This window comes from Trichoderma aggressivum, assembly GCF_033847375.1.
Source record: "Trichoderma aggressivum f. europaeum strain CBS 100526 chromosome Unknown scaffold_040, whole genome shotgun sequence".
NCBI lineage: Eukaryota > Fungi > Ascomycota > Sordariomycetes > Hypocreales > Hypocreaceae > Trichoderma > Trichoderma aggressivum.
The window spans coordinates 300,146-359,481 of record NW_026946406.1 but is presented as its reverse complement, the minus strand read 5'-3'; the positions used below and the strand labels follow the sequence as shown (position 1 = coordinate 359,481).

The window sequence follows — 59,336 nt, the reverse complement described above, 5'->3', positions numbered from 1 at the left end:
CCTTCCCCTCCCCAATAAACAAAGCGGCAATGAAGACTAATCATATACCAGGCGTCAACCTCCTGTTCCTAATGCTGCCTATGGTCCTTCTAAGACCATAGTAAACTGGTATGGGGTTAGAATTAATGCTGAGGATGAGTGGCTTACTGCCTTTGTTCTGGAACCCGGTTTTGTCCAGACTGATATGGGTAATGCGGCTGCGCAGACTTTTGGTATTGGTGAAGCTCCCACCACTATTGAAGAGTCTGTAGGTGGTTTATTCAAAGTGATCACAACCGCCACAAAGGAGAAGTACGGCGGAAAGGTTGTGTTGTACACTGGTGAAGTCCAAGACTTTTAGTCATACCGACCCTAGAATAAAAGAGAACTTTTGGCAGATAGAAAAATTGTGCCTTCTTAACAAGAGTCGAGTTCAGATTATGATGTGTGAGTGATCAAAAGTCCAATGGATAGAACAGCTATCGTAACTTCATGGACCTAAGAAACAATATATTGATTTTTTTAAGCAGCTGCAATAACAGAAAGAATCAACAGGTAACTTGTCTGAGTTTACTAAATTCACTGTGAAAGATATATGGCCACGGCAAGTGCTAGACACAGAAGCTTTAACTTACCGCTTTGAATTTAGAAACTTTACGTCGAAGTGAAATTCAAATTGGAGAGTATATCTGGGCGAATTCAGGAGTCGGGATGCAGAGCAGGTATGATATATATCTATTTATAACATGTCTAAAATGATACTAGAGTGTAAAGGGATGTAAAAAATCAAGAAAAGAAACTAAAAGAATATGATCAAAGCCATTAATAGATCGTCTGGAACCATGGCCACATAAATTCACTATCATGAGATGGGCCCTATAGTTTAGGCTTTGCAGAGATGCCCATCACCATGCAACACCATTCCATCACTTCCAGCAGCAGGCTGGGACCAGAACACGTAATGGGGGTCGTATTTGGCCTTGATTTGAGCAAGCTCATTGTAGGTCTCGGCGTAATAATCTTGTTTCCAGTAGGGAAAATTGTAGGTTGCCTCGTTCATGTATGAGCCACCCCCAGGAGTGATGTTGCGTAGATCCTCCTGCCACTTGTTGGCTAGAGCAAGATCTGCAGCCAAATCGGCATACGACGCTTCGGGGTCGTTGAGCAGAGCAAAGTTGACAATGAAGAGAGAATCTCGCCAAGCCTGAATTACGGGATTGCTTCCGGGAGCATTACCGGCGCGGGCGTGTGTCACGTTATAGGCGATGATGAATACAACGCTGTTTGGGGTAGCCAAAATATCTTTGTATACCGAGCTCAGTTCAGGAAGCCACGTATCATTGCGTACCCGATCTCGGGAAATGATTCTGTTGCCCACAGTGACGTTACGGCTGTAAGAGGCAGTATCAAAGTAGTCGTAATGACTCTTGAAATTGTCGTGCGCTTTGGTATCGATAGTTGGCGTGATACCCAGAGTTTTGAGTTCCTGTAAGAAGGGTTCCATGGCATTTGTAAGATCTTCTGCCGTTGCATCCGGGAGGGTGGCATAATCTAGCGAGAAGACACCCGAAGATAGCGTGACGCTGGTCTGGAAGCCCACAATGGTGTCGAGTACCAGCAAATGCTTCTCCCACGCCTCGACTGCAGCCCAATACTTGGTAGAGTCGCTTTCGGTAAATGTCAGGGTCGAACCTGCAACAGGCCCATCCGGGAACGCCTTCACAGTAGCCGAGAGTACAAGGGCAAAGTTGCTAGGGCCGCCACCGCTAAGTGCCCAGAACAGATCGGAGTTCTCCGAGCGCGAAGCATTGAGGTGTCGTCCATCAGCCGTTACCACCTCAAATTCCAGCGTATGGTCGGCGCCCAATCCGTAGGTAGATCCCAATGGACCGTGACCGCCAGATTGAATCCAACCGCCGGCGGCACCGACTGTTGGGCATCCTCCACCTAGCACACGATAGCCCTGTGCTGCTGCAGCCTCATACATTTCCAAGACTTGCACTCCAGCTCCAATTCGGGCGGCAGGACCAGTGTAATTCTGACTCTTGTAAGTCAAGAATTGGAAACCTTTTAGGTTGTGTGTCCAGAGAGAGAGAGCGCCCTGCCCAAGCGAGCGGCCCAAGATGTCGTGGCCAGTGTTTTTGATGACGAGTCGGATATTGTTTTCACGAGCAAAATTAACACCAGCCACTGCAGAGGCCGCATCCGAGATATCAATTGCATAAGGGGCAATGGGCCCCTGGGAGCAAGTGAGACTTTTGAATTCTGAGTTGGTAGAAAGGGGGCCATAGAAGGGGCTGCACGTCGTGTTCTCGAAGTAAGACGAGATCACGTTGACCGGGTCCGCCAAGCTGCGCCAAAATATCAGCGCTTGTGTCAACTTCTCTGGTGAAGGTTTTTACTTACAAAGGGTCAAGCTCCTCCCAGTCAGCTTTGGCCTGGGCACAGGCCGCGGCGTTGGGAGAAGACCCGTAGCAAACATGTCCGAAGGGGATGCCATGCAGCAATTTTCCCCCAACGGTGCTGTTCAGTTTGTCCCACGCCTGAGCGCTAGGCCATCCAGCATCACCAGGAAGGTAACGACAGGTTGGAGACTTCTGTCGATTCTCCAATCTGGATGGGACAGCTATGGAGAGCTGCGCAGTGGCCAATAGGGTCACTAGGACCTTGGAATTGAAAAACGTGTTGCTATGCATTGTAACCCAAAGATGCACACTCAGGCAGTTGACGTGGACGTCGGAAGACAAATCGGCTGCCAACCTGCCTCTCTTAATACTCGTGACATTCCATTGTCTTATCCTGACCCCTTTAATATCTAGAGCATCACATCGTCTCATCCAGCCCAAGGAAATCCTTTTCCGGTCATCAGGAGATTCTTGTGTCAGCAACCAGCAATTATTCCATGACTTCTCTCAGCTCAACGGCGAAACGGCTAGCCCGAGCTGATATCCAGCCAAGGCATATAATCTACAAGTATTACTTGTAAGACGTGTGAAGGTTGGATAACCAGGGGGGGGGAGGCGTGGGGATGGTGGTGGTCACTGTTGCGAGGGGTCTACATATGTACATACGAGTCCATGTACCGTATAACCTCGCAATATTTGGTAGTGGGTCTCCCAATAGTTATACTCTGTTTTAATCGAGAGAAGTAATAGGCTTACTTCCTCAGGTTAGCATAACATCATGTTTAGAACGGCCCACAGACGAGTTCTGCGAGGTTATACAGTAGTTCGCATACTCACCGTCGTTTGGGATCCTGCGGTAATCCTGCGAAGCTAACGCGCGTCCACTGGTGCATACTCGTACACTCCATTAATTGCCGGCCACCTATCCAGCCATGCGGTGGAAAGAAAACACCGCCCGTCTACTACAGGCATGGATCAATACTTTGTACGTGATCGGCGGCGCTGTATTCCATGTTCTTTCCGCCCCTTGCCAGCCACTGTGACAACTGCGATAGAGTCACTGCGCCGCTAGTCCTTTTCAGTAAGGCCTTGGGAATTGTAAACTGTATTACGCTAGCAATGTATTTAAAAATAAAAAGATATACTAATACTTATAGAAATTTATATAAAGTTAAAAGTTTTTTTTTATAATACTAAAAAAAAATATTACCAACAGTGCGTTTAGTATATGTATGTAGCTTTAGCGTATATAGCTTGCTTTAAAATATACAGCTAGCTTTAGCGGCAGCTTCCGCGCGCAAAGGTACTAAAATTTAGCGCATAAATCTAGGCAGCTTAGCGTAAATAGCTTTCTTTAGCCTATATAACTTTGTTATTTTAGCGCATATAGCCCCGAATTACAATTACTCCAGCACACAATCTAATCAATAATTCAGCGCACACAGGTGTAATCAGGTAGTGCAGCTTTAGTATACATTAACAGCCAGTATACAGCTTTTTCAGTAGGTAATTGAACTACTTTCAGGTTACTTGGATTTATATAATATTCATTATATAAATATATGTATAGCAAAAGTGTAGTAATCTAGCTTTACTTAATACGGTCAGAAACTGTGGCTCTATCGTAGTGATCACAGTGGCTGGATAAGTGCCTGCCACGCATTACATCCAGATTTGGTAACCCGGGCAAAGATCAGAGGGAAGAGTTGCAGTAAGCCTTATCTCCGCTTTTGCGCCTAACCGGGTCAACACCGTCGCAAAGATCCCAGTTCCGCGGAGTATGAGCAATTTCCAATGTTGAGACGCCATGGCCCCTGTATGGCGTGCTGAGAAAACAATGCCGGCCTGCCGCTACTGTACGCGTACACCTATACAATATGTCTGTGATTTTGATATCCCCAGGCTTCTTCCAGGGAAGAGGCGCCCTTCGTCATCTTTGCATACACGCGTGGGTATACCAAAAGGGGCCTTGATCAACGTGAGGGCATTTATTGATCTACTGTACTACTGAGATTTGCAACCAGCATTAGCGCGGTGGGTCAGGTACAGGCCTCTGGGGTTTATGGGGTCATACATGTACACACGGGGTTCCGAGACATTCGTCCCAAAGCACCCACGCCCTGGCGCTTACAAGGGGGTACAGTAGAGCACCGGGGTGATAAGGTATAGATATATGTACCTTTGAACCTGAGGGGGTTTGGAGGTTTACAGGTGGGGTTTATCAGCATTACTAGCCAAAACGAACTTTATACACCGAGGCAATATAAAAAGAGCAACAAATTAAGCAGGTAAGTAACTGCCAGTTCATATTATTTGACCATAAAGAATGAGACTCAAACCTCAAACCTACGACTTTACAACTTATAACTACCTAGGTACGGCTTACGCTGCTAAGTTCCTACAAGGGTTTACAGTTGCCAAAATCAGGCTATGGGTCACTTAAGAAGGAACCAAACTGTCACGAGCGGATGACACTAATTGTGGCAAGCTACATGTACTAGGTAAGCAATAATCCCTACAGCGCGGCCTCAATCTCTACATATAGCAGTGTGGCTGTGGCTATAACCCGAACCTTCCGTTATTAGGGCGGTATCTAGTATATAGAAGGAATACATGAACAACCCCCACTGTGCAGGGGTCTTTTGCTTCCTAGTCGTGACATAAGAGAAGCTGGAACTTACTGGTATAAGTCTTCATCGCCTTGAGTAGGGAGTACTACCTTGGTGTAAAGTAATGTACTCACCAGGAAGTTTGCCGGATGTAGTCAACAGCGCCATTTAGCTTCGTGGAGCTAGGTAGCATTTATTAGGATCCAATCCATTCCGCTCCCGACTAGGTAGGTACCGGGTATGTAAGATTGGAACTCTGGCGATAAATGGGCGACTGTTCTAGAATGTAATACGGCAATACGCATATGCATCAAGATATACGCAGCCGCAATTTTGCCACCTGTGTCCATGCACGTCCCCAGAACCTGAACCCAAGAGAAACCCCCAAACCAAGGGGAGGTCAGGCTGATACAATTCGTAATCTCATGGACATGACAGGCAGCAGATATATCAAGCTCTTATTGGAAGAAAGTAAGCATGCAGCAGCTCCATGATAATCGTGCATATACCCACTGTAAGGATCGTCAGGGTCCCCAGTTGCGCCACTAAGAAGTGTATGACAACCTACATGTATACCTGATGTACGTACTCGTATGTGCCTGGGCTAGGTCCGAAAAAGAGCTATACTTACATAGGTAATTAATATCTGCTATAAGTGTAACCTTCCATTGCAACAGTTATAAAGCCTCTTACCTCATATAAGAGAAAAGAAAAATTCACTACACATAATACAATAGTTGAAGTATTATAAATCCTGTTCGTTTCCTAATCTATATAAGTTTTATATAATATTTTAGTAAAATAGATTAGATGAAAGAGTCCAGGTAGAGCGTATGCGCTTGTATTGTCTCAGGGAATCCGCTCGGGCATGTAGATACATGCATGTTTGGGAGCTCGTACCTAGGTACCCGGGTAAATGCCGAACAAGCCAAATAACTGCCTACTTGTACGTAGGTACACGTAATTGGTGAGTGCCCGGGCTGCCTGTGTCTGGACATGGCTCGGAGGCCTATTGCCGTTATCATAGTTGAAAGCAAGTTACACGACAGACAGCCGTTATCAGGTCGCGTACGGCGGAAGTCGGGCGACGAGCTAGAACATCACGTAGGTCACGTAGGCATAGGACCAATCACCAACGTAAGAAGGGGCGGTTTAGGGTTATCAGCAATAGCTACATGTAGTCTCATGATCTTCAGGACGAGCTTAGAGATGTCTATATCTGCAAGTAGGACTGCGGGTGGCGTTGGGGGCGCGGAAGGTCTCGACGAGACGCCGGCAGGCCCCGGGGACGTCGGAGAATGAGCTTCTTCCGAATGTCCGGTGTTGTCCTCTGCGTGGGCCAAGTCCGCGGGCTGCGGAGGATGTAGGAAGAATCTTGTTATCTCTCTAAATGCTATAGAAGGTATGGGTACCTATCTGGTACTCGGAGGGTCATGTAACCTCACAGCCGTCTTGTTTAAGCTCCCGGCTTCTGGCGCTCCATGCATACCTAATTCTCTCTAGAGACACATCTCCAGGGTCCTGGATCGACACCCGCTATCCCGGGATTCGACAGCGGCCCGTTCATACGCGAGCTTAGTGAGACTGGTGAGATTCTCGCCAGAGACGTGGATGCAGCAGGGGACCTCAAGAAGCAAAAGATGCGAGATTCGTTTCGATGCAGCCCCGTTGGTTCCGAATTCGGTTATGCCGAATTAGGTGCGCTCCACACAATCTTCAACTCCCATCATCTTTGTGTTGTTCCATACTCCGAGTTGGTCGGCCACAGACGAAGGGGCATCAAGAGATCTCGCTTGCGCTCTATATTTTGAATAGCTATAACTGTATTCAATGAATTTCCCTGGACTGTTGGACCGCTTGGTGCTGTATAAAGTATTCAGGAGGTCTCCCTAGGGTTTCCTGGCTTTTGAATATAAGTTGACACCAAACTCCACTAGTATGCTGACTCCAGCCTCGAAACCAGAGGCTATTGCAGTATGCAAGGGCGTGCGGCCTGTCTCATCATAGCCGTCGATAAGGAGAGGATCGTCGGTAGCCGCATGCTTTAGCAACAGACGGAGCAAGTTTTCGCGGCACGTCAGCACGGCCCAGTGCAATACCGAGCGGCGACGGCCATCGACATCTCCAAGGCGGGCACCGTGGGCTAGTAACGATTTGACTACCTCTTCGTGACCACCAGCGACGGCATACATCAGCGGTGTCAAGCCGTCGCTATCTCTCTCGTTGGTATCCATGCAGTTTTGTAGCACTAGAATAGTCACGGTCAGCAATTATCAGCTTATAGCCCCCCCCCCCCCCTTCGTAAACGTTGGTTATGTAAAAGACGTGACAATGAATGAAAAAAACGCCAACTCATAGGGTTGCTTTCATATTCAGGGTGCCACTTACGGAGTCGGACGATTCCACCGTGGCCCCGCTTCGCTGCTATGTGCAATGCGCTGAGCCACCCGGGATTGTTGATATCACTTTCATCACCTGTCCCTGGACTCGTTCCTGCGCTGGCTTGTTCGACGGGCGCTCCTGCAATAGATCGATCTGGTGAGCTGAAATTGGATGTCCTGATCAGATCGGTGGTAGCTGTGGTTGCGGATTCTGAGTTTTTCTCCTTGGGAACATAATGTAGGTTTTCCGATTGGGCTGGTGATGTGTTGCGATGTTGCATCCTGCCTGACCCAAGGACATCAAGAGTTGTCGAATTGCTCGGAGACGTTGATACCGTGCTGTGGACTGGCTCTGAGATGGCGTATGGGATACAATTGCCGTTGGCATCCACTCCTGTAAAATATCCGTGTCCGTGATGGCCCTCTATCAAAGAAAAGCTTTCGCTCAGACCTCCTGCGCAAGTCAAAGAGGCCGAGAAGTCAACCGACATTGATGAGCCATCGTTTGTGGGTAGCGAAAAGTTATCAAGCCAATCATCTAGGTTTGCAGCTTCATGACACAACGACGTTGTGGTATTTTGCACTTGTCCGCCCAACTCAATAGTGTTCCGTTGCTCTTGATTTCCTGTAGTTTACGCCGAGTTGTGAGACGTCGTCAATGCATTGAGAGTGCTTGGTTATGGTTAGGACAGTTGCACGTACTCTGGCGGAACCGGAACCGACGCTGCGCCATACGGTTCTGAATACGGCGGCGCTCCAGCGGACCGTCTGGCATAGCCATTGTTACGTCAATCTTATTGCTCGGTCTATAGTCTTTCATTATACAAAGAGTCTGAAACCTTGGGTTGAATGCTATATGTAATAAACGACCCGTGAAATCTTATAGTATCTCGATGGCATTGCCATTAGGGCAGTGTAAGTAAGTACCTAAGTACTTACGTACTACCTACCTAGGTACATGTATGAACGTTAAGCCGCATACAAGTATCCACCCTAGAGATATGCAGGTAGGCGTGGAGACTGGAATCTTGATGTCACCTATGCCCCTTGTAAACTCTGTAGAAAACGTCTACGGGGCACTGCTGCACTGCGTAAGACTCGTCGTTGAAATGCCGGCGCTTCTGGTCGATATAGAACACGTAGTACGGTGCCGTGCTGGGCCCCGTCGTCGGTACATCGGGCGGGATGTGATAGGTATCAAATACCAGCCAAACACAGCAGCCTCATGTATGTAGTGGACTGGACTTGCATAGGCCACAGGTGCCTCGGGTGCTGCTACAGGCAGCATTGGGCAATGTCTGACATGCCCGTTCGAGGCGTACCGCTGACAAGGATAAGGCAGGGGTCTTGTTACAGTGAGCGGCCCGGGGTATGTTGGAATACCTACATACATCGTTGACATGTACACGCTCCGCAGCGGGTGAGATTTTGTCAGATAAATACGAGTATAAGGCTATATAATTCTTGAGCGAGTGTGGAACTTCACTTTTGCTCGGATCTCAGCCTGATGGATTTGCAAATCACTCCGAGCGTATAATGTCTTGAAAAATTGCTGGGTGGTGTGAAAAGCCGTGCTTCTATAGTTTAGTATAGGGTCCCACAACTAGATTCAAACTACAAGTAACTGCCTTATAATATCCGGGTTTATACCACTCACTGCGCCATGGGGGTAATTTCTTTTTATATTTAAAAAAAATTTATAGTAATATTTTTTTGTAAAATTTCAATGGCAATTTTTATATTGAAAAATTGATATGTGATATATCCAACTTGCATAATGTAAAGAACTCTGCCAATTTTCCGTCGAGGTTACCCACTGGCTAAATCCTCAAGCGAACACGATAATACTTACCAGGATAAACTGACTCCCTGCCAAGACCAGTCTAGCGACTCCGGTTATGTCATCAAGTTCATTGCGGTAATCCTGCAACTATGGCGAAAGGGCGCAGGGCACATGTAATGATTCATGTGTTCTCTGATAGTAGCATCCCGCTGATTCACGAGCTGTATTAGCAGGGGCCCTTGGTGCGACTTCCGTTCATATCCGTCCCCTGCTTGTTGTTGTTGTTGTTATTATTATTGTTGTTGTTGTTATTGTTGTTGTTGTTGTTGTTGTTGTTGTTGTTGTTGTATTACTTGGCGCCCGGAACCTCTCTAATAGATCAGGCTGCTGGGTGTAGCAAGGGGCGTGTTAGGCTAGCTAACAGAGTGAACAAAAAGACTAATACTACAGAAAAAATTTCTCTAAAAAAAAAAAGTCCATACTACCGTATTACCTCGCAAAATTCGCCTATGGATCGTTCCTCATGAAGCAGTTGCTAACGTAAGGAAGCTAGCCTCTTGCTTCTCTAGGCGAAAACTAGGTTTAATACTGGAGAGATCCACAGGCGAATCTTCCGAGGTAATTCGGTACCTATGGTTAGTCCGGCCATACCCTGAGAGGTCACTACATGTATATCCCCTGCTTATCGGACAGATCGTAATGGCTTCAGGGTAAGACGGAGTAAAGATGCCCATGTTTGCATTGAGATTTGCGCGAAGACGTGCATACCCCCACTCGTCAGTGTGTTACACTACACCCTACAAGCATCTACTTTGTTTAGCTTGGTACTTTTCTTGATGCCATCAGCAAGTTGATGACGATCAGTACCAAGCTAACAAAATAGATGCTTGCGGGGTGTACATGTACCATGTAACCTTGCAACATTCAGTATAACATGCCAACGTGAGGAAGTAAGCCCATTGCTTCTCTCGATTAAAACAGGGTATAACTATGGAGAGACCCACAAATGAGTTTTGCGAGGTTATACATACATATACGGTATCCTGGTGTTCCCACAAGGCATGTGCTCGGATATCTACGGGATGATAGTAATACCTGGCGAGTTGACAAATTAAACGTTGGCGATCTTGACGTGCCATCGGATAGTCCCACATCTAACATCCTCCGCACCCCTCCCTCCTTTTGTTTTTTTTTAATCCAGGGTTTCTTTTTGCGGAAAAGAAAACAGTAAAATGCTCTAGCTACAGCGACGCGCCGTATGCACATAGGCAGTAATTATAAATTCTTGGGATTGGTTGGTGAGGTAACTCGATGTGTATTTGATGTTGTATGAACTTCCAACCTGACGGTCACATTGTATGCTATCTGAAGTACTTGGACAACTGGCCTCTAGAGTTCAATCCGCGAGCTTTGACTTCCGTATCTATTCACGAACAACCACTCTCAAGCCCTTACTACCTTTGGCTGGGTAAGGTACAATCAGATCGATCACGGCATCTATATCTCGCTCGCGCACGGTGTCGTATAGGTCTATCGTGGGGGTCTTCTGGCGGCCAGTCCCGTCATACAGGTCATACTTGCGGAAAAGGCCCGCCAGTATGATGTAGAGCTCCGAGTATGCCAAGTGGAACCTAGCACGTTGGTTAGCCTGCAGTGTTACTCCATTTTAAAGTCGAGCTGCCTAATGCAGCGACTGGAGAAGACTGACCCGAGACAGATTCGTGAGCCTTTCGAGAATGTAAGCAAGTAACGGTCCAACCGGGGGTTCTCTAGCCAGCGCTCAGGCTCAAACTTGGTGGGATCTGGGAAGATCTTCTCGTTCATCTGGATTGGAAGGGCAGTCATAGTGATCGGGGTGTTTTTGGGGATAACCCATTTTTGGCCGGATGTCTTGTCGTTATAGACCAGCTCGTTGTCAGGAGCAACGCGGGTCATACGAACCAGAGCTCCAGGGTGCATACGAAGTCCTTCTTGAATCACGGCATTCAGATAAGGTAATTTCTCAACAACAGCGAGGGTAGGCACAGTGTCGGGGTCCGGAAGGGCGGCTACAAGCTCTTCCTTGAGCTTAGCAAGCTTGTCGGGGTTAGCTAGTAGCTCATAGGTAGTCGCGGCCAGCGTGTAAGCTGTCATTTTTTTCCCGGTGTGAATTAGTCGGCTCTGTCTTTTATATCCCTGGATAATTGACCGATCACTTACCTGTAGTATCTTGGCCAGCAAGGATCACCAACTGCGCCTCTTGTCGCAACCTCGCCGGTTCCTTTTCCGACGGTGGTAGACTGCTGCTTAGTATGCCATGAAAAATTGTGGAATGCGGTCCATCATTATTGCTCTTGGTGGCGTCAATTTCCTTAATCTGCTTTGTCCATTGCTGCACACACCAAGTTAGTTGACGCCCACAACGCATGATGAATCGTAGCTACTCACGTGATGCATTTGCCATAGGGATTTGAGGCCAGGATACACAATTCCCATGACGGACGGAGGGATTGAGTTCATCAACGGCCCTAGCCACGGGATGTGAGTCATCGGCCATGCCATGCCAAAGTTGGCGTCGACAGCTTCGAAAAAGCCAACGTTGTAGTCTTTGCGATTGACATAATCGGTAGAGTTTCCAAATGCGTATTTAGTGATGATATCACTCGTGGCCGCCTTGTAAATGAGGCTCATCGGCATCACCTCTACTGATTTGCTAGCCGTTTTCATACGAGCCAAAATGGCAGCCAGCGTTTCTTGAATGGGCTCTTCTAGACGCCGAATGCTTGCCTTGGAAAAAAACGGGCTCAAGGCCGCACGACGCTTGCGGTGCAAATCATGAGGTTCCGTCGCAACCAACGATTCAGGTACTGTGAGTAAGGCGAGGGGGGTTATTTTACTGAATACGAAACTGGCGTTGCCACGTGAGTCTTACACAAAATCGAGCGGCCAGTCCATTTGTATTTATCCCGACGCTGCGAGTTGCTTGTATAAAGGGTATCAATAAATTCGGGGTCAAAAACCTGCACCTCGTGAGGATTGACGCGAATAATGGGTCCTAGGGAAAACTGTGAGCTCGGTCTGGAAGAACTTTTTCGGCCTTGCTTACCATATATCTTTTGCAACTCGTCGCATTTCTTGAAGAATTGGCCTCCAAGCCAAATGTCATAGTACGCCTGGTACCACGATGTGAGTGCAGCAAGACGTGGACCAGGGAACTTGGCAAGAGGGCTGAAATACACTAGAAATCTATGTCAATATCAACCACCGCGAACTTCCTATACGAGAAGGTTTCACCTCTGTAGATGCCCAGGCCGATTAGGTAAACGGTATAACTCAACACCAGAATAATAAGAATAAGCCCGCCGGGAAGGGGCCCCGACTCTAGTCGGGAACGAAGTTCCGGCCACATAATGACTGGCTAAACGGAAGGTAGGCAGGGAAACTTGAGATATCAAATTCAGAACCGAGCTTTGCCCCCTAATCCTTTTTATGGGCTCCGCAAGAGCGCTACAGCCGACAAGAACTTCATGTAGCTGAGGGGGTATTCCCGTTTTGGCCGGGCTGCATGGGCATAGTACGAGTAATCCCACCATTCCAGGATTCTCAGCCCCGGTCTCTAGATTCAGCGATTTGGAATAAGCAGACATAGCAGGCAGGATTAACACCGACTCTCCGCTCAATATTGGCAACAACCGTCTGTCATGTTTGGCTAGGTACTGTGTCCTCATGGTCTTGCCAACACACTTCAGGCGTTGATTAGGTACTTTCCTCTTCTATGCACGGTAAGCCTTGCAGCTGACACTAAGCATTGTTCCTGACGATAAATCGCTGCTAATCTCGGCGGAACTCAGCACGAATGTCAGATCTTGTTTAACCCTGATGCGGCTACGGTGTAGTTTTTCTCTGCAACAATAATCCGTCATATCAAGGTCCAAGAACCCCATAAAACTTCCACGGTGCTTCCATGGTCACGTCATGAAGCATTGCCTATCGCCTAGCTGTGGCTTGAATAGCAGTCAAGACAGTCAGCACGCATCATGCTCTAAAACGCCCTCCCGTCGACTTTAGTCCCCTAATGGTAATGGTTAGATTTGTCCCAATCGGCGCTATGGAGTTATCGGAGGACATAAGAACACATCGCAATCGTTCCGCGGCGATCGTGCCGTCCGTCTCCCGCGCGCCCGTGTTAGCGCTGTTGACTGTTGCTTACGCTCGATCCTTGCAGGGAACACAGTACACCTGAAATTCGTGTCAATACCTTAGCTGAGTGCTGCGCAGGGCGAGATGAACCTTTCAACCTGCTTACATTTAGAGCACATCACAGATTTGGATCAAGAGCGTGAACCGAATCGTTATGTCATCATCCGTTCGAGTTATTCCTCATGATTTTGTCGCACATCTCCCCTGCAATACCCAATAGATAGCCTATCCATACTTCTAATCCGTCAACTCACGGTTGTTCATCGGAAAGCTATCGTAATGGCCAAGAAACGACAGCATTCCCATGTTCAGGTACGTTCGTGGTAGCATGCATGGTACATTATGTACATGCTGTCTGTAGTATTTGAGACGTTGCATTCAACACACAAGGCTAATGATATGTACATGTATGTCTCATACGAGTACTACCTACTAGGGAGTAGATTAGTAAAGGTGCCTACCTATATAGCCTCAGCATGCATGGCCACCCATGTCTCCGGCTAAATTCAATCGGCTTTGGTAAATGCGCTTGAATGTACTAAGCGGCAGTCGGGGCGTGTAACGGTCGGAGAATACCAGGGTGGACTCCATGGGCTGTTTGTCTCCCCTGCGGTAAAATCCCGTCCCATATACTTGTAGTCAAGAGCTTTGAGAGGATGGCGCGGTCTTCCTCCGTACTCTGCATGGGTAGAGCCTCCTCCGCAGCAGATTTCCGTTTATTAGCTCGGGAGGCAGGATGTACGAGTAATCTCGCCATCATAGTCTCAATTGCGAAACGGCAGGATTTGTCTCAAGTACCAAGTGATACACGACCATTCCTACTGCGATACGAGGACACCTGCAGCAACAGCGCTTCGACTACGGCTCCTGATCCTCCCTCCCTTTAAATGAGAGGTAATACGAATGGTTTCCGCCCGACAGGCAGCAACATGCACCTTTGTTGATCCTCCTGAGCTGTGAGCTTACCGTTGCAATGAGGTCCCGAAGCCTTGGCTTTGTGTTGCCACCAAACTTGAATCCTTTGCTGTACATAGCGCGACATTAGCTTCAATCCTTGACCCCTTGAGGCTAGCACCCAGCTAGCCTTATCTCACAAGGTTCCAGCGGTTGCAGACAGCGCTATTTTCAATCAATCAAGGTGCATGTGGTGAACTCCTACAACAGGGGATGTCTAGCCCTGTACAAGTAAATGCATGTAAGCCGGCAATAATCTTCGGCGTTTGAGTAGATGCCAAAGCAGACATGTGGTAACGTTCAAGGGATGCTCCAACTAGTATAACAAATCTTGTTTCAAAGGGAATCAAGGAGAGAACAATACAAGGGTTCATGAGCGGTAATTGGAGTGGTTTCTAGGTTGAGATCGCTGTCAAGGATGTTGTTACCATTACACTATGAGTAAATATGAGAAAGCTTGGCGACGCCTCACCCCTGGTTGCCATAAGATCTGGTGCGTACTGTACAGTAGCTATGGGGGAGTGGGAAAAGATGGAATTCAGAAATGATAGACACAAAACAGTGGGTAGCATACACACAAAAGTGACGGTGTGTCTTTCGTAGGCTGTGTTCATGTGACGGTGATGCGTGATTTCCGGTTGGAGGGTGCCTTGAGACCCCTACAGCCATCTTTTAGGACGAATGTGTTGCGAGTCACTGGGATTCTGTACATGCAGGAAGTGCATTGTAATTGTTGTCTGCTTCGGGCTTCTCTACTAGGGACCTTGTACTGTCGCATTCAAAGTGACCCGCCGAGTCTTTGGATCCATAACGGATTATGCGAGTCTAAGCCGGATGGACCGGTGCTCATTTGGTAATTTTTCCCCGAAGCTGACACGGCCATCATTGGCAGTGAGAGACGATTTCCCTTGCAATAGTAACATACAGACAAGTCGTCTTTATCATCGGCAGTTTTTCTTTTCTTTTCTTTTCTTTTTTTTAATTAAGAAGTAGTTATACCATTACTCCACGTAAAGAATTGACCAACTTTGCCGTTCATAATGAGCAAGGCTTTTACAACATATACGGAACCCGGTGATGCTTGAGGCTTTTATGGCCGTTGGCCGTTATAAATTTGATGATGCTTCTGAGTTGTATATTCTATTACAGGGTAATAGCGCAGATGAAGCTGTCCATGTAAACTGCACACTCGAAAATTCTGCACCTCCTGGGTTACCCCTGAATATCAAAACAACACGACAGATCATTAAGGTGGGTCTGAATCAAGTTGTGATTTCATCCGCACGAACCAAAGGATCTTTCGAATCAATAAACTGTTAGGAACTTCAAACTCGTGTTCTTTCAAATTGGTCAATTCTAATATTAAGTTATCGTCTATCCAGGAGCTTGATCACTCTGCTCAAAAATCTAAATGCAAAAATCAAAATACAAAACCAACCGCTCGCTAACTCGTACAACAAGAATGATTCGTTTCCGGAGCCTTTTATGAAATCGGCTTTCCCTCAAACGCGTCCCTCATAAACTCTACCTGCTCTTGAATGAGCATCTCTGCGTCTTCTCCGCTCAGAACATTCAAATGGCCCTTCCCTCGAGCAAAAACAAGCTTCTTTGGCCCAGAGAGAGCATCGAACATGCGCCGTTGATCTTCCGGCTTTGCAATCTGGTCCCCATCAGGGATCAGGACCATGGCGGGAGTGGGATCAACATGCTCAAAGAGCGGCCATGGCTGCCACATCATCATTCGGTAGTAAGATTGAATAGTTGTGTGGTTTTCATAGTTGGGAGCGCCGTGATCCTTGACAGTGCTCATAAATTCATAAGCCTCTCTCCCTCCTCCTTGGGCAAGACCACCTGGGTTTTCGCCAGTTTTGGTGAAGGGCACCAGCATGAAGGGGCGGTTGCCCTTCAACTGAGAGACACGATCCATAATTGCCTTGCTAAGGATCTTCTGTCGCTTCTCGTCGGTGAAGAAAACAGTCATGGGGCATATAGAGATGAGGACCTTGGCTCGCTTATCCAGTGCCGCAGCACAAGCAGCGATAGATCCAGAAAATGACATGCCCCAAAATGCAATTTTGGATGGATCAACCATTGGATGCCTTGAAAGATATGTGAGGGCATCTGAGTAGTCTTCGACTTGCTTCGCAGGGTCAATCTCATTACGTGGCATCCCGTCACTCTCGCCGAGATTGCGTGGATCATAAGTAAGGGCTGTGAAGCCGGCAGCTTGGAATCTCTCGGCCACCTCTGGCAGCAACATTTCCTTGACACAATTCCACTGGGTAGTTTGTCAAGTTAGCAAGTTGTATTTAGAACAGTAAAGGTGAACATGGTCCAACGACATACGCCTGGAGTCATAATAACCGCAGGACCTCGCGAGGATGCGGCATATAGCTGACCACGGAGAGTCAGTCCATCCAGCGTTGTGAATTCAACAGGCTCAGACTTAGGGGGCGTAGTGAAATGCATTTTGACAAAAACTGGACTGGACGAGAGCTAACAAGTATGAGTAGGCGAAGTGTAGAGATGAGAATGGGAAAGAACTTGGGTTCCTTGACCAGCGTTAAAGAGAGGAAGTCCAGACTGATATGCTATCAAGGCAAGTGGTGAATCAACACCAACTACACTCTATCTGTTATCGTATGTAATTTTTCAACGGCGACCCTTTCGGTAAGATTCTACATATGTCGGTCAGTTTTCCGGCTTCCCTGCCGGCTCTAATCATGTGGAGACAACCTGCAGCGCTGCACGGTAAGATATTACTAGAAGAATCCTTGAGGCCCGCATGTCATCGTGTATGAGACCAGGTCCGAGGCATGAATGCATCTGGTAGTTGACAGATAGCGAGGTAGCATTCGACAAGGGCAGCGATATTAACTCAAACGACCTATCTCGTATAGGGCACAGGCGTATTAGCTGGACAGCAATCTTACTTAGTATTACGCACTGATAAACCAAAAGAATCGCGGCGTGCGGCGTGCGGCATGCGGCAAATGTGGATCAAGCACATGCTTGTTGGTTGCAAGGTGATCGTGGACGCCCAAGATGAGACGGCTGGATGTATTACAAGACGCTAGTGGGAATATGGCAAGATAATGGTTATCCACATTGTATATGATATCTCGAATTATTCGTACACCGTGAATACTACAGAGTTACGCTACATGTCTTTATTCCCTTTTTGGTACCTCATGTAATTCTTATTATGCGCATCTAATTGACTCGCCAGCAGCCTGGTCGACTACCACGTAATGGCATGTCCCATGTTACAGTCTTACAGCCAACACAGCCAGCATGCTGACCGCTAACTGTCATGCTTCATAGGTGCAGATTTAGAATAAGCACACGTGTAGATAATGGCTCAAGGTTGAAAAGATTAGTCACGGTGCATAACAATCCACAAAGAGGCAATTTGGACTGCATCTCAGATGAAGGTGTAAAGCTGTAAAGAGGCGTGATATAGAAGATAAAAGTCGTCGCCAGTGTGTCGATCGATTTGTACTGCCAGCGTCATATCTCTTCAACTCTCATCGACTTACACGCACAATGGCTATCAACGACAGTGGTATCATGGCATCTCAAAGGTCAGCAGAGCCGAAGTCTGCGAGGGAACCAAATGTCCAAGACCCAATTGCCATTGTAGGCATGGCATGTCGTCTACCGGGAGAAAACACATCCCCGACAAAATTATGGGAGTTTCTCAAGCGAGGAGGCATTGCTAGCAACAAGGTCCCGGAAAATCGCTTCAACATCAAAGGTCACTATGACGGCTCAAAGAAGCCCGGGACTATGCGTCCACCGGGTGGCATGTTTCTTGAGAACATCGACTTGGCAGATTTCGATGCATCCTTTTTTGGTATCTCAACAGCAGAGGCCATTTCCATGGACCCAAATCAAAGACAAATGCTTGAAGTCGTATATGAAGCCATGGAAAACGCGGGGATTACGTTGGAGCAGGTCTCTGATGCCCCGGTTGGATGTTTTATCGGCTCCTTTGCCTCCAGTAGGTTATCATAATCGTTTGATCAAAACCCGTCCGTAACTGACATGGCAAAGACTACCACGACATGATGAATCGAGATCCTGAGGATCGACCTCCGTCGATAGAAATCGGTATTGGCCGTGCCATCTTGGCAAACAGAATCAGCCACGCCCTCAACATCAAGGGCCCAAGGTAAATATATATAAAAAAGGAAGCCCATAATTATGACTTGTTAGCTCACCGTTCCTAGCGTGACAGTCGACACAGCATGTTCTGGTAGTCTAGTTGGTGTTGATCTTGCATGCCGCTATCTTCAATCAGGGGAGACCAACTGCGCCATTGTTGCGACTAGCAACTTATATCTCAGGTGAGTATTTCATTCCAACTAATAAACGGATCGATCTAATGACGCTTTAATAGTCCCGAACATGTCATGGATACAGGTCCTATCCGAATGGCGCATAGTCCTACTGGATATTGTCACACGTTTGACATTAAGGCTGATGGATACGTCAAGGCAGAGGCCGTCAGTTCCGTCATTCTCAAACGCCTGGATGACGCTATTAGAGATGGGGATCCTATACGTGCCATTATTCGTGGCTCAACAACGAACAGTGATGGCCGCACCCCTGGCATTGCCAGTCCTAATCCCGTAGCCCAGGCCGCAGCTGTCAGGACTGCTTATGCCAATGCAGGCATCAAGGACCTTGGACTCACCACCTATTTGGAGTGCCACGGTACCGGTACACAGGTTAGTGACCATTATTGTTTCTGGTCAAAATGGCGTGCTAATATTCATATCAGGCTGGAGATCCTCTAGAAGTCAAGGGTGTTTCCTCTGTCTTCTCTGGATTTAAGAGCGAGGATGCGCCACTGGTGATCGGATCGGTGAGTCCATTTCTCCACATCACATAACCTGTTATGATTAGGGGTTGCAATGCTGACATTTTGTGCGATTTGTAGATAAAAAGCAATCTAGGACACTCCGAGCCATCGGCTGGCTTGAGTGCAGTGCTTAAAGTAGTTCTGGCCCTAGAACATGGCATCATTCCAGGAAATCCAACGTTTGAGACTCCTAACCCCAACAGTAAGGGATGAATTCTTGCTGCGGTGTAGATGATACTAACTGCTGTGTAGTTGATTTCCGAGGACTCAGGGTCCGCGCAACGCGTAGCGCTATTCCATGGCCAGAGGCCGCATTTCGGCGAGCCAGTATCAACTCATTTGGCTACGGTGGAACAAACTCACATATTATCCTTGACGATTTGGCGGCCTTGGATGATGTCAAACCCTCGCATGTCTCATCGTTTGTGACAGGCGATGAAGAGGATCTCCTGGAAGCAGAGGAGGAATACAAACCTCACGTCATTGTTCTTTCGGCGAACAGTGAGCAGTCTCTCCGAGGATATGTCGACGCCCTGGACCAGCATCTCAGCAATTTGGAAGTCAAGGTGGACCTCCACAACCTTGCCTATACGTTGTCTGAAAGAAGAAGCCGGCATTTCCACCGCGCTTATGCGGTAGTTCGAAGCAAGGATAGCATCGAGCCGAATGCTTTCACTTATGGCAAGCTTTCCAGCGATGCTCCTAGGATTGGATTCATTTTCACTGGTCAAGGTGCTCAGTGGCCACAGATGGGAAAAGAGCTCGTCGAAACATTTCCAATCTCCCGGGAAATCCTGTCTCAGCTGGACGCCGCCCTCCAACAACTTCCCACTCCTCCATCCTGGTCGTTGCTAAGTATGTTATTTTATCCTCTCCTGGAAATCAACATCTTTGAGATAGGAAGCTGACTGAGTATACCATAGATGAGCTAGTTGAGAATCGTTCAGCAGAACATTTGCGGCAACCAGAATTCTCACAGCCCCTGGTAACAGCCCTACAGATTGTAATCCTCGAGGTTCTGAAGGGCTGGGACATCGACGCTACTGCTGTTGTTGGGCACTCTTCCGGAGAGATTGCTGCCGCTTACGCTGCGGGTTATCTTACCAAAGAAGAAGCCATCAAAGTTGCTTACTACCGTGGATATTCAGCGAAACATTCCAAGTCAGCAGGAAGCACTGGTGTTGGTATGATGGCGGTTGGATTGGGAGCAGTTGACGCCACCCCCTACCTGGAAGGGCTCCAAGACAAAGTACAAATTGCTTGCTATAACAGCCCCAAGAGTGTTACGTTGTCAGGCGCAGTTCCTGCCTTGGAAACAGTCAGGGAGCGAATTGCAGAGGATGGCCATTTTGCGAGACTGCTGCAGGTTGATTTGGCTTATCACTCAAAATTCATGACTGAAATCGGAGCAAGTTACGAAGAGCTCCTGAAAAAGAACTTCAAGCCCCTTGAGTCAAAGAGCAAGCCTGCGGTCATGTTCTCCTCCGTTACGGGAGCCATCATGGGGGACACTGCCGATGCGCGCTACTGGAAAGACAACATGACCTCTGCTGTACGATTTGACGAAGCTCTCCAGGCGATGCTCTCAGCATCGGAGGCGCCCAACTTCTTGATCGAGATTGGCCCAAGTGGTGCGCTCGCTGGTCCCGCCTCGCAGATTATAGCTGCTCTTGGCACCAAAGCCAACAATGTTAAATATACAAAAGCACTGAATCGTGGAACGGATTCAGTCTTGGCTTTGTACGGGGTTGCCGGCACTCTCTTCGTAGAGGGTGCGCCAATTTCTCTCACCAAAGTCAACCAAGAGGCTGATAGTCCCAAGCCCAAGGTCATTTTCGATCTACCAAACTACGTGTGGAACCATAGCACAAAGTACTGGCACGAGAATGATGCCAGTCGTGATTGGCGCTTCCGGAAATATCCTCATCACGATCTGTTGGGCACCAAGGTTTTTGGAGCCCCATGGCACTCACCATCGTTCCGCAAGATTCTCAAGCTAGAGCAGCTGCCTTGGCTCCGCGATCACAAGATGGGCACCGATATTTTGATGCCTGCGTCCGGATATATCGCCATGGCTGTTGAGGCCCTATACCAGTCTACTCAAGCTTTGCAACCGATCGAGGGCGTAGAAAGGGCATCTCAACTTTCCTACAGGCTACGAAACGTGACTTTCGACAAGGCCTTGGTGTTGGAAGATAATGTGGACACAAAGGTCATGTTCACATTGACGCCTCACCCAGGAACTGGTAACCCATGGTATGACTTCAAGGTATCATCCTCTCGCGGAGACGACCTTTGGTTGACTCACTGTGTTGGTCTCATTCGACTGAGCGACCCTTCTGTGAATGGTAAGTGACGATGAAGCAGCTTAATGAGACGATAAAAGACTAACACAATTTCACAGAGCCGGCTTCGGCGGAGGATGTCACCCCTCTCAAGTTCCCAACTCCCGCGCACATGTGGTATAAGGCACAGGCGAATATCGGATACGGATTTGGACCTGCTTTCCAGAAACTCATTGATGTAGAGAGCCTTGTTGGCCAAAGACGAAGCAGAGCAACCGTCTCTCTTGAGGAGCCCGAGGCCGCTCACTCACCGCAATCTCATTATCCTCTCCATCCTGCTGTCATGGACGGGTGCTTCCAGACGACGCAACCTGCTTTGCGCGCGGGAGATCGCAGCGCTCTGGACTCGGTTGTTGTTCCCGCATCGATTGATGAGCTCATTATCAACGCTGCGGATAGCCGTCCTGCTGTGGGAGTATCTCTTGGTGTCGCGGGCTATACGGGTCGTGGCAGAAAGGAAGAGGCCAAGAACTACTGGTCTAGCTGCACCGTGTACGATCCTGATACGAGACGGCAATTGATGAAGCTTACGGGATTGCGTTGTCACAAGCTTGACACCGGTATTGAATTGCACTCACAGCACACTCTGAGCAGGACCATCTGGCGGCCTGACATTAGCTACCTCCACGACGACAAGCTCATTAGCCTTGCTTGTGGCCCACAGCCAAAGATACAAGACATCATAGATCTTGTTGCACACAAGTCACCACGGCTTAGTGTCCTCGAGGTCAACCTTGTCCCCGGGGATTCATCGAGTTTATGGTTTGACGATGGCGACCGCTCACTTCGAAGAGGATATTCGGCATATACCTTGGCATCACCAGACGCAAGGTCGATTATCAACGCCCGGGGAGATTACGAAAAGAATGGTCAAGCATCTTTTGAGCTTCACGATTTCTCAAAGTCCGCTTTCGACGCCAAAGATCAGAAGTTTGATCTAGCCTTGATCAAAGTTTCCACCCTGGATGGAAACTTTACACAGCTTGCTGGCAACATCCGTGCCATACTCTCTGATGGAGCCATTGCCCTCTTTGTTGAAGGCGAAGCGGCCACAGATGTGGACAGTTTTTCCGCAAATGGATTCGAGAAGGCTGCCACCGTATCCATTGAGAACGGGAAGCGACTTCATTTCGCGAGAGCTATCCAACAGGCAGAACAGACAAACCGACACGTCAGCGTCATCCACTTGATACCCGAAAGCCGCTTGAGCACTGGGCTTGAGTCAACTCTCCTCTCGGAGGGCTGGAAAGTGACGGAACACTCGGCTCCGTTTGCTGATCTGGAGAAGAACAGTATTCTGCTCATTCTGGATGATCTTGTTAAGCCAGTGCTCCCGACTATCGAGGAAGCTCAGTGGAATTCGATTAAACAGTTGGTCTTGCAGGGCCACCGTACCCTGTGGGTCAGCCAAGGTTCACAAATGAACGTTACCAAGCCGGATAACGCATTGGCTCATGGATTGTTCCGTACCATTCGCGCCGAGGATCGCGGAGTTTCGGTAACAACTCTTGACGTCGAGGATGGAGAGAGCCAGTCTGCATTCTCCTCCATCAACCGAGTTCTAGGCCAAGTATTAAACTTGAAACTCCAAGCGCCGGCTGAGCCCGAGTTCGTTGAGAGAGGAGGGGTCATTTACGTCAACCGCGTGGTTCCAGATGAACCGGTGAACCAATTCAAGAAGGCTGGTCAGCTTGGCGGCGAACCAGTGACAAAGACCCTCAGGGATATCCGCCCCGTGGCAATGCTGAGAGCTGAGCGTCTGGGGACACTGGATGCATTGCAATACTCGGAAATGTCTTCAGAGCCGCTCCCAGTGGAGCCTGGTATGATTGAAGTCGAAATGCACGCCTCTGGCCTCAACTTCAAAGATATTGCCGTCACCATGGGCATCGTGCCGGAGAATGAGCATCTCCTGGGTCTTGAGGGAGCCGGCATTGTTCGTCGTGTTGGTCCAGGTGCAGAGCAATTCAAGGTAGGGGATCGTGTTGCCATTTTGCGAAACGGAACTTTTGCAAACTTGATCCAAACTCCGGTCGAGCGAGCCCACAAAATCCCCGACTGGCTTTCCTTTGAAGAAGCTGCCACCATCCCGCTCGTCTACCTGACTTCAATTTATTCGTTATTCGACATTGGCGGCCTGAAGAAGGGCCAGTCCGTCTTGATTCACTCTGCCGCAGGAGGTATCGGATTGTCTTCTATTCAACTAGCTCAATGGGCCGGTGCCGAAATCTATGTGACTGTCAGTACAGAAGAAAAGCGCCAGTTCTTGGAAAAGGAATTTGGCATCCCACGAAGCCGTATGTTCTCGTCTAGAGACACACAGTTTGCTTCTGCCATCCTGGAAATGACGGGTGGCAAGGGCATTGATGTCATCATCAATTCTCTCACAGGCGAGCTGCTTGACGAGTCATGGAGAATCTGCGCCGACGGAGGTGTCATGGTGGAAATCGGCAAGAAGGATATTGTGGACAGGAATTACTTGTCCATGGAGCCCTTTGACCGTAACTGCTCGTTCCGAGCTGTTGACTTTTCATACAAGCAAGTGACGGATCAGATTATCCAGAGGTAAGAGGAGAGATATTCGCCCTTTTTCAAGGGGCTGTTTGAAGTGGTCCATGCTAATATTTACATTGTAATAGACTCTTGGCTCAAACTTTCCAGATGGTAGAGGACCGTCATATCAAGCCCATTCTTCCCATCACCACGTACGGGTTTGATGATATCCCAGCAGCCTTTGCGTTTATGCGGAGCGGCAAGCATATTGGAAAGATTGTTGTTTCGGATGGCAAAGAAAGCGCCTCGGTGCCTGTCCGACCGGCGACACGCAAGCTCGCTCTTCGTGCGGACCGCTCGTATGTCATTGTGGGAGGTTTGAAGGGCCTCTGTGGCTCTCTGGCAATCTACTTGGCGCGAGAGGGAGCAAAGCACATCATTGCCCTGTCGCGTAGTGGTTGCACAGACGAGCGATCGCAGAAGGTCATCGCAAACTGTGCTGCTCTGGGCTGCACCGTGTATGATGCCGCCGCCGATGTCTCCGATGCAAAGGCGGTTAACGGCGTGTTTGAAAAGGCTGCTGTTCCTGTGGGTGGTGTGATCCAAGGTGCCATGGTTCTGCGTGACAGGCCGTACGAAACCATGACCATTGATGACTTCCACACCACCATTGCGAGCAAAGTCCAAGGAACGTGGAATCTTCACAACGCGGCGTTGGCGCAGAAGGAGCCCTTGGAATTCTTCACTCTGCTTTCTTCCATCAGTGGTGTCGTTGGCCAGAAGGGACAGGCCAACTACTCGGCTGCGAATGTGTTCCTTGACGCGTTTGCCCAGTACCGCCTTTCCCTTGGCCTTGCCGCCCACAGTGTCGACCTCGGCGTTATTGAAGATGTCGGCTACGTCGCAGAGCAAGGTGGCATGAAGCAGCATTTCGACGACAAGCAGTGGACAGGAATCAACGAGTCCATGTTGCACCGGATTCTTCTCTTCAGCATTCTGCAGCAAACCAACACCATCAATAAGGATTCTGCAGACCAGATGATTACTGGAATTCCGGTGCCTCAGCCTCCAGACTCCGAGCTGGCATACGATGCACGATTCTCTCTTCTGTTCGGATCCAACACGGGCAATGCCGCCCTGCAGAGTGGAAACAGCGATGAGAGAGACATCCAGGCATTCCAATTGCTTCGGAGCTCCGCGCCAGACCACGCTGTTCTTCTTGCCGCAGCAGTTGAATTGACGGGAGCCAAGTTCACCAAGACGTTGAGACTGTCAGATCCCATCGAGCCCGGGAAGAGCCTGGCCACGTACGGTTTGGATTCGCTATCCGCGGTGGAATTCCGTAACTGGGTACGACTTACACTTGGTGCCGAAATCACAGTTCTCGACATCACCAACGCCACAAGTTTGTTTGCTCTCTGTGAAAAGATCATTGCAAAGCTTCCAAAATAAAGCAGTGGCGGCGAACAAGGGAAGAGTGATGAATTACGGTGGAAGACATAAACAGCTAGAGTCTCTTACCTTGGCAGTTGTGATCAATTGATGGCTAGGATTGGTGACTGAGCCGGGCTGGGCCCGGCTTCTTGATATAAAAGGGGATCTCTTACTCATAGCCTAGGTACAGATATAGATAGAAAAAAATAAGACATGTTATCGCGATGAAATGGCCTCTAGCTGAGATGGTAGCCTCGATCCTAGAGGAACAAGGCTACGGCAACTAGATCAAATGATTACCCGACTTCTTCTTACGCCATGATTCTCGTAGCGGCTATACAGGCTAGGTTCAATTCTATTGTTGAGTTTGGCGTTCGTCTGTCAGCCCAACAGTGTGTTCCCTAGCTGTCAACGAATTACCGGATGCTTTCATCCTGATTTGGGCCCATTAGTTATATGTTATCTCAATAGCATAATTATCTCTTGTTAGGTTAATGATAAAGGTCCACTGATTATTATATTATAGTGAGGGTCGTAGCTTAGGATCCCGACGAGTCCAGCTAGGGCTAGTCGCTTCTTCTGTTCCTGAGGCGATATATATTAGCTATATTAAAAGTGCCGATATAGGTTTGCTGTTTCTTGATTCGAACATATTCATCATGAGTGTAGAGTCTTCGTGGTGTGTGATCCGGATCATCATGCCCACCAGCCGAGTCCCTCGCGCTACACACCCTATCTACCCCCTACCCAACCTGCACACGCTTTCTCCAGAAGCCAGATAGCTTTTATGTCTATAAAGGCCGAGTTCAAATGGAGATTTACCAAGAGTCTGTAGCGTACCAACGCATACATCTATATCCCACGGCAGAGCCTATGGCGACTCAGGCCGCGCCCTTGCACATTTGCTCATAACCCAGAGTCAATAAGGCGTCGGCTTCTCCCATCCATGATAAGATGGATGCGAAGAGGGCAACGGTCGTGCCAGACCAAATTGCCTGTTTAGGTTTCTAACGGAGTGTGCCAAGTAAGCTGAAAATCAGGCCGTGAAGCCACCCTATGCAAGGGGAAATGTTCCTTTTCTCAAATACCTAGCTCTGAGACCTTTTGGCAATTGGGTCCAAGTAGCGACAAGCCTGTTTGACTATGGCTACCTCACAAGCTTACTAAAATTGATGTGCAAGCGCATGGTCATTACATGGATTTCGCCATGTGCTACCGCTACTGTTGTTCGGTGGCATAGGTGAGTGTAACTACATGTACGCATCTAGTATCATGTAAAGTTTAGACATGCTAAAATATGTATGAGCTAAACGAAGCCAGTTCAAGAACTTTCAGTTGGATGACCTTTCATATAATAGCAATGGCATAGGTTAGTACATGTAGTCATCAGACCTTACCGCAAACTTAGGATACCAAATGGTCCGCTCATGGCGATGGCTAATCACTCCCTTGAGGATACGACATGTCCATCTCATTCAAAAACTCTGGAGATTGGTGCACTCTCAATGGTTGCCTCACATCCGGAAGCATCCACACTCCGAGCCGAACCGAAACGACAGCTGCCTAGACCTTATTTCTCAACCCCGTTTGTGCCACGCAAGCCATGGTCTAAGACACGGGAAATCAAAACGGCCTTTTATTGACACATTCAGGCTACGAGCCTTCCCTACAGACACGGCATGTTTCTCATTGGCCAGCCTCTCGTTGTACTCGAGCTGTGAGACACGCGCGCCCCCGTCTCGATCCAATTACGATGCTTCAAAACTTCATCGTAGACCACTTGCAAAAGAACATTACCTTTCTCCGTGGGAGAATTCTATTTAGAGGAGATTAGGTCCAGTATAGGGCCATCGGGAGGGCCCTGGCATGCCTTTCATCATCTTGGCAAAATCACAGCTTTTGATGTTTGGCGAGGCCGGAACTGTTGTAATCTGAGCCATTGAATGTCCTCATTTGATAGGTTTCATCTGCTCCACGCATCCGAAAGCACGGTTTTTGGGCTTCAACCACAGAAAGTGGCGTTTTTATTGATCTCAAAGCGACGTATCCCTTACATACGTATGGAGGGGCGGTGTATCAAGGAATCTTTGATGTGTTGTTCATGACACAGATGCGCCAAGATCGGGTGGACAGCTAGCCCTTTTCGTTTCATAGGTACATGTAGTCATAACACAACTCTCTAGGGATATAGCACGAATAGTCAAGGAGTCATAGGATAACAAAATAAAGTGGGGGAGAATAAGGGGAGAATAAGAAGAAAAACTATATAATAACACGCCCTAGGCCGCGTTATACTCCCTCTAGCTCATCACCCAGCTTCATCCCTCGTCCGCGAACCTAACAGTTCAAGTGCCGGCATCATGAAGCATTCCTTCTCTTCACTGGCCGCTGTGGCCTTGACATTATCCACATCAGTTGTTGCATCCCCGACACCTCAGCTAGTGGTGCCTGGTATTATTGATACAGCCACATGCCTGGCTGTCAATGTCATCACCCAACTTCTCATCGGAGACCCATTGGCGATTGCCTTTTGCGCTGTAAGGAATCACCTTTACACGTTCAATGCCAAACTCTACCACGTCAAAATAACTAACATCAAACCTCATAGGCCGTGGTTCCTCTTCATTCAGTCATCAGATCCAGAACCACCACCATCGTGAGACCAACCACCGTCACATTGACGACGACCAACTCCAGCGCCGTCCGTCCCACCATCACAAGCCGCGTTATTGTGTAAGTACATGCGGCCCTTCAATATGCGTCTACCATGGCATCAGTCTAATCGTTTCATGCAATTGCAGAACTGTCACCAGCAGCTCTTGCACAGCCAGCCCCACGCCGTTCGAGCTAGACAATGGAATTTACATCCCGCCCATCCCTGAATGCGTCACCCAATTCCCAACTCTTGATGTCACCGAGGCGTGTAGCTGCATCGACCTCCCAACTCCCACATTCACATCTACTAGGACCGTCTTCGTGTCGCCCACAATCACCATAACCAGCACTGTTGGTCCCCTTGGACGCGGTCCCCCCGTTGTAACGACGTCTACATCTACGCAAACTATTACGACGAGAGCCTGTCCCGCACCCTCATCTTGCGGAAACCAGGGTATCGAATTCGCCTACTACAACAGAACTGTCGGTGGTGATTTTGCAGACTGGCGTCCTGAAGAATACAAGGTATGTTGCCAAATACCGTACCTACACCCTCCTAATTCCATCAATACTAATGCGGGCTTAACCACATAGACAATTCATCCAGAGTACCAAAACGTGGCCAACATCATCGATGGCATCAGCTTCCAAGACGGCGCCCCAAAGAGTGTCTACGGCTCTCCTCCTCTCTCAGAGTCTGACTTTGTCCTCAACCACCACGGCTACATCTATGCGCGCCAGACGGGCACCTACACATTTACCCTCAACCAGGTTGACGATGCCGCCTACATCTGGATCGGCCCCGAGGCGTACTCTGGCTGGACCGGCGCAAACGCAGATCTAAAGGCCGTCTATAACAACGGTCCTGCAACGGGAACATATACCGTCAACTTCCGAGAAGGCCAATACTATCCTTTCCGTATCGTCTACGGTCAGGGACCTCGCATTGCCGAGTTCGACATCACAGTCAGCGCACCAGACGGCACCACTTTCCTGTCGTCAGCCACGTCCGGGTCACCGTATCTCGTCCGCTTCTCTTGCGACAGAGTTACCGCGCCACGATTCAGCTCCTTTGGATTTGAGTTTTAGAACGCCTACGGTGCTATTCCCTCGAGTTTTCACGAAGATGGGCCGGGTGTGGCCGTGAACTTGAACGTATAACTAGTCAATGATGGGGCAGATATATCGGGAGCAGAATCGGCTCCGTAATTTGTCAGGATGGAATATATATTTTTTTTGGTTTTCTTCGCTTCTTTCCTCTTGCTTTGGCCATATAGGTTTGTGGCGGGGGCCCCTTTTACCGTAGATGCCGAATATGATTCCGCGGCTGAATATAATGTCATTTTGTTTGAGCTTTCTTCTTTGCGCCAATACTGTGAATGCACGGTATAGTTCAAAATCGAGCGGTAAACCAACACATAAAGCCACCGAAATTGACCGAAGAGAAGACGCATCTCCATGACAACGGAGATACGGTGCAGCCACCCGCGGCGCCATGAAGACAAATGGTCAATGTCTTTTGCTATGAACCCAAATAGTCCCTAGTATTATTGTTTTCTCTCCACCTTGAACGCCATGAAAAGTCTGCGAGGGAGAATTGCAAGCCACCCAAACTTTGAGCAAGATTTCCTTCGCAACGATTATTAGGTTGCCGACGCAACCCAGGCTCAATGGGAGACGGCGCCGTGATTCGAGAAAGGTCTCCAGTATTCAATATGATACAATTCCGCGATAAATGTCACACATCCATCCTCTCAGGGCCCTTGTTCGTAGAGCTCTTCGTCCTCTTGAGGCCATTCAACTTCAAACACAGCATCTCCCTCCTCAGCATCCATCTCATCCTCTTCATCTGGTGCAAACGCAAAGGCGACAATGCTGTTATCCTTGATTCCGCATTTGCTGGGGGTATTCGAACCGTCGTCTCCAAGTTTCAGAGGCTTCCATCCTTTGGAGGGATCGGTGGGTACACGGAGAACGCCGTAGATCAGGTTTGCTGCATCTGGCACGGGAGTCCTCCCATCCGGCGAAGAACTCGACTTTGTGAGACCATCGGGATATCGATCTCTGAGAACCTCGAGCAGATCTTGCGTGACAGAGGAGAAGGGAGCCAGCGCGTCGATGAAGAGGAAGATGGTGTGGATGCCGTACTTGAAGCGCACGGATATGTGCGCATCGTCGACGTCAGTTAGCTGCTGCACTTAGTATTTTCATTCATCAAAGATGCTTGCGAGGAAGTTGATTCACCATTTTGAAGTGACTTATTCTCTCGGCTTCGTTTATTAAAAAAAATTGAGTGACTCTTCCGTAGAAGCACCTCTTGGGCTGTTGGAATCAGATGCTCTCTTCTCTGCTCAAGTGAAGTTGTAGCTGCCTAGGCATCATGTATTCGGTACTGAGGCGTGCAAAGTTGCGGCACTGCCCCGCGGATTTAGTGAGCGCGAAGCCACGTGAGCACGCGTTAAGTGATTTTAGCTGGCCACCTGCATACGGAAAAACATCCATGCGATACGGAGAGGCAGAGAGGCTGCTGATAAGATTAGTACCTCAGTATAGCTTCGCGTGCAGCTTTAGATGGAATTCAGCAACAAGATGCAGCCACTGTAGCCAATCGGATCCAGCAATTCTACGAATATTCACAGAGAGTCCCCTTTTGCGCCTGGGGATCGGGCTTTGCTCGCAAACTACGAGGACGAACGACGACTCCCAAGATCCAGATCCAGCTCCAGCTCCAGCTCCCTCACCATGGCGAGAGCCTCAAGCGGCGACGGGCTGCTCCTCGGTGCGCCTCGCTCGGCCCCCGTTGACCAGCCCATCTTCCCGGCCGACTCGCATCCCCGACTGGCCATCATGACTCCCACGCGGCTGCTGTTCGGCTCCGTGGCCGCCGGCATGGTGGGAGCCTCGCTTGGGGCGGTCCAGGGAGGCCAGATGGCGCAGCTGCGCTTCCGGGCCGAGCACGCGCACAAGATGCCGGACACGACGGCGGGCTGGTACCTTTATCACAAGTCCAAGAACTACCACGCCATGAAGGGCGGCATCCAGGAGGGCTTCCGCATGGGCTTCAAGACGGGCTTCTGGAGCCTGATGGCCTTGTCCTTGGAGAGCACCGTGGACCGCTATCGGGGGAGCAGCGACATGTTTTCGACGGTTGTGGCGACGCTTACCGTCGCAGGAGCATTTTCGCTCTGGCGTGAGTTTGGTTTCTTCATTCCACTGTTTCGTCTGTTTTTGTTTATTATTATTATTTGATTTTTTTTTCTGCTTTTCCTTCATTCACTTTTCTTGGCTCTTCGCAAATTTCTTCATCATTTTTTGCCCTTTGTCCAAAAAAAGGTGAAGGAGAACCCAGGCTAGCCTAGGTCTGGCTTTCACCGGCTTTGAAGCTTGTGCCTGTCACTCTCTCTCTTTTGCTTCCCCACGCCCCCTGCTGGCAAGTGTCGGATCAAGATGGCCAGAGTCCCCCCAAAAAGGGCAAGAAAACATCACGACGGTGGGAACCATTAGCTAACAGAAAGCCGATCTTCGGCCGGCACTGGGCTTACAGATCGATTCTCGCTTTCCACCGCCGCGCGCACCGCAAAGTACGGGCTGGTCTTTGGCCTGGCCTACGGAGGTGTCCAGGATCTGGTGGGCTTGGCCCGCGGCAGACCGATTGGGTATGTGGAGATGATCCGACGTCGGTTTGGCTCTGGCGCTCGGTCACGAGAAGGCGACGACGTCTAGAGGCAGCCCAGCGCCGTAAGCAGCCGCTATTTTTCGTTTGCAACTCAGCAGAAGACGGTGGAGATGGTCTCATTTCCTCTGGGCATATCGGGAGCCAACGGGAGCATGAAAGCACCGCCTGGACGTGATGTCAATGCCCCGAATCAAGTAAAGAGGCAAAGGGGGAGACGACAGGAGAGACGGAGCCGCATGCTCCGGGCAGACGGGCCAAGTTCCCCCCACGGCCACATGTAAGCTCAGCTTGACGAACGCTTCCAATCGGGCCTCACTTATTCCGACATGATACGACTACCTTGCGTACATCGAGCGAGCTATTACAGGATGGATGAATGGAAAACAAATTGGAAGAAGCAAAAAGACAAGAGGAAAAGAGGAGGCCCAACGCTCTTGTATGTACGAGTACCTACCTAGTACCTACCTACCTACGTATACACTGGCGCATGCTGTCTCACACACCAACATGGCGCGCTATTCTCGCCCGCACGAGGAAAAAAAGCACAGAAGCATCATCTCATGATATCATTGAAGAGAGAGAGGGGGGGCGAGAGGGCGGCCATTGGCGATTGGAGGCAGCCCCCGATTCATGCATGTTCAAAAAAAAAAAAAAAAAAAAAAAAAAAAAAACGCGAGTTCACCTGACAATGGCTTGCATGCCCTCATGATGCACATGACGAAGAGCGCCGTATCGGAGCTTTCAGCTGTATGTACGGAGTGGCCTAGAAGCCAGCCCAGATGGATGGGATGCAACAAGGACGAAGCAAGCCGGGGGAGGGATGCAGCGGTTAGCGTGGGGGTTGCCCAAGAACACCAACTGGTTAGAATGAAACGAACCACATCATCTCCAGTTTCAATTCCATTTGCCCTCCATCTTTCCATCCATACTGTATAAACAGCCCCGGCTGCAGGGCAATTCTCCCTAGTGTCATCGTACCTAATCTACAGTTAGCTCCAAAAATCCTAGCCCGCGGCTACTCTCGGCTGCACCTCCAAAAATCCCCCCAATGAGGGGCGCCACGTGATGCCATTATCGCCCCTCTCTTCTCCAAAAAAAAGTCACTCCCAGCTTATCAATTGAGTTGCTCGTTGTATAATCAAACAGCCAGCCAGCCAGAGTCCCAGCCAACATAATCTCCAAGATGACAATCCGATCCAAATGGCTGGCGCATTCCAGACTTGCCCCCTCTCCTGCAGTGCAGCGGCCTGATACGGAGTTTTGCGGAGAAGCAAAAGCCAAAAGACACACCCCCGGTTCGCTTGGGGTCCGTTGGCCATGCTTGCATTATCTTGTATGTACCTGTCCCGCTCGTTTTGCTACACGCAGTACCTCCGGGGCCATCTGGCGTCTGGCAGCACCGGCAACGGAGCGCCTGGTTCTCTACTCGCATCAATCCCATCTTCGCGGTCCCTGGACATTCTAGATCTCGCCTCTCTTCGGCCCTCCGTAGCTGCCGGGTGGCTCCTAGATAGCGTCCAGTCCCTTTTTGTGTGCCGTGCCTGTCCTGATTGCCAAAGATTAAATAAATCCATTCTCTTCCCCCCTTTGATGCCAACCCTCTTCGCCATCTTTCCACATCACCCTCCCCCCCTTATCTACCTATACAGACCCTTTGCCAGGCCAACGTCCCCAATCATCATCTTTCGATCTACACATCCTGTTATTTATCTGATACTCGGCTTCAATCGCTTTTATTAGCCACACGGGTAGATACCTATAGTAGCCAACGCCACCTCGTCTGTTTGTGTCGCGCTACCAAAAAGCAACCAAGCCTCGTCTTACACAAAATCCCGTCTGATCTGACCAAGATTTCTGTCTGATACAACCCATCAAGACTCAATCCATTCATTGTAATTCCATCATCATTCACCTTAGTACTACACAACCGCAGCATCACCTCGTCTGTTTCTGCGTGCTCAGCCAAACAAAAGATGCTTTCTGTCCCAGGTCGACAGGCAATGCGCCTGCCCGGCTACCGGACTCCCCTTTCCTCGCCTCTATCCATCTCTCATCTCCGAACCTCATCACCATCATCATGCTCGTCATCATCACGACTTCTCGCCACCCAAAGCTCCGTCACCCTCAACTCGCGGAAACAGCACCGCAGCATACACTCATCCGAGAAGCGGACGTCGACGGTGGCAGATCTACCGGGATCCATGCCGCCCGTAGCACCGCCAACCATGGAGGCAAACAGAGCGCCGCTCTCAGTCTTGCCGCTCAGCATGATTCTCCGCTCGCTGGCAACGACGGTAGTCTCCTCTTCCCCCATTTTGCTGCCGCCCTCGCTGCGCATCATGGTGGCGCTGGCTCACGCTCAGTCCCCCGTCCTGAACCCCGATAGAAATCCCCTGCTGCGGTTCTTCCTGAAAAAGTCCTTTTACGCCCAATTCTGCGCCGGTGAGAATGCGGCCGAGGTGCGGCAAACAGTTGGCCGGCTCAAGAACATTGGCTTCACTGGCGTCATTCTGGGCTATGCCAAGGAAGTTGTCTTGGAAAAGTCCGACGCCAAGGAGTTGACCATTGCCAATCTGGGCCAGGAATCGGCGCGCGACATCGAGAGGGAGATCAACCCTTGGAGAGATGGAACCTTGGAGACGGTTCGATTGGCCGAGCCTGGTGATTTTGTTGCGCTCAAGTAAGTTTTCATCTCCCTGTAACTTTTCCTTGATGAAGAAGAAGTGCTAACCGTCGTCATAGATTCACCGGCGCCGGCAGTCTGGCCCTCAACCAGCTCAAGAACGGACTTCCGCCTTCTCAGCATCTCAGCGAATCCATTGACGCCATCTGCCAGCTCGCTCGTGACCGCGGGGTGCGCCTCCTTTTCGACGCCGAGCAGGACATGCTGCAAGACGGCATCGACGACTGGACCCTGCAATTCGCCCGCAAGTACAACGACTCTCCAGACACCGCCACCATCTATGGTACATATCAGGCATACAAGAAGAACTGCCCTGCCGTGGTATCGCGGCACCTGGCTGCTGCGCAAAAAGAGGGCTTCACCCTCGGCATCAAGCTGGTGCGTGGCGCATACTTGGGCTCGGATCCGCGAGAGTGCTTTCACGATACCAAGGAGGACACGGACGCCTGTTACAACAGCATCGCCGCCAGCGTCTTGACCAGGCAATGGTCCGCTGCTGTTCAGGGCGAGGGCGAGTTCCCCAACGCCCACATCGTCCTCGCAACTCACAATGTCGAATCCGTTCGCCGTGCCAGAGCCATATGCGATGCTGGCGGCGCCAAGTCGGACATTGCATTCGCCCAGCTCCAGGGCATGGCGGACGAGGTGAGCTGCGAGCTTGTCGAGGCTAGCCAGTCAGCCCAAAAGGACAATGCCAACGCTCGACCACTGCCCGTTTACAAGTATCTTGTCTGGGGCACCACTGGGGAGTGCATGAAGTATCTCTTGCGCCGCGCTCAAGAGAACAAGGACGCCGTTCAGCGAACGAGAAACGGAAGAGATGCCATGTGGGCTGAGCTGGTCAGGCGTTGCAAGACCGCGGTCGGCATGGCCTAAATCAACAAGTAATTAGATCATGAGGGGAGGGTGAGAAGGGAGCAGGAGAGGAATTGTGTGGGTTTGCATCCACATGGGTGTGAACAAGCAACTGGCCAAGGACGGTCTTTTCGATACCTGCGACATTGCACGGTTTGGAGTTTGGCAAATTTATTTTTGCGAAATTGTATTTTTGCGACATTGTTGATAGAGACGGTTATTAGAGTATCTAGCATTGAATGTGAATAGCCGGCGAGAGAGACTGGAAATTTACAGAATATTCAACTTACTGGTTCACCCAAACTGAATTCTGGCGCTCCCTGCGCCTTTGACGTGCCTCTGTTTCTTTTCCCCCTTTTCTATCCTTTTCTTCTTGAGCATGATGACATACATGCACATATGTCGCCGAGTTGTTTGTTACGACTTCTAGCCACATCATATCCAAATCACCTCTTCCTTCATACTCCCCGCAGTGCCATGCCCCCAAGAACAAGCCTCTCAATCTCTTTGCGCTTCACCAGTTCGTCCTTGATACTATCCAACCACGTCAGACCGTTGAGCTTATAGCTTTTGCGAACTGCGCGAACGTCTGTAATCGTCTCGATGGTGTCGTCGGTAGCGGGGACGGCATCCCCCTCGACGTTCTCCGTGAGGTGCTGCGAAATGGCGTCGGCGGATGCAGGCACGGGGCTGCTATCGGTGGGGAAAACAATCTTGACGACGAAAAGGTCTGTGGTGGAGGGCGAAACGCCGAAGCGTCGATATGCGTCGGCAATCTGGAACGCAAGTGATTAGTTCTCTGCACAACATCTTCGGTGCAGCTTCTGTTCATGATGGCGAGGTGCAATACGCACGTTACTTGAGGAGCTCAGTGATACGACTGTTTCTGAATGGACGTTTGGTGTCTTGAGGGCCCCGTTGAACGAGCCGTTGACTGCTTTGAAGACGGCTGAGAGGAGGTGCATGCGCGAGACAATCTGCGAGCGCGCAACAGTCAGTAATGGGCTGGAAAAGTCGCCTCGCCTGGCTACTCTGAGCTATTCGCTGATCTTAGGCAAACCATAGAGCAGCGCCCAGTTTCAACATACCGTCGAAGCGTCGATAAAGGCATATTCAAACTCGGCGTTGCGCGCGAGGAGCTGCTGGTGCAAGAAGGCGGCGTTCTTCACATTGCGGAAGAGGGCGAGATAGACTCGGTACGACGCCGGCACATGCTCGAGCTCTATGGTTTCGACGGCCATGGCAGAGAAAATGCGATCGCAGGTCTCGATGATGGTGGGGGGATGATGTTGAAGCTGTCCCGCGCTATCGTGGTGGGATGAAGTTCTTATCGCTCTCCGTGCGAGGATTTTTTTCGGATGTATATCAACACTGTATTGTGATATGCCAGCTGCTGCCAGCTGACAGAGACAATATCTATTATCGAGGGCATGGACTTGAAAGATTGTATTAAAATGAACAGGGTTCGTTGTGTATAAGAGGAGTTCATAGCCTTTAACGCTTCAAGTTTGAGAGTGGCATATAAGGTACTGAAAGGATGTAGCCATAGTGGCATATACTAGAAGAAAGGGGTGATGAGGCCGGATTGTAGCAATAGACACAGATACTCAAGGAACAGATTTAGCAAATAAAACCATCATCAACCTCAATCTAGTTCAAATGGCGAGATATCAAGACTGAGCAGGGGAAACCGGCATCGACACCCAATGTGAAGTCGTAACATGGAAATCTCTAATCTCCGTTCGTATAAGATGTTGCTCAAAGAAGAATGAGAAGATGGAAGAGCAGTTGGGCTCAGAAACACGGCTGATATTTTTCTCTGCTGCTCTTGTGCTACTATTACGGAGCCCTATCCAGCTACGAGACTCGATGGCCAATCCGGCACTTCCCCTGGCTACCTAGGTCAGGTAGATGGCTGGGGCAGGGCTGAACTTTCAACAACGGGAATGCCAGGTAAGAGAAACCTGGAGAATAACAAGAAACGGCGTCTAAATTAGCAATGGCCTCAACGACAGCAACTTGGCAACCGCCACAGCGACCGATTTGGGTTGCAGATGCAGCTTTCAAGTACAAGAACACTTATAACGCATCAACTGACTGCCAACATTAGCAGCGCAGCATTAATCCCAGAGAGGCGACTGAAAATGACGCGAGAAAAAGACAGACAGGTAGTTTCAAGGACGCCCAAATGGACGCCATGATGGCGGTCAAGGTAAAAGCGATCCTGAACTAACCGCATTGGAGTATCATGAAGTGCTCTTCTAATGCATGAGAACAACAAAATTGGATCGTGGGCGATGAAATTCATTTGAGATTGAGGGGGGGAATAATGAAAAGGGTTGATTAGCCAGCACAAGAGTATGTTGTGCTATCTCGTAAAGTTAAGATCCGTGGCCGTGCACAGCAGATCTTGCAGAGTATGCGAGAGACGAAACTGCGCCTATAAATGTACGTCAATGGAACAATAGCGTTACAGCCACTACTTTTGTACTATAAAAGCATTTTCCCAATCTTCAATGCCGCCAGACTGATAACCATGGGAAAACTCCGGGATCCATACCACCACGTTATCCGTCTTGATTCGGAAAGAATCGCGTATACAATGTTGATAATGACACTAGATTAATCTCGACATGTTTGTGTATATGGGCATTGTGAATATCTCTTGGAAGGCTCAAAACTGTATAACCCTTGTTTCTAAAATCTTCTCGTTCTTGTATTAGTAATGAGAGGCGTTCCCATCATGGTTTATTTCTCACAGAAGCTTGACGAAGCCTATATGTTTCTGATCTATGGTATGTAAATACTACTAGGTAAACATTAAAATGTGAGTTTGAGGTTTCTTTTGTGGCTATATTGCTAGCAGATTAGAAGTGAAGCTCAAACCCAGCCGTTGTCCCATCAACAGCCCCTATTACGCAGCACTTGGAAGAACCGTGTCACGCCTAGATGGTCTTTTCCTTCCGCTTCTAGAGGCCTATCGTGGCTAAGATTTGCGATTATGAAACTATATCAGAGCCAGATGGTACTTCTCTGGCCTCCGACACCCCCCAGTGAAACTCTTCTTCTCCCCCATACCCCTTTCTAGAAGAAAGTACATGTATTAGGCATTCGACATTGAGAAGCCCAGTAGCAGAATTATCTATATTGCACATTCATCATAAAACCATTGTAGCTTTCCCCGCGTATTTTGATATCTTTAGGAGGTAGCCGTAGATGCAATACCTCTCTTCATCTGTATTGTTGTCAGTACGGTGGGTGTAATGGTGGGAAAAGCTTCTCAAAAGAAAGCTTTCTGAAGCCAAATCAGCTTTTTCTGTATTTGCTCTTCACCCATATCTAACGTATCAGCCATGGACGGACTCCAAATTGTGCGTTTAACTTTGGAATACCATGACAACGCTGAGACCAGATAAAAGTCAATCTTTTCAACGTCCAACTGAGCAGATAGTAAACAAACATATTGCTTTATACTTTTCATTATCAATCTCAAAAGGTTGTTTTGTTTACGATTTGCTTTGCTATACAATGCTTGCCTTGCCAATGTTTACTCTCTATCCAAGGCTCTTTTCACATCGCTCACCCTCAATACGCTGCTACCACACACGCTTTGCACAACTCCCTCTCACGTACTTTATTAATCCTTTACAAAAGAGAGACATCACCTTGCTTCCATTCAATTGGCATTCTATATATTAGAATCCCCTTCAACAGATCAATCCATAACCACGTCAGGCTTCCCACCAATGGAGAACTCTAACGTCGAAGACCATATGGCTCCTGGACAAGACTCTAATATGGATGACTACGCATTCAACTTGGGCGGTTATCCCAATTACCTTTATTTGGACGAAGAGTCCAACTTTGCTATTGCGCCCCAGGGAGGACCATTGGATCCTCAATATAATTTTACCGAATATCTCAACTCGACCATTGTGCCTCAGGAGGAGCCATTGGACCCCTTCTTCAATTTTCACCAAGAGCCCATCTCTACTATTGTGTCCCAGGAAGGACCATTGGCTACCCACGCCACTTTAGGGGAAGAGCCCAGCCCCAACATCACGTCGCAGGAGTCATTTACCAACCATCGCCCTTTTATGGAGGGTATCATGGGAATGAATGTCGACCCCGACACTTGGATAGGACAAGGTGACGTGCCTGCTCCTGTACCTGCTCCTGATACGTTCCAACAAAGGGACGTTCTTCTCTCTCCTCCCGTGGAACAAGTTGACGCTTCCACCACACCTCCTGGGCAGGCCACCAACCAGGCAGTCGGGCAAACACAGCCCACTACACCTCCAGCCGAGGCGCCAAAGCAGAGGAATAACCCAGGTCCCCGAGGTTATAAGCGGTCTGGGAAGGCTTGCACGCGGTGTCGGATTCGTATATTATGCCCCTCAACTTGACAGACTCTGGGTTGCTAACTACTCTTGTTTAGAAAAACAAACTGAGGTGCGACGATAACCCTCAGGGGTGTTCAAACTGTGCTGCCACTGGATGCACATGCATGGCTTCTACTACCCGTGGAGAAGTGCCACGAATGCATGCGCACGATACCGACAACCTGTTGCAGGTATTACACAGACACATGGAGGCCCTAGAAGCCTATATTCAAGCTCGGGGTGGGCATGTCCCGGAGAGGCCAGACGAGCTGAAACGTTGGTAAATAGAGGGCGACAACTCGTTGGCAGTCGAGTCGACTTTGGCGTCTTTGGTGTCTTGGTCTTTACTATATCCAGTGTCTTTGGAGTTTTTGGTGGCTTTGGCTTTGGCTTTGGCTTTTGGTTTCATTCAATTCAGGTTTGCATTGGTGGTGTTTTGGGAATTCAGTGATGGGCTATTGATGGAAATGCATTCTTATTAGACCTCATTACGAAACAGTACCCAGATGGTTACACGCAATACAGTCTTTTGTCACAAATTCAGTGGCAATCACCATAATGAATAAGCCATCCAGCATCACAGGTCCCCGATGAACATTGAACCTATACACAAAAACATATACTGGCAGTCTATTGGAAGCCGCAAAGTATTGATCGGCTACCCAATTTTCGCCCATGCGCAGGGATGGCGGTTGAGTCACCGGCCAGAGCACATCCCGCGATCTGGTTGGATGAAGCCTCGCAGGCAGCCGCAAGGCGTTTTCAAGGCAGAAACATTTAAGCCCAACCTACATGTATGTACATATGCAGATGCGCCACTGCAAGACTGTGTCCAACCGTGACATAATAAGTATATAGCCTGCATGTTGAGGCGTTGATACGATAAAAGAATACATAAATCAATGGTGCGTCTCTTTTCCCCCGTTTGCCACAAGGACGTAAGAGAAACATTGAACATATCCCCAGAGCCCGTTCATCCAGCAAAGACTTGCCCGCCATGCGCCTTCGCGACATCAAAGACATTGACCGCGAGGCCATCTCCGACTTTGCTTGGAAATGGCGCTGCAAAATCTTTCCCGTGAAAGACGCAACCTTCTCCAAGGAAGCCGGCGATGGCAAGGACGCGGCCGTCTTGGAGGGTGATGATTCCGAGGCTGGCACCGCAGCCAACAGCGACAAAGACGCAAACCTCGGCTCAAGCCCAATCATCAAAACGCTCTACGACAAAAACACGACAGACTCGTATTCGCCTCATTTTTGGGTGGATTATCCGCCCAAGCAAATGTCCAAATCGGCGGCTCGTGCTCAAGACCGAGTGGCAATCAAGGTGTACAAGGCCAGAGACCATCGCAAGCCTTGCATCTCGGGGCGAATCCCACTCAAGTATCACAAGATTGAAGTCCAGAATCTTACTCTGGTGGCTGCGCTGGCGCCAATTGTGAAGAAGGAGAATCTCCATCTCGACGTCAACGAGGCTGCTACTTTCGAAGAGCCCTTCCGCAGCCTTTGGTTCTGTCAGGACGACATCAAGGAGCTATACAAGAAGACGGAATCATCCGACCCATTAAAGGCCTACGTGAAGCTGTTCATCCAAGTCTTGGATGACATGTTCCGCGAGATGATTGTCAAGCGACGAAACATCCAGACCAGCCGCCTGGTCGACTTTAGGACGGCCTGGACGCTGTTCCCAAGAGGTTCAACCGTGTACAGCTTTGGCATAAATGCAGAGTTCTTTGCCAAGGTTGACAGCACAGTCTACGTAAACAAGAATTCTGGCAATGCGTTGCACATCAAGACCAAGATTCTCAGATTCAACGGCGAAAAGTTTGTCTGGCAAGATCATCTGCTTCTGATTGAAGAATTCGAGGGAAACAAGCCCGTTCTCGAGCTGGGACACTACCCGCTCGAGTTTCATCAAGATCCGGAAGGCGTCAAGCAACGCCTGACGGTCCGTGGCCGCAAAGTCCTCGATCTTCAGGGTCTTCAATATCGCCTATACAACGGAATTGCTCTCCACGACACCGGGAAGGAATGCATTGAGAAGCACAACGTCGAAGGCCGCATCCTCCTCGACGCTGTTGGCTACAACAAGTATCACTTGGCCAAAGGCAAGCGAGAAAACGACAAGAAAGACGACGAGTCGACAGTGGGCTGGCGTCTGTTTGACTCAGACTCGGACTCGAGCTCGAGCTCGAGCTCTGATTCAGACTCGGATTCTCTAAACGAGACGTCAGCCAGGCGGACTACGATGCGCCGACTGGGAGAAAGGGACTTTTTGCAGAACAAGCAGCACATGGAGTCGCGAGAAGAGGATCTTTGCTTCATTTCCGGAATGCTGGGCGGATACGCCTTGAAGAACAAGATATGGAGTAAGTCTCGATTGACACCTTTCCCAAGTCATCATCGAGCCAACACTAACATAAGTTACCTAGTGGAATTCTACATTGAGGATGTCGAGCCCATGGTTTGGAATGACACAGCTTACTCTCATCTCGTCTATGACGATCAGCAAAAAGACCTTGTTCTCTCCTTTGTTCAAAACCACAGTCCTCACCGCATCCCCTCAGCAGCACCAACAGCCTCGTCCTCAGCTTCCACAACATCAGCCTCTGCAACTCCAGCGCCAATGGAAGACGTCATCGTCGGCAAAGGACAAGGCCTCATCATTCTCCTCTCGGGTCCTCCCGGCACCGGCAAGACGCTCACAGCGGAAGCCGTCGCCGATCGCACCCACCGACCGCTCTTCTATCTCCAGGCCGAAGATCTCGGCATCAACGCCGCGTCTCTCGGCGCCAACATCAAGCGCGTGTTTGAAATGGCCACGGAGTGGAACGCCGTGATCCTGCTGGATGAAGCCGACGTCTTCATGGCCGAGCGAAACCCCAACGACATCCATCGCAACGAGCTGGTCAGCATCTTCCTCCGGGAGCTGGAATATTTCCGCGGCATCATCTTCCTCACCACCAATCTGTACCACACAATCGATGCGGCTTTCCGCAGCAGGGTCAGCCTGCATCTCCTCTTCCAATCACTCAGCAGGGAGGCGCGCGAGACTGTCTGGCGAAAATTCCTGCAACGACTGCCGGAGCAAAAGGGACTCGAGCTGCCTCCCGACGAAGAGGCAACAGATGGTACGGAAGCAAAGGTAACCCTTGGAGATACTGAGCTTCAGCAACTTTCCCTGTGGCATCTGAATGGTCGCGAGATCAAGAACGCAGTCCGCATGGTGAAGAGCTGGTGCGACCACAAGGGTTACCTGATGACGCTGGAGAGGCTGGAGAGCGGCATCAAAGTGACGAGCCCGCATGCGACCAAGGAGGGTGACATTGACAAGGACTTGTACGAGTAAAATGGGATATTGGTCATGAGGGGATATCGGGGGTTTTCGGGTAACACGGATCTTGTTGTTGTTATTGGTTTTCTAAAGGAGAGCAACAAAGCGGGCTTGTGTCTTGCGAGCGTCTTTGTTTTCAAGTATTGCAGTATTGATTATTCATACATATCTGTAGTATTAACTTTCATTTATTCTCTCACGTCTTCTGTCAAACTCGTCGTTAAGCTGCTGCAGAATAAGAACAAACCCTCCAGCGGCTTCACTCCCCCCTTGACGCCCAACAGACGCACTTGATCCCCCCTCCGCAGCCCCAGCCATCCCGCATGCAACAGTAAATGCCGTTCATTGCCAGAATGAGAAAATGCTCGGATCCGCTTCCATGTAGCGAACCGAAGATATTCAACTGCGTTGGTGTTGAACGTGTTCATCTGAGGGCGTCGCCTCTCCGATATCGGCCTCGGCGAAGTATAAAGTACTCCGCGCCGTGAGGCTGAAGAGGAGAGCATGTAAGAGCCCCCGAATCTCCAAGATCCCAGGCGGCCAAAAAGTATATCTCATCTTTGGTCAGCACCATCAGCCTTGGCCTAGATCTAGAGCATCATCGCATGTTATCCCCGTCTTTATCTCCTCCGTTCGTCTCCCACTCGCTGCTTCACACGCTTCGTACACTGCAAAACCGCCATCATGTCCAAGACTGAAGGCGCCACTTACACGCATGGCCACCATGCCTCTGTTCTTCGTTCTCACACATGGCGCACTGCGGCCAACTCGGCAGCCTATATCCTGCCCTATCTCAAGCCGGACATGAAGATTCTCGACGTTGGCTGTGGCCCCGGAACAATCACCGTTGATCTGGCTGCCAACCATGTGCCGCAGGGCCACATCACGGGGCTGGAGAATGCTGCCGGAGTGCTGGTGCAAGCTCGCGACCTAGCCAAGGAGAAGGGCGTGACAAACGTAGATTTCGTCGAGGGCGACGCCAATGCTCTCGAGTATGCAGACGACACGTTCGACGTCGTCCTCTGCCACCAAGTGCTCCAACACGTCAAGGATCCGGTGGGCATCCTGCGGGAGATGCGCCGAGTGGCCAAGACGAGCGGCATCGTCGCCGCCAGAGAGTCCGACTTTGGAGGCTTCATCTGGTACCCCGAAGTCGACGGCATGGACGACTGGCTGGCGTTTTACTCGGACAACGCGCGATCCAACGGCGGCGAGCCCGATGCCGGCCGCCGCCTCCATACCTGGGCCAAGCAGGCGGGCTTCTCGCCTGCAGCCATCATCAACGGCTCGAGCACCTGGTGCTACAGCACGGAGACGGAGATTGCCTGGTGGAGCGGACTGTGGGCAGAGAGGACGGTGGCCTCGTCGTTTGCGAAGACGGCGATTGAGAACGGCACGGGCACCAAGGAGAGGCTGGACAAGGCGGCTGAGGCGTGGAAGCGCTGGGGCAAGGAGGAGGAGGCGTGGTTTTCGGTTTTGCACGGAGAGATTATATGCCGCAAGTGAGAAAGTGATATTTATATGAGTTGATGAGACGGGAATGGATGAAATGACGACATCTGCCCTTGCATAAGTAGGCGGTGATATGCTGCACATAACGGGAGAGAATATGCCCGTATATAAGTTGATCGGACAGAACGGCTATAGTAATGGATACGAGACGGAATCAATCGAATAAGTGAGATTCATCTCTTCCTGGTGGTGAGGACGCTGGAAGTGATGAAAGAATGGAGTAGTAGCAGCACGAGAAGAATGTGGCCAGCTCACCAGAGGCACTAGATGAATAGATACACATGACACAAGAATAAATCAGCTAATGAAACCCCCCATCTTTTCGTTGCTTTCCCCCGTCTATATATAATGTCATCACCGTGGACATCAGGCAAAGCCACGATAGCCGCTCCCTGAAAAAGAACCCCGTTTGCGCCGCAGCTATAGCAAATAGTACATTTTAACCCTGGTGGCTAGCATTTGAGGGTATTTCATCCACGTCCTGCATGCCACACCCGAACCCGTTTAAGCATCCAAACACACCCAAGTATCCAGGTCACCTCTTAGAGCGTTTACCGTATGTTTTCTGCCGTACCATCTTCCTGTTATCCGATATCATGTCGAAGAGAGTCTTTGGTGGTGCCGCGGTGGGTTGCTCGACTTCTTTCGTCTTTGTGCTCTCCCCCAGCATCTCTCCTGAAAGGCGAGGGCGCCTACCAAGCCGAGGAGAAGGCATGGCAACTGTCTTTGGCTCCGTCAACGTTGAAGTAAGCGGCTGAGCCCAGGTCACTGATGATCGCTTGCGTCTGGTGCCATTTGCTGCTACTGCGTCTCCAAGGTCTTCCACGTTAGGCAATTCATCCTCTTGGGCGTCCCCTTGAGTTTCATCTTGGTCAACAACGTCTTCCATCGTCACGTCATTATTCGTGCGTCGTCTTTTGGCAGCTGGTTCTTCTTCCTCTTCCTGAACTTGCGATTGAACAGGTCGCCCATGCTCCTCCGCTGAATCGTTATTCGCAATCGCCCTTGGAGGCCTGCCATGCTTCTTCTCTGAGGCTGTTACAAGCATATCCTTCACAGACAGAGGCTTGTCTACGGCCGCTGCCTTCGGCCTCCCCCGTTTTCTTACAGGTGTTGCTTCCATATCCTCCCGTGCCGGTGTGGAGGTTGTCTCGCTCACATCCAAATCTTTCGAGACATCGTCCATAGGTGTTGATGGCTCCTGAGGCTCAGCCTGCTGGGCACCCATGCCAAGGCCCGGCTCTACAGTTGCACGAGGCAAATCTGCAGAGAGCAAGGATTCGCTCTTGGGCGGCCTACCTCTGCCTCGTCTCTTCCTAGGTGATGGAGATGGAGAGTCATCCCGTTCTTCCAACGCATCAGCTTGTCGAGATGGTCGACCTCGTCGACCAAAAGGTTGCAAAGCGGGTGATTCGACTGCCTCTGCCTCATCATCGGTCTGCAACATCTCAATTTCTGCTTGCAGTAACGGCACAATACCTTTAGGAGGTCTTCCACGCCTGCCGGATGTAGTCGTCGAGGTTTTGACGCTTGCTTGGGGCTGTAGTCCCTCTAAAGCTGAAGTTGTGATGATCGGCGCTTCATCTACAGCCAGCTGAGCTTCGTTGATGAGCACTTCTGCGGGTGCAGCTTCCATCACATCACTCTTCCTAGGTCTCCCTCTTTTGCTTGAAGCTGATGTTGTGGTTACCGGCGCCTCGACTGAAGACAACTGAAGTTCCTCGGTCGAGGTATGAGTTGCGCTGATAGCAGCACTTTTCGGGGGCCGTCCTCTTTTACTGGGAGCCGCTGTCGCGATTGCCGATGCTTCAACTGCGAGCGGCTCAACTTCTTCGGTGGAGATTTGTACTGAGCTTATCACATCCCTTTTCGCGGGTCGCCCTCTTTTACTTGGGACCGTTGTCGCAGGTGTTGGTGCTTCAACTGCGAGCGGCTCAACTTCCTCGGTAGAAGCTTGTGCTGCGCTGGTCGCATCACTCTTCGGGGGCCGTCCTCTTTTGCTGGGGGCCGTTGTCGCAGTTATCAATGTTTCAACTGCGAGTGGCTCAGTTTCTTCGGTAGAGGCTTGCACTGCGCTCATCGCATCGCTTTTCGGGCGCCGACCTCTTTTACTCGGAGCTGGTGTCGCAGTAACCGATGCTTCAACTGCGAGTGGCTCGGTTTCGTCAATAGAGGCTTGTACTGCGCTCATCGCATCGCTTTGCCGACGCCGCCCTCTTCTGCTAGAAAATCGTGGTGCAATCATCGATGCTTCAACTGCGAATGGCTCAATTTCTTCGGTGGAAACCTGCGCTGCGTCCATCGCATCGCTTTTCCGAGTCCGTCCTCTTCTGCTAGAAGATCGTGGTACAGCGACGACTGGTTCCTGGCCTTCATTGGCAGCGGTATCGCTCTTTCGGGGTCGCCCTCTCCTGCCTGAAGGAGCTCCAGTTTCTGCTACCTCAACTGTGGGCTGCTCAGGTCCTTCGGTGGAAACCTGCGCTGCGTCCATTGTATCACTTTTCCGCTGCCCTCTTCTGCTAGAAGATCGTGGTGCAACCACCGATGCTTCAACTGCGAGTGGCGCAGGTTCTTCGGTGGAAACCAGTGCTGCGCCTGTCATGTCACTCTTTCGGGGCCGTCCTCTTCTGCTAGAAGATCGTGGTACAGCGGCGACTGCTTCCTGGACCTCATTGGCAGCGGTATCGCTCTTTCGAGGCCGCCCTCTCTTGTTCGAAGACGAAGACGCTCCAGTTTCTGCTAGCTCAACTGTGGGTTGCTCAGGTTCTTCGATGGAAGCCTGTGTTGCGCCTGTCATGTCGCTCTTTCGGGGTCGCCCTCTTTTGCTCGAGGTTCGTACTGGAGCCGCATTAGTAGAGGATACAAGAGTCGCTGCTACCTCCTGGTCTGCTGTGGTAGAAGCTTGTGCTGAATCCAACACATCGCTCTTTCGGGCCCTCCCTCTTCTGCCAGACGGTACTTCAGTTCGTCTTGTTTTAGTGATAGGCGGCTGAGTTGGGCCGGGAGAGGTTTGCGTGGCAGCATCTACCATGTTGCTCTTACGGGGTGTTGTTGCGGTTGGTGTTTCGGCGGCAGACAATTCGAGGGCGATTGCGGACAGTTGTGCTGCGTTGACCATGCTGTTCTTCCGAGACCGCCCTCGTTTTCCTGCGGCAGGTGCCGCTTCAAGAGTCAGCTCGACTTCCGTCGCTTTCGGTGGTCGTCCAGGTCTTCGCTTTGCCGGCGTCGGTGCTGCTGCCGTTGCCGGCTCCGAAATATCGCTTCTGCGTGGCCTTCCACGCCTTCTCCCGATCGGCATTTCCTCAGCTCTGTTGAGATCAGCGCCATCAGTGACAGCTGATTCCACCTCTTCATTTTCGGCACGGGTATCTTTTTCGGGTACAGCTGTCTGAACGGCTGTAGGCTGCTCGGATGTTAGAGCTGGAGGCGCTTCCGCCGCATCACTCCTCCGCGGGCGCCCTCGTTTTCTCGGTGTTTGCTGAAGTGGCGGCAATTCCTCATCATCGTCTACCGCTGGTCGTTGATCGGACTCCATTATGAGCTGCTGCTGCGCTCCGGTATCCGGCGTGGGTTCCTTCTCGTCCATCTCGTCCATCTCATCGTTTGCTGATTCTCCACCCTCGTCTCCTTCGGTTTCTTTTCCTTCATCTTCTTTCCTGTCTCCTTTTTCTTCCAACGTTTCTCCTTCTTCATCTTGTACTCTTTCTCCTTCTTCAACTTTTTTCCGTTCTCCGTTGTTGTCGTTGTCTTCTACCCTCTCTCCTCTTTCGTTCTCTTCCAACTCTCTCCCTTCGTTCTCTTCTCTTTCTCCTCCACCTTCTTCCCAATCCTCCACCTCGTCGTCCCTCGTCATAGGGGTGTCTTCAAGCTCCTCATCAACATGCTGATCTTCCGTCTCCATCGTTGGCTCTTTCTCTTGCTCTTCGTAATCAGGCGTCTCTACACTAACAGAACGGGACTCTGATTGGGGTGGCGTGAGCTGAGGTGCATGTGATTGAAGCGCTTGCAGATTCACGACCTCTTCAGTTGGCGTCCCTGCGTATGAGCGACTCAAAACTCCGTTCACCACGCGGCTAGCCGTCATGGCGGCACTCATCTCGATCCCATGAGAATATGAGCTTTGATAAGTAACATCCATTTCTGCAGCCACGTTGAGTGTGGAGCGGAAAGATTCAGGCGCATACTGCTCTCGAGAGAGCATAGTCGGTTCATCGATTGCATGCACATGACTTGCTTCGTGCTCCCGAGCTTCTGGCTCAAAGTCGTACCCCGATGCGGCGCTTTCCTCCAACATCTGCACGCCGCGGTCATGGTCATCCATCAGGCCTCGAAATGATTCTGCCGGCTCCGTCGGGAGGGTGGTTGAGTACTGAGACTGAGGCGACGATCGACTCTCGCTGTACATGTAATCGGTCACCACGCCGGGCTCATTCACCTCCAAGCCCACGCCCACGCCCATGCCCACGCCATCTCCATACTCGTAGCCCGACTTGGACTGCAGCACCTGGGTGGCCAGGCTCGCAATCGTGGCGGCATCTTCGTTGTCCAGGTCGTCAGTGGTCTGCCAGTAGTCCCTGAGAGGCGTGTCTTCGTCCATGGGGTTGAAGTCCATCATGTAAGTGTAGCGGGGGAAATCATGGCCCCTGGACATTGGGAACAAGGTGCAGCCGTCATAAAGACAGCGGTTGCGATGGTGAGAGCTGCAGCAGACGCTGGCGGCAGACGACAAAGGCACGGAGATGCATGCGCCTGGCCCTGAGACATGGAGCTGCCCTTGAGCTGTGTTTGTGTTTGAGTGTGAATGCGAATGTGAGTGTGAACGCGTGTTTAGATGATACGGGGCCAAAAGGAAAGGGAGACGCGCTGATTTGGTGAGCGGGTCACGTGATGCGCAAATGACGTCGGGGCCCTTTAATTCCAATAGCCTCGAGTCGCCGTTACTTTGGCAAAGCTCTGCTGTTTGTGTGAATCCCCTCTTCTGGGCGCCATTGGGTCAGTCACTTGCTGGCCATTTCATGCCGGGCGTTAATTTTCGATCTACGCAACCATGCCAGGGCTCATTTTGGCGAGGCTGGCGGGGTTGCCGAGGCTGCAGGTAAGCCCTGCCCTAGCTTGCTCAGCTGCTTGCAACAATCCAAACTGGTATCATTCATTCTCTCAACTACGAAGCACTAATAAACAAATAAATGATGGGATCGCGAGCTCGCTAAATACCAAACTACAAGAAGAAGAAGAAGATGTGACAAAAGCTGCTTCACCACGGTGGCAGCGACTAGGTGAAAATCTCAGCCGCATACCGCGTCTTCTCAAAGCGCTTGAACCATTCCTGCGGCGTGAATTCCTTCTGGGCATCCATCGGCCCAGTTGTGTACACCAGATTCGCTACCAAATCCTTGACTTGCGAGGCCATTCTTACACTTCCGCAGACATAAATCTTTGCTCCAGCATTCCACAGCTGGACGAACGCATCTTTCTCCGCCTGGATACTATCCTGGACGTATCCTTTCCTCGTGTTGGACTTGGAACCCACGTCTTCTCTGCTGTAGGCACGGAACACGCGAACGACTCCTGACGATTCAAAAGCGTCAAGCTCGCTGCGATACAAATCATCATGCGACGATCTACATCCGAAAAACAAAGCGGCTGGTGCAAGCTGAACTCCGTTTTGCTGCTGATACGCTCGCTCTTGGATGAATCCCCTAAACGGTGCAAGGCCGGCCCCTGCTGCAATCATGATGGTTGGTGCTTTGGACAAGTCGGCGGGCATCTGGAAAATTCCCTTGACTGGGCGTGTGGCCACGTGGATCAGATCCCCTGGCGTTACACCGGCGAGATGATTAGAGGCCACTCCGAGAAAACGCTCAGAGCCGGGCGTGGTCGCTGGCTCATCCAGCACTGAAAGAGTCAAGGTGGCACGAGTCGAGTTCCAGGATGGCGAGGACGAAATAGAGTATGTACGTAGGCGGAGGGATGGCAAAAGGGTCAAATAGGTACCAAAGCCGATGGGAATCTCTGGAAACCTCTCCAGCAGATCGAGCAGGGAGGTTTTCTTTTCTTGAATGTCCTCAAGGTAAGAGGTGTTTGCAAGGCTGTCGAGGGCCTTCTTGGTCGCTTCGTCCTCAGCCGCGGCCGCGAGGACTCGAATATCCTACATATAGTTAGCATCAATTGCCTTGAGGGGATGACTCGATTGATCAACAAAAGAGAAAAGGAAAAGCAACTTACCCTCGGGGTCGCCGGCTGAGCCAGCTCAAAGAAAGAACTCAGCAGCTCGTGTGCCGTCATGGCCGTCTCGACGGGTATGCGAACAGATTCATTTCCAGATGCCCGCACGATAGTGTCCCACGTCAAGTGAAAACGCGATAGCACACGCTTGACGTCCCTCATTGGATTTACGGGCAGCACAAGAAGATGGTCGCCAGGATGATATGACGCCCCTGAGGGGAGCTGTATCTCGATGTGCACCTTCTTGCCAATGGCAGAGGGCGTCGTCAGGCTCCGCGATTCCATGACCGTTGCCTCTACAAGCTGGGAATATTGTTGCAGCTGGCGCGGCTCGGAAAACTCGACTTTAAGCAGCGAGTTGATCAACTGGCCTTCTCCATCGCTGTCCACCTTTCCATCTTTCTGAGAAATAGCTGGCCAAACGGAGTCGGCAGTCCATTTTTCGAGTTCCACAAAGAGATCCATCACCGCCGAGTCTGCTAGACCTCGATCTGCAAATCGTTCAGCACCGGCCTTTTGCAGAAGATCGTCGATGAGGATGGGAATTCGTTGAAATGTTGCAACCCAGTCGCGATGTCCACAGCCAAAAACCGCGTACGAGACGCCTTTCAAAGAGTCCTTTTCAGCTGTGTTTAGCCAGTCAAAGAATTCCTCGGCGTTGTCCGACGGCAAACCATCATAGGACGCGGCAAGAATGATGACTGGCTCTGATTTGGGGAGGCTGTCACGGGCTGCGTTCAAGGGTGCAATCTTCCGAGCATGGAAGCCGTGGAGAGTGGCATCAGACGCCAGCCTGTATGCCAAAGCCTCACATGTGCCACTGTTGGATCCATAGAGAATCGTAAGCGGCTTCTTGTCACCTCCGGCGGCCTGTGCTGAGATGACGGAGCTGGAGGGAGTAGAGCTCGTCTTGACGTTGACTGAACCCAGTGACTGCAATTCACGCTGAAATTCCGTGGCAGTGCCGCCACGCCTGAGCTTAGCCCTCATGCGAAAGTCGTCTGGCTTGACTGTCAGAGTTTCTTTAATCTTGAGCTTATATCCAGGATCCGCCATCTCAAATGTAAAGTTCTGCAGCAGCATGGCCACAATCAAAAGTGCCTCTTGGGTTGCAAAGGCTCTACCTATGCATCCCCTCATTCCATTGCCGAACGGTTTCCAGGAATTGGGCGGCAGCTTATTGAAATTCTCGTCCAGCATTCTCTCCGGCTTGAAGTCGGCAGCGTCCTCGCCGTAAACGGCCTTGTCTTGATGGACCATGTGAAGCAGAACCCCGATGGGAACGTTGGCTGGGATGAGATACTTTCCACCAATGATCTCGTCTTTGTCGGCGCTCAAGATGAAGCCAGGAGCTGTGGGTTGAAGACGGAGCGTCTCCTTGAGAACGGCGTTGAGATATGGCAGTTTGGAAAGGTGCTCGACCGCGATTGGGGCGCCTTGGCTGACTTGGTCAACCTCTTGGCGCGCCTTTTCCATCGTCTGCGGATTTGCCAGCAGGTAGTACAAAGCAAACGATAAAAGTCCCGAAGTAGTCTCGTGGCCAGCGATGAGGAACGTGAGCATGTTGTCAATGATGGAATCGTCAGAGAGGCCCTCGCCAGTCTTGGGGTCACGGCCCCCCAGGAGCGCCGCCAACAGGTCGTGGGAGTCTGTGTCCGTCTGGGCCTTTCGTTTCTCAATGATGTCTCGACACAGTTTTCTCATCAAGGCCGTATCCTTCTCGTACCGGCGCCAAGACCTCTTTCGGAAGGATTGGATAAAGCCTGGCAAGGCCGCTTGAACACTGGCTTCTTTCAACGTTCTCGCCATGCTGTCGACAAAGGGGTGCAGGACTGATCCGTTGTGGAAGCTGTTGAATCTGAAGCCCATGGTGCACAGCGCAAGCGTATCGAGGGTGAGTCGAGTGAAATCGGCTGTGACATCGATCACGTACTCTTCGCCATAGCGAGCCCTGTTTCCCACCCGGTCAGCGCAACCAAAACGAATACAGCATCAAGTCCAGGAAGGGCCAACCATTTCAAGCACAGTTGCTGAGCGAGATCCTTCATTTCTGGAAACATTTCACGAATCTTGATCGTGCCGAAAACCGGCATCAGGATCCTGTGAGCGATTTCCCAATTGCGCTCCTCGTTCCTCGCGGTGAACAGCGCGTCGTGGACGACATAGCGTAGCTTCTCCAGCTCTGCTGTTACGATTTTGTGGAACCTTGACTCGTCGCAAAGCTCATTCAACAGCTCAATGCTCGACACGAAGATGTTGAGCTCGCTGCCGAATGTGAGCTGGCAGATGGGGCCCAATGGCTCAATCAGCTCTATCAATGAGAACAACGGCGAATCGAGATCGATATTGTGTAGATTGCCAATCACCGGAAGGCCTTATTTAGCAAGTCCATGTCAGTATTTTTCTACCCACTCCATCCTCAAGCAATGAATTGACAGCACTCACCTTTGGGCTTTGGGATCTCGACCAAATTCTGGTCCTTGACGGACTTCATCTTGCCTTGGCTAACACGTTTCGACATTGGCTCAATCGGCTTCTTCATGCCGTTTTGTCCCCCATCATGGCCTCCCAACTTCGTCTTGAGTGTTTTTATATATCCCATCTTCTCTGATGATGAAGCAGTCCCAACATGGATACGGAGCTGGATGGTTCCTCCGTGGACTCCGCGACATCCTTAAAGCTACAGACGAGATGAAGTGCAAGTCAAGGGGTGAAATCTGACCGCTGTCTCCGGCCAGGCCAATACGAAGTAGAGTTTCTATCCCCAAAGACCCATGCTTCGTCATCAGCACTTGTTTTCAGCCACACGTCTATGGGATCGAACTACGCCTTTGCCAACAGCGGATAGAGCTGACGCCAACCACGCGATTCACCCACTCGGCGCAAGTTGTCATTAGTGGAACCCGCGGATTCCGCCCGAAACGAACCAATCTGACCGCGAACCATTGAGTGATGTGTAAGATGCAGATATGCCAAGGATGATGGCGGTAAGATGATCCAAACTGTTCACGGAATCGCAGCTTTTCGGAGGATTGGGCCTAGAGATCCTTCACCTCGGTAGGGCTGTTTGAAAAGCCGCGCCCGCGGATACCGTTGCCGGATAATCAAAGGTAGCACCACGCGCTTCCTGGATTGCGGCGGCGCCTCGTAATCTTGTGTACAGACACGATGCATAGGTATGTAGGATGCCGTCTTGGATACTTTCGTATATAACATTCAATCTGTTCTGAGATATAATACTCGAGCAAAAGGTGCTGCCAAGGTCAGTATCTACAGTGGGGAGTCAAAAGTCACGACTTGACCAAAAAATGCCATATTAAATCCACTAAATTTAAAAATTTTAACTTAAAATAAACTACCTTTTACTTAGTAAAAAGTTCTAAAACTTTAATCTATTATTTATTATATAATAAAATATATATATTAGAATTTTCTCTATTCTTTTATTAAATATTTATAAAGTTATTTAATATTAAAGTTTAAGTTATATATGTAATTTTTCTTATAGTAAATAAACTAAATTTATGGCGGGGTAAATAAATTTATGGCGGGGTAAATAAATTTATGGCGGGGTAAATACACTATAATAACAGTGGATAGACCGCTATAAAGCGCTATAATTATAGTGTATAAGAAAAGAAAATTTATACTACACTTTATATTTTTATTTAAAATACTTAGAAAAATAATTATTAATTAAAAATGTTATAATTATATAACGTAAATAAATAAATGTTTAATACGTAATTTTTTAAATAGGTTATAATATAAGTTTGTGGATCTTGTTATAGTTAAAATGTGTGAGTTTTGTTAAAATTAGGTGTATTTTTGAGTCGAGTCGTGACTTTTGAAGTGGGACTGTAGTAGGCACTGTGCCGCTTTAATACGAATATTCATGCGTATCGAGCTCCTTCTAAAGTTGCGCGCCCTCTTACATCTGATGTCAGACTGTGCCTATTAGTAGCAGCATCTCAAAGCCAGTATGGCATTTGCTGATAGCGATTTGGCTTTATCAGGCCCATCTCAGTCTCCAGAGTCGGCATGTGGAAAGATTGGATGAGGTTTGAGTAGTCATCAGCTTCACACCAAGGACCTGTTTATCATTCAAATTTCTCAAAAGCCAAGAAGAGTAGACCTCTGTCTTTGGTTGCGCATTCGAAGGAACTTGACCCAAAGAAACAAATCCTCATCAATTTGATGAGTATATTCGCAGCAATGGAGAGTGTTGAGAGCGTGGCTGCAGATACCCTAGAGGACGTGCATGAATTCATGCGGCTAGATGGTACATGTATACACAGACAGTTGTTCTCCCACGTCACTTACCAGATATTGTCCTTTTTTCCCCTTTAGATACGATAGAGGGATAGATGCCTTCTTTTCCTTCTCTGGTCTTGTGCCGCATTATGCTGAACCACTTTGTTACTCCAAAGAGCCTCCCACTAAAGCGGCAGATACCTCCATCGCATCTACGAGAGTCAATAGCCACAACCCAGAGTCCATCAGGTCACATGTTTAAACATGACCATTTTGCCGTTCAATCGCCATCAGAAAGTCCATCCTCCATCTCCAAAGAAATGTCCGTCGACGGCGTAGCATCTCCAGCGGACAGTCCACGGCGAAAGCAATGTCCGCTTAATCGCCGCCACGAGCCCAACGCCCGAGCAATGGCTATATAAAAGTCCTGAATAGAGAGTTTTCCCATCATCAAATATCCTAGAAATCAACATCTTCTATCAGCAGGCAATGCTTATCCAAATGTTGACCCTCCAATCGTTTCTGGTCGCAATCGCGGCACTGGGTTCCGGCTCACTTGCGCAAACGGACCAGACACTGCTAGGACCGTCTTTCGAACCACCAGCTCATCTTTCAACTCGAGCAGTAATTCGAGAGGCTGTTTTCAATATTGAAAAGTCACTGAGCCACGCCATTCGCACCGGAGAAAGCCAGTATGGCAACTTCGACAGCAGCACGACGTCGTTTTCCCTGACTGCCGGTTCGCAGCAAGAGTCTGCCCCGATCATGGACTTCCATCACACATCTGGCTTCCTCAATGCATCTGCTGGAAGCACGTCAAAGTTGACAGCCGATACAGTCTATCGAATCGGCAGCGTGTCAAAAGTGTTCACCGTTTACGCTCTGCTCCTGAACAATGGCATCAGCTACTGGGATCGCCCCGTCACCGATTTTGTACCAGAGCTACGCCAAGCTGTTCAGCGCCCGTCACACAAGTCGTCGGTTATCGATTCTGTTCAATGGGACCAAGTCACGGTTGGGGCTCTTACATCGCAGCTCTCTGGTATGGGAAGAGATTGTACGTTCTCCGCTTTCACTTTCATCACAGTTGGCACTCTTACAAGGCGAATGGCAGATAATTCGGGAGACTTGTCGGTTCAAGATTTCCCTGCGACAGAGGCCGGACTGCCCAATCTTCCTCCCCAAGACATTCCTACTTGTGGCATAAATGATGGCCAACTACCATGTCTTCGCAAAGGTAAGAGGATGCACTGACTGTGGCTACATACTAAGATCGAGGGTCTAGAATATTTTGAAGGTCTTATCCAAAGACATCCTGTTTTCCCATCATACGCCAAAGCCATGTATTCCAACGCAGCTTACAGGATTCTCGCATACGTAGTCGAAGAAATTACCGGCAGGTCGTACGACGAAGTAGTCATGAAGGGTATTTTTCAGCCTCTAGGCATGAAGCATTCGAGCCCGCTGCCTCCATCTCGCAAGGGGGCTGGAGTGATTCCTGATGGAGACGCGGGATGGGGCAGGATTTATGGCGACGAGGTTGCGTGAGTCAAACAAGCGTTGTCGGAAGAGGATATTGTTCACAGCTGGAGTTCAGTTCAGTTACTGATTCCAACACATCTTATAGCACAGGCGGTCTCCTTTCTTCGACAAACGACTTGGTAGAATTCGGGCGCGCCATATTTGCCAACAAGCAACTGAATCCCATGGAGACACTTCGCTGGATGAAGCCCGCCTCCTCGACATCTTCCCAGTCCGTCTCCGTCGGTGCGCCATGGGAAATCGTACGAACTCGGAGCGGCATCACGACCGGCCGCATTGTCGATCTCTATACTAAATCTGGTAGCGTCGGCGCCTACAACTCCTTGCTTATCCTCATACCCGACTATCAAGTCACCTTGGCCATTCTCGCCGCCGGGCCTGACAGTGCTACAGCATTGCAAGTTGCCACCGAGATGGCGATTCAAACACTTGTCCCCGCACTGGAGAAGGCTGCGAAAGCAGAGTCATGTCACAAGCATTGCGGAAACTACGCACCGTCAGGCTTCGAGAAGAATTCATCCCTCGTCCTTACGGTCGACGATGGACCTGGTCTGTTACTCAAAGAGTGGATTCACCAGGGCCACGACATCATTGCCGCCGGACAAGCTTACGCGAACGCTACACGCGGCGGTCGTATCAATGCTGTGAGACTGTTTCCTACAGGTCTGCAGACAGGGAGCGAGGTTGCGTATCGGGCGCTGTTCGAGACGATTCCATACCAATACAGGCCATCGGTCCATATGGTGTTTGACCCGACAGCAGGGATCTGGGGGACGCCGGATCAGCTCATGTACGGGGGGGTTGCGGCAGACGACTTTGTGTTTCATCTTGACGCCGGGGGAAGTTCAGCTGCGGTTCAGCCGCGCGTGTTGAGAGAGGTCTACAGCAGAGTGTGCGAGTAGACGTTGGGCTTTGGACGGCAAGGATTAAGCACTCGATGAGACTATTCCATTTCCATTCGTGCATTGATAGGAAATTTATGTATGCTACAACCAAATTTGGAAGAGAAGCGTAGCATCCCGATACCCCTACCATCTACCTGGTCGCCGCTTGTTGCCGACGACATGCATGTACCTGGTACTATAGATTGACAGCCCGGCTTTATGAGTTAGGTAGCAGTGGTCGTAGCGAAGTGTCAGGCCAAGAACAAGAATAGCAGTAGTTTGGTTGTTAAGAATACTAAAAGAGAGAACAAAACACCCTTTGTCTGGGGGGTCATTTGTGATATATCAGCTCCCAGGCAAAAGGCCTATATATAGGCGGGAGTGCAAGGGGGGAGGGGGCTGCCATGATGATACCCCCAGCTTCGTATCGAGCAGCGGATACATGTATCTTGCAATCTTGCAGCGGCTCGGATTTATTCTCCGCACTGGGGCCGTCGGAAGGATTCCCAGAGCTTGACAAGCCAGGATTTGGAATTGCAGCGGTTGCTTCTCGAGGCGCGATGTCACAGTTCACTTGGTGCTAGTGCGCTGGAGCATGAGACAGACAGACAGACAGACGTGGTGATGAAGCAGAAGCAGAAGCAGAAGCAGAAGCAGAAGCAGAAGCAGGGCGAAAGGCAAAGACCCATGCCATGGAATCACCATCACCCTTCTAGCATCATGCCGTCCAAACTCATATGAGTATACAAGTCACGGTTGTTATCTTGCCTGTTACGGAGTAGTCGACGCTTTGTTCTAGAGGGGAGCACAGCACAGCACAGCACGGACTTGGAGGAGACGTGGCTTGAGACTTGTAATGCCTTGACACGTCGTCCACCTTGCATCCGCGCCCCAGGAACAATCCAAGTCTCACAGGAACTCTATCGTGAGCGGAGCGGGCAACGTGGGAGAACAGCAAGCAAACATGGCGCCACCCAATAATAGCAGCCCCCGAGGACGACATGGAGATGCTCGGACGAGTCCATCCATCATCATCCAGTCCGTCTCTACGTGTTCGCGCTTGTCTGTCTACTGCGCGTATATACGAGTACCACGGCCAGCAGACGAGAGACATTTCGTTCGAAACGAAAGAAACCAGCCACTGCAGCACTAATGCTCGCAGGTAGACACACGACAAGGAACGTGCAATGCGGAAATTGCTGGAAAGGGACTGGTTGGGACGCGGCTGAGTGCATCCCCGGACGGACTCTAACCGCAGCGACAGGGGGGGAGGCTCTCCATGTTGCGAGGCACTTCCGCGGGATGCTTCATTCATGACTGTATCCTTTTTTCTCTCTTGGCTTCTGCTTCTATCTCTAGATGTTTTGTTTTATTTATTTGTTTACTTGATTCATTTCCATTCCTTTGCTATGGTACAAGTACAATTGTTGCCCATGCATCCGGCCCTCATCCGGTCAGCTTGTTCTTTTTTTTCCTTCTTCCCGCTTCGCTTCGTTTCCGAGCCATGCACGCACATGCAGCCTTGGAGGGGAAAGAAACCAACAACCGCGTCCAATAACAAGACCTTGTTCGGCCGATTGATACCTACCAGACCTCACGCCATGTCACTTATCATAAAGCAGGGGAAAAAAAGCAAAGAGGGCTGCAAATCATGCCAGGGATGGCCGGTAAGACATCCCAATGGCCCTGGCGTTTCTGACTTGGCAATGAATCCTGCGGAGTCAAAAAAGAGGGAAAAAAGAAAAGAAAAGAAAAGAAGCAACCTTGAAAGCAGTTTGCCGCAGACCAGACCGGTCGGATGCATGCATTATGCTTAACAGCACATTGTTAATACTTGTGCTTCTCAGATCGGGGTCGCGATGCGATACACGTAACAACAAAAAAAATTGAATTAAAAAATAAAAA

At 50.0% G+C, this 59,336-nt stretch overlaps 16 protein-coding genes across 16 annotated transcripts; 8 read left to right on the top strand and 8 right to left on the bottom strand.

The window, feature by feature from the left end:
- Positions 1–862: 862 nt before the first annotated feature.
- Positions 863–2,675, bottom strand: Triagg1_8373 (CAZyme family AA7; the record flags this gene model as incomplete). The annotated part of the gene is made up of 2 exons (XM_062903212.1): positions 863–2,330; positions 2,386–2,675. 2 exons carry the CDS (start codon positions 2,673–2,675, stop codon positions 863–865), a joined length of 1,758 nt encoding a protein of 585 aa, XP_062752783.1.
- A 4,207-nt stretch (positions 2,676–6,882) lies between these two features.
- On the bottom strand, positions 6,883–8,155 carry Triagg1_8372 (uncharacterized protein; the record flags this gene model as incomplete). The annotated part of the gene is made up of 3 exons (XM_062903211.1): positions 6,883–7,241; positions 7,382–7,990; positions 8,077–8,155. The coding sequence occupies 3 exons, from the start codon at positions 8,153–8,155 to the stop codon at positions 6,883–6,885; spliced, it is 1,047 nt and encodes a 348-aa protein (XP_062752782.1).
- Positions 8,156–10,580: 2,425 nt separating this feature from the next.
- On the bottom strand, positions 10,581–12,545 carry Triagg1_8371 (uncharacterized protein; the record flags this gene model as incomplete). The annotated part of the gene is made up of 7 exons (XM_062903210.1): positions 10,581–10,788; positions 10,866–11,247; positions 11,357–11,528; positions 11,585–12,003; positions 12,069–12,191; positions 12,243–12,374; positions 12,431–12,545. The coding sequence occupies 7 exons, from the start codon at positions 12,543–12,545 to the stop codon at positions 10,581–10,583; spliced, it is 1,551 nt and encodes a 516-aa protein (XP_062752781.1).
- A 3,228-nt stretch (positions 12,546–15,773) lies between these two features.
- On the bottom strand, positions 15,774–16,759 carry Triagg1_8370 (uncharacterized protein; the record flags this gene model as incomplete). The annotated part of the gene is made up of 2 exons (XM_062903209.1): positions 15,774–16,568; positions 16,637–16,759. The coding sequence occupies 2 exons, from the start codon at positions 16,757–16,759 to the stop codon at positions 15,774–15,776; spliced, it is 918 nt and encodes a 305-aa protein (XP_062752780.1).
- A 1,077-nt stretch (positions 16,760–17,836) lies between these two features.
- Triagg1_8369 (uncharacterized protein) lies at positions 17,837–25,447 on the top strand (the record flags this gene model as incomplete). Its single annotated transcript, XM_062903208.1, has 10 exons — positions 17,837–18,293; positions 18,347–18,464; positions 18,523–18,639; positions 18,693–19,023; positions 19,077–19,160; positions 19,236–19,359; positions 19,410–20,012; positions 20,081–21,505; positions 21,562–24,067; positions 24,142–25,447. 10 exons carry the CDS (start codon positions 17,837–17,839, stop codon positions 25,445–25,447), a joined length of 7,071 nt encoding a protein of 2,356 aa, XP_062752779.1.
- Positions 25,448–27,789: 2,342 nt separating this feature from the next.
- Positions 27,790–29,173, top strand: Triagg1_8368 (uncharacterized protein; the record flags this gene model as incomplete). The annotated part of the gene is made up of 4 exons (XM_062903207.1): positions 27,790–27,966; positions 28,038–28,162; positions 28,231–28,609; positions 28,679–29,173. The coding sequence occupies 4 exons, from the start codon at positions 27,790–27,792 to the stop codon at positions 29,171–29,173; spliced, it is 1,176 nt and encodes a 391-aa protein (XP_062752778.1).
- Positions 29,174–29,838: 665 nt separating this feature from the next.
- On the bottom strand, positions 29,839–30,331 carry Triagg1_8367 (uncharacterized protein; the record flags this gene model as incomplete). The annotated part of the gene is made up of 2 exons (XM_062903205.1): positions 29,839–30,273; positions 30,329–30,331. 2 exons carry the CDS (start codon positions 30,329–30,331, stop codon positions 29,839–29,841), a joined length of 438 nt encoding a protein of 145 aa, XP_062752777.1.
- A 495-nt stretch (positions 30,332–30,826) lies between these two features.
- Triagg1_8366 (uncharacterized protein) lies at positions 30,827–31,807 on the top strand (the record flags this gene model as incomplete). Its single annotated transcript, XM_062903204.1, has 2 exons — positions 30,827–31,274; positions 31,629–31,807. The coding sequence occupies 2 exons, from the start codon at positions 30,827–30,829 to the stop codon at positions 31,805–31,807; spliced, it is 627 nt and encodes a 208-aa protein (XP_062752776.1).
- A 1,926-nt stretch (positions 31,808–33,733) lies between these two features.
- Positions 33,734–35,319, top strand: Triagg1_8365 (uncharacterized protein; the record flags this gene model as incomplete). The annotated part of the gene is made up of 2 exons (XM_062903203.1): positions 33,734–34,440; positions 34,503–35,319. 2 exons carry the CDS (start codon positions 33,734–33,736, stop codon positions 35,317–35,319), a joined length of 1,524 nt encoding a protein of 507 aa, XP_062752775.1.
- Positions 35,320–35,756: 437 nt separating this feature from the next.
- Triagg1_8364 (uncharacterized protein) lies at positions 35,757–36,539 on the bottom strand (the record flags this gene model as incomplete). Its single annotated transcript, XM_062903202.1, has 3 exons — positions 35,757–36,074; positions 36,153–36,335; positions 36,387–36,539. The coding sequence occupies 3 exons, from the start codon at positions 36,537–36,539 to the stop codon at positions 35,757–35,759; spliced, it is 654 nt and encodes a 217-aa protein (XP_062752774.1).
- A 2,505-nt stretch (positions 36,540–39,044) lies between these two features.
- Positions 39,045–39,704, top strand: Triagg1_8363 (uncharacterized protein; the record flags this gene model as incomplete). The annotated part of the gene is made up of 1 exon (XM_062903201.1): positions 39,045–39,704. The coding sequence occupies one exon, from the start codon at positions 39,045–39,047 to the stop codon at positions 39,702–39,704; it is 660 nt and encodes a 219-aa protein (XP_062752773.1).
- A 973-nt stretch (positions 39,705–40,677) lies between these two features.
- Positions 40,678–43,029, top strand: Triagg1_8362 (uncharacterized protein; the record flags this gene model as incomplete). Its single annotated transcript, XM_062903200.1, has 2 exons — positions 40,678–42,049; positions 42,113–43,029. 2 exons carry the CDS (start codon positions 40,678–40,680, stop codon positions 43,027–43,029), a joined length of 2,289 nt encoding a protein of 762 aa, XP_062752772.1.
- Positions 43,030–43,698: 669 nt separating this feature from the next.
- Positions 43,699–44,520, top strand: Triagg1_8361 (uncharacterized protein; the record flags this gene model as incomplete). The annotated part of the gene is made up of 1 exon (XM_062903199.1): positions 43,699–44,520. The coding sequence occupies one exon, from the start codon at positions 43,699–43,701 to the stop codon at positions 44,518–44,520; it is 822 nt and encodes a 273-aa protein (XP_062752771.1).
- Positions 44,521–45,061: 541 nt separating this feature from the next.
- Positions 45,062–49,141, bottom strand: Triagg1_8360 (uncharacterized protein; the record flags this gene model as incomplete). The annotated part of the gene is made up of 1 exon (XM_062903198.1): positions 45,062–49,141. The coding sequence occupies one exon, from the start codon at positions 49,139–49,141 to the stop codon at positions 45,062–45,064; it is 4,080 nt and encodes a 1,359-aa protein (XP_062752770.1).
- Positions 49,142–49,798: 657 nt separating this feature from the next.
- Triagg1_8359 (uncharacterized protein) lies at positions 49,799–53,697 on the bottom strand (the record flags this gene model as incomplete). The annotated part of the gene is made up of 5 exons (XM_062903197.1): positions 49,799–50,674; positions 50,752–52,702; positions 52,765–53,125; positions 53,197–53,358; positions 53,679–53,697. The coding sequence occupies 5 exons, from the start codon at positions 53,695–53,697 to the stop codon at positions 49,799–49,801; spliced, it is 3,369 nt and encodes a 1,122-aa protein (XP_062752769.1).
- Positions 53,698–55,494: 1,797 nt separating this feature from the next.
- Positions 55,495–57,449, top strand: Triagg1_8358 (uncharacterized protein; the record flags this gene model as incomplete). Its single annotated transcript, XM_062903196.1, has 3 exons — positions 55,495–56,242; positions 56,291–56,549; positions 56,633–57,449. The coding sequence occupies 3 exons, from the start codon at positions 55,495–55,497 to the stop codon at positions 57,447–57,449; spliced, it is 1,824 nt and encodes a 607-aa protein (XP_062752768.1).
- Positions 57,450–59,336: the final 1,887 nt, after the last annotated feature.